The sequence below is a fragment of the Leuciscus leuciscus genome, assembly GCF_965113295.1.
Source record: "Leuciscus leuciscus genome assembly, chromosome: 6".
Classification (NCBI taxonomy): domain Eukaryota; kingdom Metazoa; phylum Chordata; class Actinopteri; order Cypriniformes; family Leuciscidae; genus Leuciscus; species Leuciscus leuciscus.
In genome coordinates this window covers 22,009,561-22,078,775 of record NC_138730.1, presented here as the reverse complement: position 1 = coordinate 22,078,775, position 69,215 = coordinate 22,009,561, and the positions used below count along the sequence as shown (strand labels likewise).

Genomic DNA, 69,215 nt, shown 5'->3' with positions numbered 1-69,215 from the left:
ATTAAAACGTTTTATTGACGTTCAGGTCTGACTGGACCAATTTTGGACCTTTTTAGAACCTTTGTCAAGATGTGTAGGCTAAACCTCAAGACTTGATTGTCTTTCACGATGTTACACAATAGGTGTGTGATTATTTTATATGCAGGCTTATATATACACTTAAATTATGCAGCAACACATTTAAACACATATGACGACGCATTTAGACGTCCAGGGACGCGCAGAAGAGACGTGGAATTCACGGCCAGAAAAGACGTGGAATTCACGGCCAGAAAAGACGTGGAATTCACGGCCAGAAAAGACGTGGAATTCACGGCCAGAAATGACGTCGGTTCAACTTCATTTTGGAACTATTTTTCAACCATGACGGGACGTCTCGGACGGACGTCTTTTCAACGGTCATTAAACGTCCAAATGTTTGCTGAGCTGGAGCTCGTCTCATAATGAAACTCAGCGTAGGCCTATAAGGTAGCCTATTGCCTCACAGACCTGAGACATATAGATAGCTTGAAATGTCTACTTTTAAGCAGAACAATTCAAAACGAAAGAAAACAGACTGCGCTGCTTATGTAATTCGTATGAAATGTGCATTTCTCTCTGGCGCTGCGAAGATCGCGAGTCGTCAACTTCATCTGTCTAGCCGACACTGACATAAAAAATAAGCAGCGCAGTCTGTTTTCTTTCGTTTTGAATTGTTCTGCTTAAAAGTAGACATTTCAAGCTATCTATATGTCTCAGGTCTGTGAGGCAATAGGCTAGCCTACCTTATAGGCCTACGCTGAGTTTCGGTTCATTATGAGACGAGCTTCAGGTTCGCCAGCGCCTCCGTGTCCTGATTATCTATTTTCTAATAGCCTTCTTATTTATTAAAACCAGACAATTTTTTGATGAAACATCGATTAAAATTAAGATACAATTAATACAAAACGAAATTAAATGTAAAGACAGGCTTTGTGCTTTCAGTTTGAGGTCTCTGTGAAAGTTTTAAAACATTCTTTTAGTACTGCTTTAGAGCGCTCACGTCCGTAGCGGAGAACTGTCTGTAACTTTTTTTTTTTTGTAAAAAAAAAAAAAAAAAAAAAAAAAGTCCAGTGCGACTTAGGCTATATATATTTTTTTCTTCCTCGTGGCGCATTTTTTTACTGATATGCGTCTCCGGAGCGACTTATAAAATAGGCTACGGTAAGTTATGTATTATTTTTGTGCAAATGTCCCATAAAGTCCCATCCTTTAAGGATTCATTTATGTCCCATTGGCCGGTCCATTGCATTACGAATAAAAGCAGAATCAATAAAGTAAAAAATGTAATGTGCAGGCAGGTGGTTGGAGTGTGTGCACGTTTTTTGACGAGTTTTATAGTCTTGATATTGTTTCTTATTCAAAAGTGGTGAGCACCCACAACCTAAAACCTCTTCCCGCGGCCCTGGTTTCTGTTGCTGTCAGTATTGTTTTTGGAAATTAGGCTACATTCAAATGCAATGGTCAATACCCCTACCTCCTGAAACATGGACCCCCCCCCCCCCCCCCCCAACCCAACCCAACCTTACCACACCAAAGAAAAAACTGTATGACACTTTACACTATCTGCACTATGGACACTTTACACACACTGCTGCGTGTACACAATCCCACAAAAGACTCTGCAATATATGTTTACATGCTCACGCACTACATATCATCCTGCACTGTTCCCCAACCAGCTCAAATGTCTCTCTTTGCACATATTACAGTATCTTCTATTTTTATTTGTATAGCGTAAATATTTTTGTGAAGTATATAGTTTGTATTTTTTATTTAATTTTTTATCCTTTATTCTTTTAGTTGTATAGGGTAAATACTTATATATAGTATACTTATAGTTAAATCTGTCAGTAGGTTAGTTGTGTATAGGTTTATAGTGTTTTTTTTACTTCATTGTTGTATGTCTGTATTTATGTAGCACTATGGTCCTGCGAGGCACGACATTTCGTTCCACTGTATGTCCCCACATGTAGCGGAATGACAATAAAGCTCAACTTGAACTTGAACTTGATATGCTTGCGTCGACTTCACTGTAGCCTATATGTGCCCTGCTTCCTTTCTGTGAGTTCTGACCGAAAAATGGAAAATATCAATTCCGTTTCAGAGTCCCTGTTTCATGTTTGTTAGCCCAGGACATTTTACAAATCCAGACCAAACGATGTTCTACTGCCATGTCCGGAATAAAGAGTAGCCTATCCATGTCACACAGTAAGATTTAGGATTCTGACCATATACCTCGCAGTCACAGACCGTATCAACGTCAGTGAGTGATACTTATTGTATTTCGCCACAGGGTGTCACTGTGGCCTCAACCCTTCGCCTTCGCTGACTCTGAGCTCGATTGCTATGTCTGAGGTAAACCACGCCCTCCTCATTACCCTATGCAGGAAGAAATGTAGGAAGAAATAAATGAATAAATAAATAAATGTATAAATACATAAATGTATAAATAAATAAATGTAAAAATAAATAAATGTATAAATAAATAAATGTATAAATGAATAAATGTATAAATAAATAAAATAATAAATAAATAAATATGGAAAAAAATAAATATATACATAAATAAGGAAATAAATGTATAAATAATTATTTATTTTCGTTTTTTTGCTTTTCTATGTATATTTATTTATATATTTATTTATTTCTTTTTTCTTTTTTACATTTCTTTGTATATTTATTTATGTATTTATTTCTTTTTAATATTGGCAGACTTGGCATTCCATACAGTGTGTGTGTGTGTGTGTGTGTGTGTGTGTGTGTGTGTGGTAAATGACACGCGCGTCTGCGCCATTCATTCACACAGAGATAAACATAACATGCAAGGTTAATATTTAAATAGTATTTCTGCAGTTTAATATACACAGACACTATATCGTGGTATATATCGGCTACAGTGCTCATAGTAATGAAAGTTAGTCTGGAGCCCGTGCTTAGATAAACATGGAAGCGACTTAACGCAGCTGCCTATTACTGGTTACCGAATATACTACAGAAATGCTGGTACCGTCACATTTTCAGTAACGAAGTACCGGTACTTTGACAACACTAGTTTCCCACCTCCTCCGTCTCCCAGTCGTTCTCTATAATAAAGCCACAAACATCCACAAACAGTAGGAGTCTAGCAGAGTATGGTTGCAACTTCCTTATATGACGTCATCACCCAGTTGCTGTAAAAACACGCTACCTTTGAAGAAACCCCAATAAATGTTATTTTAACGCATTTTAAGACAGAAATGTTTACATATATACATATTGAGCACTTTAATTTACACATTAATTGGTTGTGGTGGTTAACCTGCAAGTTACACTTTAAACATGCACCTCACTATGGCAAGCCGTTTTAACATTTAATCATTTAAACCGACTAGTCTCTATTTTCATGCTACTAGTACTTATTTTTTAGATACTAGTATCTATTCCATTAAGTACTAGTACTTATTCATTAGCTACTAGTGCTTATTCTTTAGGTACTAGTGCCTATTCTTTAGATACTAGTGCTTATTCTTTAGGTACTAGTACTTATTCAATAGATACTAGTAGCCTACTTATTCATTAGATACTAGTACTTATTCATTAGATAAGTACCTATTAAATAGATACTAGTACTTATTCATTAGATACTAGTACTTATTCATTAGATACTAGTTCTTATTTATTAGATACTAGTACTTATTCATTAGTTACTAGTACTTATTATTAGATAATAGTACTTATTCATTAGATACTAGTACCTATTAAATAGATACTAGTACTTATTCATTAGATACTAGTACTTATTCCAATAGTGACTAGTAACTATTCTTTTGTTACTAGTAACAAATATTTTTTTTTGCCATTGACTTCTATGGGGATCTGTCATTCAGATATCAACTATTCAGTTCTGACTAGTATGTATTCCAATTGTGACTAGTACATATATATTAGATACTAGTAGTTATTTATTAGGTACTAGTACTTATTTTTTAGATACTAGTACCTATTACTAGATACTAGTATGTATTCAATAAATACTAGTACTAAGTCATTAGATACTAGTACCTCTTAAATAGATACTAGTACCTATTAAATAGATACTAGTACCTATTAAATAGATACTAGTACTTATTCATTAGATACTAGTACTTATTCAATAGATACTAGAACTTATTCATTAGATACTAGTACTTATTCATTAGATACTAGTACCTATTAATTAGATACTAGTACTTATAAATTAGCTACTAGTACTTATTGAATAGATACTAGTAACTATTTATTAGATACTAGTATTTATTCCAAATGTTACTAGTAAGATTTTGGATTTTACTAGTTAGATTTTTAATTGAACTATCCAGTGGCCGTTCTGACTAGTCATAACATAAGACGAGTAAAAAAGCAGTTGTGACTAGTAAAATAAAAAATCTTACTAGTAACATTCGGAATAAATACTAGTATCTAATAAATAGGTACTAGTATCTATTGAATAAGTACTAGTAGCTAATTTATAAGTACTAGTATCTAATTAATAGGTACTAGTATCTAATGAATAAGTACTAGTATCTAGTGAATAAGTACTAGTATCTATTTAATAGGTACTAGTATCTATTTAATAGGTACTAGTATCTAATGACTTAGTACTAGTGTTTATTGAATACATACTAGTATCTAGTAATAGTTACTAGTATCTAAAAAATAAGTACTAGTACCTAATAAATAACTACTAGTATCTAATATATATGTACTAGTCACAATTGGAATACATACTAGTCAGAACTGAATAGTTGATATCTGAATGACAGATCCCCATAGAAGTCAAGGGCAAAATTTTTTATTTGTTACTAGTAACAAAAGAATAGTTACTAGTCACTATTGGAATAAGTACTAGTATCTAATGAATAAGTACTAGTATCTATTTAATAGGTACTAGTATCTAATAAATAAGAACTAGTATCTAATGAATAAGTACTAGTATCTAATGAATAAGTACTAGTATCTATTTAATAGGTACTTATCTAATGAATAAGTACTAGTATCTAATGAATAAGCACTAGTAGCTAATGAATAAGTACTAGTACTTAATGGAATAGATACTAGTATCTAAAAAATAAGTACTAGTAGCATGAAAATAGAGACTAGTCGGTTAAAATGATTAAATGTTAAAACGGCTTGCCATACCTCACTGTGCTAAGGTGGTCGCGACACCTGTAATATAGGCTATATATATATACAGACCCTTTCCAAAAAATTTGAATATCATGGAAAAGTTTATTTCTTTCCATAATTCCATTCAAAACGTTAAACTTCCATAGATTATAGATTCAGGGCCCACAACTTCAAGTATTTAGTTGTTTATTTGTACATAATTTGGGCTTCCAGCTCATAAAACCCACGAAAACAGGATTTAAAAAAATTAGAATATTACATGAAATCAAAGAGTATAGAAGCCCAAGAGGCGAAACTCTGTTGTGTTATGGGTAACAGTCTGTAGATGGCGCTGCGGAGGCGCGTCCGCCATTATGGACTGAAAGCTGCTGAAATCGTTAGCGCCAGTTTGCACCCTATGGTTTGCACAGAGTATAGAAGTATAGAAAAAACAAGTTGTTAAACGTACAGTATGGAATTTTTCGCCACTAGGGGTCGCTAACTGTAACAATATGTAATTACTATAATGCTTGTTCAGGCTATACCTGCCACTAGGGGGCGAACAAGGGCAATTCTAGAAAAAAGCCAGAGGGTAAGCGAGGGAGTAGGGCTCGTGGGGACATTGTGTTTGCAGACTGTTGAATAAAGGCAGACCCCGTTTGGGCCAGTGCAAAGAATATGGACTCCTGTTGTATATGAAAATACCACACTTTAACATGGTGGCAGCGGAAGTGGATTTTTGCCGAAGTTTTTAGTGGTTTGCTGCGGAGGCGCCGACGAAGTCCGAAGACGGTAAAGTGCTAACGTGTAGCGTGGATTAGCATCGAAGTAAACAAGCTAACGCTAACGGCATGGACGGACTTAGACCTCCACAGACGTTGTGTCTGGACTCCAGTAACCTGTCTAAAGCGTGGAAGTCTTGGAGAGACGAGTTTGAACTGTACATTGGATTAACTGTTGCCGAGGACGACGAGAAGAAAAAGGTCAGGCTTTTCAGTTATCTGGTCGGTGAGAGTGGCAGAGAGCTACTGGATACGTTAATGGGAGACACAGCGAAGTCGGACTGGAAGATTAAGGACGTCATTGAAAAGTTTGATAACTACTGCAGTCCTACAGTGAATGAGACAGTGGAGCGGTACAAATTCTTCACAAGAAATCAAGGTACCAGTGAAGCCATAGATGGCTATGTTACTGAACTCAAGTTGCTAGCAAAAACATGCAACTTTGGGACATTGAGAGACTCACTCATTCGTGACAGGATCGTATGTGGGATTAACAGCAGCAACATGCGAGAGAGACTGTTACGGGAGAAAGACATGACATTGGACACTTGCATTCAACTTTGCAGAGCTGCTGAGTGGTCGCGGGAAAACTGCAAGGCCATAGCGGGACACACAGTGGAAGAAGTTCACGCAGTGCAAGGAGCGTCGCGCCTACAGCAGAAAGAAAGCACCGTGGATTGCAAGTTTTGCGGCAAGACACATGAGAGGAGCAAACAGAAATGTCCAGCATTTGGAAAGAAATGCAAAAAGTGTGGTAAGGAAAACCACTTTGCGGTTAAGTGTAAAGCCCGCATTGAACCAAAGAAGATGAAATCTGTGCATAAGGTTACTGAATGTGAAAGTGAATATGAGGACATACTGTGTGTTAGAGATGTAGCAGAAAGTGAAAATGTGAATGCTGTTGACTCTAACAAAGGTAATACTCCCAGTTGTTTGCAGGCATGCTCCTAGGGAAAGATATTATAAAATTTCAGATCGATTGTGGAGCTACATGTAATGTTTTGCCTATTAACATGCTGAACACAGATGCTAAGCTTGAGGATACAAATTCTGTGTTAGTGATGTACAATGGAAGCAAAGTGAAGCCACTGGGTAGATGTAAAGTGAAATTAAGAAACCCTAGAAACAAAAAACTGTACCAGCTAGAGTTTCAGGTTGTGGACAAAGGTTGTACTGTACCACTGATTGGTAAGAGAGCCAGTGAGGCTATGAAACTCATAAAAGTACACTATGAAAACATCATGGCTATTGACAGTATTGTGACAACAGAGAGAGACACAAAAGGACAATGGACTATGGAACAAATAAAGACAGACTTTGCAGATGTGTTCACAGGAGACGGTTGTCTGGAAGGAGAATACAAAATGGAAGTGGATGAGAGTGTGAAACCTGTGCAACTCCCAAAGCGACGTGTTCCGGTCGCCATGATGAAACCGCTGAAAGAGGAGCTTCAGGACCTTGAGCACAGAGGTATTATCACACCAGTAGACTGTAGCACGGACTGGATCAGTAGCATGGTGGTGGTGCAAAAGCAAAACGGTAAACCTAGAGTATGCATTGATCCAAAGCCCCTCAACAAGGCACTCAAGCGCAGTCACTTCCCACTACAAACCATTGAGGACGTACTCCCAGATATGTCTAAAGCTAAAGTGTTCACAGTGTGTGACGTCAAAAGCGGGTTTTGGCATGTCAAGCTCGAAGAGAAATCCAGCTATCTCACTACGTTCTCCACCCCATTTGGCCGCTTCAGATGGCTAAGGATGCCCATGGGAATAAGTCCGGCACCGGAAGTTTTCCAGCGAAAACTGACCCAAGCACTGGACGGGTTACCGGGCCTATACATTATTGCGGATGATGTGCTCATTACAGGTCAAGGAGAGACGCAGGAAGCGGCAGAAGGAGACCATGATGTGAAGCTGAAACTGTTCCTGGAGCGGTGCAGGCAAAAGAACATTAAACTGAACCCAGACAAGTTCAAGCTGAGGAAGAGGGAGTGTACATACATTGGGCACCGCCTGACAGCAAACGGACTGAAAGTGGATCCAGACAAGGTTCGTGCTATTGAACACATGCCGAGACCTACAGATTTGAAAGCGGTACAGAGACTGTTAGGTATGATAAACTACTTGGCTAAGTTTTGCCCACACCTTTCAGACCAGTGTGAAGTGTTGCGGCAGTTGACACACAAAGACACAGACTGGGACTGGTCGGTGCAGCATGAGAATGCTTTTGTGAAACTAAAAAAGACTATTGCAGATGCTCCTGTTCTGAAGTACTACTGCCCGGAGGAGGACCTCGTAGTGCAATGTGATGCATCGGACACAGGTCTGGGAGCAGCACTAATGCAAAAGGGTAAGCCCATCGCCTATGCAAGCAGAGCACTCACACAGACTGAGCGGGGTTATGCCCAGATTGAGAAAGAGTTTCTAGCTATGGTGTTCAGTGTAGAGAAGTTTCATCAGTACACGTATGGTCGCAAAGTTACTGTCCAATCTGACCATAAGCCGTTGGAGACCATAGTTAGGAAACCTCTTTTGAGTGCGCCCAAGAGACTTCAAAGAATGATGCTACGTATTCAGAAATATGACCTGACTGTAGTGTATGTTCCTGGCAAAGACATGTTACTGGCAGACACCTTAAGCAGAGCATATCTCCCAGAATGCCCATCTCTGAGCTCTGTAGAAGCTGAAATAGAGACTGTTAATATGGTGCAACACTTACCAATTTCAGGTGACAGTCTAAGCCAGATCAGGACAGCTACAAAAGATGACAAAACGCTACAAAATGTGATCCGACTGATGAAGCAGGGTTGGCCATCGGACAAAAGGGCCGTGCCTCAGGAAATCAAACCCTACTTCTCATTCCAGGAGGAATTAAGTTATCAGGACGGCATTGTGTTTCGAGGTGAACATGCTGTTATTCCATTATCACTGCAGAAAGACATCACCCGCCGCCTGCACTCCTCGCATCTCGGGGCAGAAGGATGTCTTCGAAGGGCCAGAGAATGTGTCTACTGGATTGGCATGAACGACCACATAAAGACACACATAGCTCGCTGTGACATCTGCAGGTCAGTGGATGACAAACAGCACAGAGAAACGCTCAACCCACACAATGTGCCAAGCAGGCCATGGGCCAAAGTAGGCGTTGACCTATTTCACTTTGATAACAAAAACTACCATGTAACAGTCGACTACTATTCCAATTTTTGGGAAATAGACTTTTTGCCAGACACAAAAGCTACTACAGTGATAAAGAAGCTAAAAGCACATTTTGCTAGATACGGCATTCCCAACACAGTAGTCTCAGACAACGGACCTCAATATTCATCTCAAGAGTTCCAAAGATTCGGCCAACTGTGGGAATTTGACCACAAAACCTCATCGCCAGGTTACCCACAGAGTAACGGCAAGGCAGAGTCTGCCGTTAAAACTGCAAAGAGACTGTTACACAAAGCCAAAGCTTCTGGACAAGACCCCTATCTCGCGCTCTTGGACCATCGTAACACACCGTCACAAGGACTGGAGAGCAGCCCAGCTCAAAGACTGCTGAACCGTCGAACGAGGTCTCTGTTACCGGTGAAAAACAGCCTTCTCCAGCCTAAAGTGGTTCAAGCAAAGCAGGCACTGTTTAACAACCAACAGCGTCAATGTGCGTACTACAACCGATCAGCCAGGGATCTAGATGCCCTACGACCAGGTGACACTGTCAGAGTGCAGACATTTGAGCCTCACACCAAATGGAAGCTGGGCAAGGTGAAAAGACCAGTTGACTCTAGATCCTATGAGGTTGAAATGGATTCGGGTGCAGTTTTCAGGAGGAACCGTAGACACCTCAGACGCGCTCATGTTGTTCCTCAAACAGAGGTTGTTGATATAGAGACAGTAAACACTCCGGGAACCCATACAGACACTGTACTATCCCAGCAGAGCCCTCAAACTCAGAGCAATACCTGTGACAGTGATGTGCCGAAGACAACCAGATGTGGTAGAGTTGTTCGTCAGCCTCAACGCTACAAGGACTTTACTACTTAAACTGGTATTTAGGTAAAAAAAAAAAAAAAAAAAAAAAAGAGAAGTGTTTTGAGATGTTAAAGCTAAAGCCATTTTGTTATGTTGGGTAATGGCATTTAAGTAAAAAAAAAAAAAAAAAAAAAAAAGTTTTTTGTACATTTGAAAGTACATTCCTATTTGCATTTAATGTTTGCAAATGTGTTGCAGGGAAAAGAAAACTTTCTAAAAGAGAAAGGATGTAACAATATGTAATTACTATAATGCTTGTTCAGGCTATACCTGCCACTAGGGGGCGAACAAGGGCAATTCTAGAAAAAAGCCAGAGGGTTAGCGAGGGAGTAGGGCTCGTGGGGACAGTGTGTTTGCAGACTGTTGAATAAAGGCAGACCCCGTTTGGGCCAGTGCAAAGAATATGGACTCCTGTTGTATATGAAAATACCACACTTTAACAGCTAACCCAGAGCCATGGAGAGAGAGAGTTGCGACACTCCCATAGACCTCCGTTGTAAATAATGGCGGCGCTTTTAACCGCCTACTTCCGGGATATGAAGATCGGAATAGTTCCAAACACTGTCATGTGGGCGTTGGACACCATTCACTTACATTGCTGCGCGTCGAGTTGTTCCAGAGTTAAGTTGCCGAAATATCGACCTCTTTTGAATTGTCAACTGTCTATATTGTATCAGAGGCCCTTTGCGATGCTTATACTGGTCTTCATTTGTACATGCACAGCGTAATTATTTATATTTTATGTTGGTTGTTTCAACCAATTTTCAAGCACTGCCTGCTAGCGCGACTTCGTCAGCTAAGAGTTCGGTAATGAATCGCTACCACCTTTATATAGCAACTTTTATTTAATTTAATTTTTTGGGATATACTAACTTTTCATTATGTTATTATTGTCTTGAGTCGAAGCGGCTTGTGAGAACAATGCTGGACCTTTAGGATTGTTATGGCCATCACCAGTCCTGTCTGTTTCATGGATCACCTGCCCCTGGTTTTTGTTTTTCTTGTTCACACACACACAAGCACACATTTTTGTTGTCTGTCATTGTTTAATAAAAAATATTTTATTTGAAAACCTTCATTTGTATCAGCCATGCTTAAATTCGTTTTTAATCTGTTATAGTTTTGATAATGTGTAGCCTATGGCCTTAATCTTAAAATAATATTCTTAGTCTTAACATGATCATGTTTCACGTTGTGTTCCTGGGGGTGGCCACTTTCATCAGAAGAAGTAAGCTAGCTTCTAAGCGAATTCTGAACGGACCGCCACGGCAGACCTCTTGCGTGATCATGAAGGTAGGCTAATGGCTGAATAAAAATTTATAAGCAAAATCACGGGAATCAATAGCCTAATAAAGCAAAATCACGGGAATCAATAGCCTAATACAGCCCAGTTGTGCTAAAATAAATATCATGAGACGTCCATCATCAGATGAATGATATGGAAAAGTTAAGTTAGAGCCGCTAAAGCCAGTGCTACCCATGCGAACATGAACACTAAGCTTTTCCCTCCAAAAATATAGCCTAAAACTTATCTCCAAATGCAAAACTGACATTAACAAAATGCAATAACAGCTGAAAAAGTACTTGGGTGTGTGTTTTATTTTATATTTACCGTTCAATAATGCAATCGCTGCTGTCTGTCCCATAGAAGAACATGACAGCCAGCGTACGTTTTGGCTTACATGAACCACGTGACAGCCATAGCGGCGACATCAAAGAGTGTCGCAACTCTCTCTCTCTATGGCTCCGAGCTAACCTATTTACAATAACAAAGGCGTAGTTTGATGACGCAACATTTGCTAAGAATTATGGATCTTCGTCAACGTCAAGCCGACCGATCTAATCTATGGATCTAATAATGTTTATGGATGACTGAATACATCGATGCTTTTATCATGACTGTGATATGAAGCAGTTCGGGATTGCTAAGAGACAACTATCAGCTCCACACGCGACGCGAGTCCCGCATAAGGAATATGGACATTTCATTCTACTGAACTAACGTTACACGCGAGTGCAGAATTACTACTCACAGTCACAGGTCAGTTTATTAGACAAATTAAACTTGTGAGGTAACGCAGCGCTGTTTCACTTGGTCTAACATTACACTATCACACTAAACTGCATTTGAATGTGTTGAAATGTATGTGTTAGTTTGTCTGTATGAGACTAGCAATAAGCTAGATCAACATTAGAATAACATACAGATCATATTCTAACATTTCATCATGTTGAGCTATATAACATTGATTAGTTTTATGTAAATGTGCTCACCTGTTTAATAAAGTACATGTAGAAGCGGTCGAAGTCTTGGACGTGGAGCTCTCGTTTATATACTGTCTATGGGAGCTCTAGGCATCTCAAAAACACCGCGCTGATATTGATTCTCGTTTTAGTTCTCCTTTTGACTTAGGTAAAGTTGGTTTTATATTCGATATTCGCACATTCGCGGACTTCCGCGTTCAATAACTCGTGAACTAAACGTTGTTGCTACAGAAAACACCTATCACATATAACTACAGATAAAACACCAGAAGCTACAACATAATTTTCCTCAAAACGATCTTTCCTTCGCACTGGACAAAATACATTATCTCTATGCGCAGGCTGCTAAGAAGGGACCATCTGCAAAGTGCAAACCCGAAGGAAAGCTCGTTATGAGGAAGATTTAAATATTAAAACAATGTTAATTGTGTAGTAACAATATTCAGCTCACGAGATATTGAACGCGGAACCATGGAACCAACTTTACCCAAGTTGCAGACTTGATCATGTAGGACCTCAGTGCCACATACGTGGACAGCACCATGAACATAGTCAAGTAAAAAAAAAAAAATATTGCCAACCAGGGTAAAAATAGTTTCAGGTTTGATATTTGCTGCGTATTCACCTAGACTGCTTTAGTGTACTTTTGTGTAGGCTACTGTACATACAGTACGCAAATATGTTTTATGTAAAAGTTACAGTAATTCACCAAAGGGATTTCTTTCATGTTCCAAAGGTAGTGCTTTCCTGTTGACCAGACTGACTTACTACAGGTGAAATTTTGACAATACCTCCTTTACTGTACGTTAGAGCTTAGATCGGGCCCAACAAATCAAGCCCGACCCTACCCGAGCCCGAGCCCGTTGTGTCCGAGCCCGGCCCGGCCCGACACGTTCACTGTAATTATGAGCCCGAGCCCGATTTAAACCCGACCATTTTTAATATGTGGGCCGTTATAACCAGGGGCAGCGCCAGGATTTTTTTTAACGCAGGTGCTGCTGTGCTAGATCATTTAGGCTACAGGGGGGAGCTGCGCAGTTATATATATTATATAAATACTATTAATAAATGAGCAAAAATTGGCCACTCAATATTAAATATTCAATTATTTTAATTATCACAATTAAAGTTTTAATTTTATTAAATTGGACAAGCACAACATTCAGCATTCAATCAAATATTCTTAAAGATTAATTATTATTAATAATGTTACTTCAACATATTGTTATTTCAACATAATATGTGTGTGAGCAACAAGCAAGATGTGCATTTGTAAATTCGGTGACAGCGCGAGTTTCTAATGGTGTAAGTGACCGCGGCGCGCCCGCGACTCCATGTCATGATTATATTGTCTGGTAAATTGCTTTTTATGTATTAAATCTAGGCAATTGGTTGATGAAAAATTTATTAAAATTAAAATACAATTTATACTAAACGAAATTCACTTTAAAGAAAAGCTTTCTTCAAAACAAAACTTAACAAACTTGAAACTAAATGTGCTTATTCAATGGCTAAAACACGTACTACATACTCTCTTTTTGAACAAATTGCAGCACATTCACTTAATTCTGAATTTTGCACATGTTGAAAGGCATTTGTTTGTGCAAAAAACATATCTGTAACATTTATCACATTCATAATTGTGCGTGCATTTATTAATTATTATCTTAATGAATAATGCGACAAGGAAGAAGCATGTAAACTGCGTTGTTTGTTTATTCAGAAATAATTGAATGGATCGGAAAAGTAACAAAAGAGGACATTGAGGGCTGAGGCTGACTACTATCATAATTTCTGTCATGGCAAGACTGCTTCATGTGTTTGTTCATCGTCGAAGTCCCCGTTTTTTGGCTGTCATAGGTGAGCAGCGTGCCGCATTTAATGCACGAGACAAAGCCAACACATATGTTGTCACTCCCCACGACTAGTTTAAAATGTTTCCATACCTTCGATTTTCCTCCAAACTTGCTCAAAGTTAATTCTCCTGTTTTAATTTTTTTCTTTGCTTCTTCAAGCACTTAAGCTACAGAATACACGGGTTTCTTGTATACAAACAATACCGGATGCGCACGCATCCAGGAGGCAAAAAACCGCTATCTGTTATGCCGAGTTCTGTAATAAAAGAATAAAATAACATTGTAATTAACGTAGATTTCGCATTGTTTGTAATTTTTTATTGACTCAATAATAAACTGCAATTTCAGAGTTGGATCTGTTTGTTTGTGTTTCATATTAATATAACATTATGTAAAAAGTCCAACTGTTTACGAATCAAAATCCGGACATACTGTGATGCATGTATGAATTATCATGTTAGACTAATGCCTGGCTCACACTACAGGAGTTTTAAAATCCTAACCGATTTTGAAATCTGGTTGCAGCACACACTTAAGGAGAATCTTTGCAGATTTTCGTCCCTCAAATCTTAAACATGCTCACACTACAAGGTTTGAAAATCGCGGTGCACCACACACTACAAAATGTTATTAAGATTATCGTGCCAGAGGAAGCGCCTCACGTGATCTCACGCAGCAGATCTGAAGTGGAAAAGCATGGAAACATATGGGACATGCATTGCCATGACACACACACACACACACACACACACACACACACACACACACACACACACACACACACACACACACACACACACACACACACACACACACACACACACACACACACACACACACACACACACACACACACACAGAGACTTTGAACCTACCGGTACTTTGAGTTAAGAGCTTAGATCGGGCCCAAAAAAATCAAGCCCGACCCTACCCGAGCCCATACTATTACAAAAATTGGCCACTTAATATTTAATATTCAATTATTTTAATTGTCACAATTAAAGTATTAATTTTATTAAATTGACCAAGCACAGCATTCAGCATTCAATCAAATATTGATTAAAGATTTATTATTATTAGGCTAATAATGTTATTTCAACATAATATCTCGTTATTTCGACAACAAGCGTGCAACAAGCTAGATGTGCATTTGTAAATCCGGTGACGCGTGCATTGATTTTATTAATAAACTAGTGTTTTCTGTCGGCTGCAAAGATGAAGTTGACGATCGCCATCTCCGTAGTGAACGCGCCTATATAGAGAGAAATGCACATGGATTACATAATCAGAGAGTAGCCTATTTCTTTTCGTTTTGAATTGTTTCGTTTAAAGACATTTAAAGATTCAATGTATTTCTCATGTCTGTGAGGCATACACTGAGTTTCGGTTAATTTATGATGAGATGCGCTCTAGTTCACGAGCAATGCAAGTGACAGCGCAGGCGCCTCTATGTCATGTTGCATGATTATTGTTTGTTATATTTGCTTCCAGGCAATTGGCAATTGGTTGATAAAAAAATTATATAAATTAAGAAACAATTTATACAAAACGAAATTCACTTTAAAGAAAGGCTTTCTACAAAGCAAAACGTAATGAAGTGGTCAAAATCATGTCTGACCCACTCTATGTCTCCCGATACATTGCACATCATATCTTACTCGTGCTGTTCACTTTTCATAATCAACATAGCCTAAATGGAAAAAAATAACATTATAATATTTTAACAAATAGCACAAAAAAACACAAGCATTTTTGGGGGCGGGCACAGCCCCCTGGCCGCCCAAAACGACGGGTGTGCCTTCATATCAAGTCATATTGGTGAAAAGGTAGCCCTGACCAAGGAAAGCGAAATCTTTCAAAAATCATCCTTTTAAGGATATTTCTCATGAATGGCGTCAGCGCTGGTCAATACAATAAATCAATGCCGGCGTTGATCATGGAGTGACGCATCAGCTTTAGCGTTGTCCTGCTCAGAGTCTTGTAAAGTGGAGCTCAAAGTTTAAATTAAATATTAAAATAATTAACAGCTTGTTTCATTACATCTAACACCTATCTATGAATGCATCTGCATTTTTACATTTCCGTTGAAAGAACAGTTTAATGACTGAGTGACAGTCTCTAATGCGCAGAGACTTTCAATGTCAATACTGGTAAAAATATCAGCAGAAAGCCTCTCGTAAAGTGAGATTCAAGGAATTAACTGTTATATAACAATGGTCTAACAAGCTCATTGTCATGTTTATGTTGTGTTTATTATATTATGTGGACCCCCGACCCTTATTTTGACGTGTTGTATCTTCATTTTAATCCACTTCGTTTTAACGCGCTTTTTACTTTCGGTTTCATGAACATGTACTCGTCTTTGTGCCTGCTGACCACAGCGTTACACTCATTTATTTAGCAATAAATAAATGGAGATAAAAACGCATATCGAGTTGAGTCACTCAAAATTATCTCAAGGGAAATTCCTTCAGCACGACAGCCCTACTTGTTTCCTGGCTATTTTGACAGCACTGACGTAATCACAGACTTGCTCATCCCGATTTAAAATCTTAAATATCAAACATGTTTGATATGATCGGGGCGAGCCCGATTTGTGTGAGAGCAGATCGGGAGGTGCAAGATTCGATCTGTGAACACCTCACATTACCAGATAATCTGCGCCGAACATCGGAACCGATCAAGGTCCTCGACAAGATTTTTTCTCCGATTCTCGGGAGGGGGAAATCGGGCATAAATCGGCCTAAAACTCCTGTAGTGTGAGCCAGGCATAACGGCTGGTTCACACGGCAGGATAATTAGGCCGATTTTAGCCCCGATTCACCCCTTCCGACAATCTTAAGGATGCTCCGATTATCGTAAAATAATCTGATCAGATATTCCTGCCGTGTGTGGTGTGTTAAGGCTGCTCTCGTCTGCTCGGAAGGACGTCGGGACCGCTCCGATCTCAAATCGGGGATATCCAACATGTTGGATTTATTTGGCCCGATTTCTTCTCGTGTGTGGTGTCCCCCGAGCACGCAGCCTGTGGACTGTGGAGTGTAGCCAATCAGAAAGCGAGGTGACGAGGCGGCGAGGAAACACCGGGAAATATAATCAAAACAGCCGGCGGTATGGCGCACCAGAAAGTCCGGTGGACGTCAGAGATCATCGCCTTTTCTTTTGATAACGTTTTTTTTCGGTTAAAAACAAACTACAAACTATTGCCACTGCATCCTCTTCGTCCGCCATGATTGTTTACTCTGAAGTCACGTTTGATCTCGAGGTATTTTGCGCGATTTCCCGTCTGATCTGGGAATGCTCGGGAGTCAAATCGGTTCGTGTGTGATGTGTTGATTTTGCCGTGTGTCTGCGCACCACACACTGTATGACCAAAACTGTTAGACCCGTGATTTTTTATCCCCGTGTGTGGGGTCTCTCAGGTTTGGAAAATCGGCCGACAATTTTAAAATCGTCCCGTGTGAACCAGCCTTAAGTTAGTAATGTATTAGTCAATGTTAGCAGTGCAGCATCGCCCGAATTTGCTTTTATATAAGTTAACCTTGTTTACGTTACTTTACGACCTGCAACATTTCATGACTTCACACATAACGTTACTTAGGCCTACTGTAAATCAAAGATTTGACGATGGATTATACGTGCTGTCATGAGCACATACTAGAGTTTAACTGCTCAACCAGTTATGAACAGTGAAAAAAATACATGTTTATTTTTTCAAACAGCTATTTAGATCGCAAATTTGACATTTAGTATACCAAGTGTGTAGTATACTACAAGAGAACATTCAAATAAATGCTGTTCTTTTGAATTTTCTATTCATCAAAGAATCCTAAATAAAATATGTCACAAAAATAAGCAGCACAACTGTTTTCAACATTGATAATTATCAGAAATGTTTCTTGAGCATCAAATCATCATATTAGAATGATTTGTGAAGGATCATGTGACACTGAAGACTGGAGTAATGATGCTGAAAATTCAGCTTTAATAAATTACACGTTTTCCTTTTGAATGCATTTTAAAATGTATGTTCCAATAATATTTCATAATATTCCTGTTTTACAGATTTTTTGAGCACAAGAGACTGCTTTCAAAAACATAAAAATCTTACCAACCCCAAACTTTTGAACAGTAGTGTAGGCTATACATGGATTTCGAATAAAATAATTATATCAGGCCATACAATTGCTGGCCACTTGTCATCCACAATCCAAAGATCGTCATGTATTGCGTAGGGATCCGGCAAGATCTCACCATTGCTGAGAGTACGTTTTTTAATATTATCGCCACGTTATATGTGTGAAGTCATGAAATGTTGCAGGTCGTAAAGTAACGTAAACAAGGTTAAATGATATAAAAGCAAATTCGGGCTCTATAGATGCTGCACTGCTAACATTGGCTGTTACATTACTAACTTAGTCTAACATGATAATTAGCATTTTGACTTAGCGACAACACCACCACTATGCTACTAGCCTACCCTAAACCCTTTAACGTTACTCTGGTACGAAGGCCGCGGGTCTTTTCTGCCTCCTGGTTGCGTGCGCATGCAGTGATGACGTCGCCGAGAAATCCATGTATAGTACAGCACGCACAGCAGGTGTGATGCGTCACGCGTGCGAGACTGCGAGTGGACGAGACGCTGCGCATATGGCAAGCCGTTTTAACATTTAAAAGCTAATTTTGACTATCCGGAATTAACATTGTAGATATCAACAATGTCTTTCTGACTATGGCAAGCCGTTTTAACATTTAATCATTTAAACCGACTAGTCTCTATTTTCATGCTACTAGTACTTATTTTTTAGATACTAGTATCTATTCCATTAAGTACTAGTACTTATTCATTAGCTACTAGTGCTTATTCTTTAGGTACTGGTGCCTATTCTTTAGATACTAGTGCTTATTCTTTAGGTACTAGTACTTATTCAATAGATACTAGTACTTATTCATTAGATACTAGTACTTATTCATTAGATACTAGTACTTATTCATTAGATACTAGTACTTATTCATTAGATACTAGTTCTTATTTATTAGATACTAGTACTTATTCATTAGATACTAGTACTTATTCAATATATACTAGTACTTATTCATTAGATACTAGTACTTATTCATTAGATACTAGTACTTATTCATTAGATACTAGTACTTATTCATTAGATACTAGTACTTATTATTTAGATACTAGTACTTATTCAATAGATACTAGTACTTATTCATTAGATACTAGTTCTTATTTATTAGATACTAGTACTTATTCATTAGATACTAGTACTTATTCAATAGATACTAGTACTTATTCATTAGATACTAGTACCTATTCATTAGATACTAGTACTTATTCATTAGATACTAGTTCTTATTTATTAGATACTAGTACTTATTCATTAGTTACTAGTACTTATTATTAGATACTAGTACTTATTCATTAGATACTAGTACCTATTAAATAGATACTAGTACTTATTCATTAGATACTAGTACTTATTCCAATAGTGACTAGTAACTATTCTTTTGTTACTAGTAACAAATACATTTTTTTGCCATTGACTTCTATAGGGATCTGTCATTCAGATATCAACTATTCAGTTCTGACTAGTATGTATTCCAATTGTGACTAGTACATATATATTAGATACTAGTAGTTATTTATTAGGTACTAGTACTTATTTTTTAGATACTAGTAACTATTACTAGATACTAGTATGTATTCAATAAACACTAGTACTAAGTCATTAGATACTAGTACCTATTAAATAGATACTAGTACCGATTAAATAGATACTAGTACTTATTCATTAGATACTAGTACTTATTCAATAGATACTAGTACTTATTCATTAGATACTAGTACTTATTCATTAGATACTAGTACTTATTCATTAGATACTAGTACTTATTCAGTAGATACTAGTACTTATTCATTAGATACTAGTACTTATTCAATAGATACTAGTACTTATTCAATAGATACTAGTACTTATTCATTAGATACTAGTACTTATTTATTAGATACTAGTACTTATTCATTAGATACTAGTACTTATTCAATAGATACTAGTACTTATTCATTAGATACTACTTATTCATTAGATACTAGTACTTATTCAGTAGATACTAGTACTTATTTAATAGATACTTGTACTTATTCATTAGATACTAGTACTTATTCATTAGATACTAGTACCTATTAATTAGATACTAGTACTTATAAATTACATACTAGTACTTATTCAATAGATACTAGTACCTATTTATTAGATACTAGTATTTATTCCGAATGTTACTAGTAAGATTTTTTATTTTACTAGTCACAACTGCTGTTTTACTCGTCTTATGTTATGAATAGTCAGAAATGCCACTGGATAGTTCAATTAAAAATCTTACTAGTAAAATAAAAAATCTTACTAGTAACATTCGGAATAAATACTAGTATCTAATAAATAGTTACTAGTATCTATTGAATAAGTACTAGTAGCTAATTTATAAGTACTAGTATCTAATTAATAGGTACTAGTATCTAATGAATAAGTACTAGTATCTAATGAATAAGTACTAGTATCTATTGAATAAGTACTAGTATCTAATGAATAAGTACTAGTATCTATTTAATAGGTACTAGTATCTATTTAAGAGGTACTAGTATCTAATGACTTAGTACTAGTATTTATTGAATACATACTAGTATCTAGTAATAGGTACTAGTATCTAAAAAATAAGTACTAGTACCTAATAAATAACTACTAGTATCTAATATATATGTACTAGTCACAATTGGAATACATACTAGTCAGAACTGAATAGTTGATATCTGAATGACAGATCCCCATAGAAGTCAATGGCAAAAAAAATTATTTGTAACTAGTAACAAAAGAATAGTTACTAGTCACTATTGGAATAAGTACTAGTATCTAATGAATAAGTACTAGTATCTATTTAATAGGTACTAGTATCTAATGAATAAGTACTAGTATCTAATAATAAGTACTAGTAGCTAATTTATAAGTACTAGTATCTAATTAATAGGTACTAGTATCTAATGAATAAGTACTAGTATCTATTTAATAGGTACTAGTATCTAATGAATAAGTACTAGTATCTAATGAATAAGTACTAGTATCTAATGAATAAGTACTAGTATCTAATGAATAAGTACTAGTATATATTGAATAAGTACTAGTATCTAATGAATAAGTACTAGTATCTAATAAATAAGAACTAGTAGCTAATTAATAAGTACTAGTACTTAATGGAATAGATACTAGTATCTAAAAAATAAGTACTAGTAGCATGAAAATAGAGATTAGTCGGTTTAAATGATTAAATGTTAAAACGGCTTGCCATATTCTGACTATTCGTAATTACATTTTGGATAGTTGGAATTGTCATTCAAGATATCTGTAACGTAATTGTGACTAGTCGAAACGACAGATAGAGATATCTGTAATTCAGTTTTGACTAGGCAAAACTGAATTACAGATATCTGCAATGACCTCATTGAAAACGACATTCAACTCGTCACACATCTTAAATGACAATTGCAGATATCTGTAATTCAGTTTTGACTAGGCAGAATGAAAGTTAAAGATATCTCAAACGTCATTATGACTAGTGCAAATTATTGTGCATGACGTTGCTCTATTTTAGATATAGATTTCCCCTCCCCGCCATAATCAAAGAAAAAGTGGGTTCATTTCCTTATTTCTATGAATGGAAGAAGAAAAAAGCAGTCATGGCGTTGGCTGTAATCGAAAAATAACACCAGAAAATGTTTTTATATACAAATAAAAAAAAGATATACAATATTTTATATACAAAAAAAAAAAAAATGTTGCAATGCTATGTTTATGATCATGCTTAAAATTACGTAGGTTATTGTTGCATTAAGATTTATGCGTGAAAGAGATTCACACTAATTCACTTTAATAAAGATGCTGACATGCATGCTATTCTTGCCATGGAAGTACAATAACATTAACTTCCTTAGATGAGAAAAAAAAGTTCTTAGTTCAGATTAGTTCTTATTTTTTATTTTATTTTTTCAATTTGAAACAGTATCTAACAGCATTAAAAAGACGATTAAAAACTCTGGTTGCTCCGACATGGTGCTAATCAGTGCTAATTACAAGTTAACAGTTACAGGTGCTGTGATTTGATGATTTGAACAACACGCTCTGCTCCCGCCTAAAGTGTGATGCGGGCCTAATTTGTATACAGATATCTGCAACGTCATTTCGCCTAGTCAAAACTCTAATTCAAGATATCTGTAATTACATTTTGACTAGGCAGAATGAAAGTTACAGATATCTCAAATTTCAGATATCTCTAATCAAAATTCATTTCAAGATATCTATAACTTGATAATAGATATCTACAATTAAATTATGACTATCCCTAACTCCAGTTTGAGATATCTACAACACCATTTTGACTAGTCATAACTCCAGTTACAGATATCTACAACGTAATTTCGCCTAGTCAAAACTTAATTTAAGATATCTGAAAAGGAACATGTAGATATCTTGAATTGAGGTGAATTAAAGATATCTTTAACTGGAGTTATGACTAGTCAGAATCAAATTGAAGATATCTCAAACTAGAATAACAGATATCTACAATTCAATTGCAGATATCCGTAATTCACATAGTGGATATCTGCAACTGAATTGTAGATATCTGTAATGATAAACCCCATACAAATGAATGGCAAAAGTGACGTCATTTGTCCTAGGAAGAATGTCTTTGTGGATATCTGAAATGACAATTATGGATAGGAAGAATGTAGTTGCGGATATCTGAAATGTTCTTTTTGACTAGGCAAAACTGAATTACAGATATCTGCAACACATATCCAGTCTAGCTTTTAAATGTTAAAATGGCTTGCCATTCTGCGCATGACATGTGACGTGCTTTATCAAGGGCCCGACCCGACCCGGCCCGAGGACAGTGGCGGGAAATATCGGCCCGGCCCGGCCCGCGGGTCGGGTCGGGTCGAGTCCGGGCTCGGGCTCGTACGTATACAATAAACAAATAAGTTTAAGAAAAAATTACTGTAATTCACCTAAAGTATTTTTTCATGTTCCAAAGGGTGTAGTGCTTTCCTAGTGAGGACACTGACTTACTACAGGTGAAATTTTGACAATACCTCCCTTACTGTAAGTATAGTAAAAACATTATTATTTAAAAAAAATACTGTAATTTCTCCTTTTTTCATGTTCCAATGGTTATAGTATGTTCCTAGTGATCACTCAATTAACTTTGATAAATGTATTAGGTAAAAGTATGTATTAGAACTGCTGTTCCTTGTACAACACAATTCTTTCATTGATTAAAAAAATGCAGATATTTTAGGTTAATCATATTTTCAACGTTATAAATAAGCAATACACCCTTATTGTAATGATTCAAGTTCAGTTTTTGTTATGAAGTCCTGAAGAAGTGGATTTACATTAACAAAGCTTGGTGCACAAACTCTGCTATTGTTGGGAGACATTGTTCAGCTAACCTTGAGTTTCTCATGGTTAAATGTAGACCGTTTTATCTACCGCGGGAGTTCACTTCCACTATTATAACTGCAGCCTATATTCCCCCGGATGCTGATGCCAAGTTTGCAATGAAAGAACTTCACGCAGCCATCAGTAAACAACAGACCGTTCACCCGGAAGCTGCGTTTATTGTTGCGGGTGATTTTAATCATTCAAACTTAAAGTCAGTGCTACCGAAATTTCACCAGCATGTTTCCTGTCACACCAGAGGAAACAAAACCTTAGACCATGTTTACACAAACATGGCTGGAGCTTACGTCGCGACACCCCTCCCCCACCTGGGACAGTCAGATCACCTTTCTTTGTTCCTCACCCCCAAATATGCACCTCTCATCAATCGCGTGAAGCCATCAGTGAAGACCATCAAGGTGTGGCCTGTGGGGGCAGATTCCTCACTCCAGGAAAGGTTTCTACACACAGACTGGAGTATGTTTGCTTCTCAAGCCACCAGTGGCTCTCACACGGACATTGACTGCTACACCTCCTCTGTACTGGATTATATCAATACCACCATTGACAGTGTTACAACCCAGAAGCAGATCACCACATACCCAAATCAGAAGCCATGGATGAACAGGGAAGTGCGACTCCTATTGAAGACACGCAACACTGCCTTCAGATCAGGAGATGCACAAGCCTATAGCACATCCAGAGCAAATCTGAAAAGGGGCATCAAAGAGGCCAAGCACTGCTACAAGCTTAAGATAGAGGGACACTTTTCCAACGCTGACCCTCGGCGCATGTGGCAGGGCATTCAGGCCATCAGTGACTACAAACCCTCTCACTCCACCCCCGCAGCCACTGATGTCAACTTCCTGAACGAGCTAAATGACTTTTATGCTCGCTTTGAAAGAGACAACAGAGAAACTGCCACCAAGCTCAAATCCTCAGCTGACCACCCGCCGATCACACTCTCCTCCACAGATGTCTGCAATGCACTGAGCAGGATCAGCGCGCACAAGGCTGCTGGACCAGACAACATCCCTGGACGCGTACTCAGGGCATGTGCGGAGCAGCTCGCTGGGGTTTTTACAGACATTTTCAACCTGTCTCTTGCCCAAGCAGCTGTACCAACATGCTTTAAATGCACTTCCATTGTGCCAGTGCCAAAACACTCCAGCCCGAAGTGCCTTAACGACTACCGCCCTGTAGCACTCACACCCATCGTAATGAAGTGCTTTGAGCGGCTGGTCCTGGCACACCTAAAAGACTCTCTTCCATCCACATTGGACTCACACCAGTTTGCCTACCGTAGCAATAGGAGCACAGAGGATGCAGTTTCCATGGCACTGCACTCTGTGCTCACACATCTGGACAATAAGAACACTTATGCACGCATGCTGTTTGTTGACTTCAGCTCAGCATTCAACACTGTCATCCCAACTAAGTTAATAGCCAAACTTGGAGACCTGGGCATCAACACCTCCATGTGCAACTGGATTTTGGACTTTTTGACCAACAGACCCCAGAATGTTCGATCAGGCTCCAACTGCTCCACGTCCATCACACTCAACACTGGTGTACCACAGGGCTGTGTGCTAAGCCCGTTTCTCTACTCCCTCTTCACCTCCGACTGCAAGCCTGTGTACGGATCTAATTCCATCGTCAAGTTTGCGGACGACACTACGGTGATTGGTCTCATAAGCAACAACGATGAGACTGCCTATAGGGAGGAGATCAAGCACCTGGCCACATGGTGCACTGAAAATAACCAGCTCCTCAACACCACCAAAACGAAGGAGCTCATCGTGGACTTCAGGAAAGTGTCAAGAGGCACACACGACACCATCCACATCAATGGAATGGCTGTTGAGCGTGTCTCCAGTTTCAAGTTCCTGGGGACCCACATCTCGGCGGACATGACCTGGACAACCAACACCTCCAGCCTGGTCAAGAAGGCTCACCAGCGCCTTTTCTTCCTGAGGACACTGAGGAAGAATCAGCTTTCCTCCACTATCCTGGTGAACTTCTATCGCTGTGCAATAGAAAGCATCCTGACCAACTTTGCTACAGTGTGGTATGGGAGCTGTTCTGTTGCAGAGCGCAAGGCACTGCAGCGGGTGGTGAAAACCGCCCAGCGCATCACTGGGACTCCACTACCTGCCATCGAGCACATCCAGAGGAAACGCTGTCTGCATCGAACTCGCAGCATCCTTAAGGACTCCTCTCACCCAGCCCACAGACTGTTTTCTCTCCTGCCCTCCGGCACAGCCTTTGGAACATGACAAAATACTTAGGGTGAATTACAGTAATTTTTTTCATAAACTTATTTGATAATTGTACGTACAGTAAGGGAGTTATAGTCAATTTCACCTGTAGTAAGTCAGTCTGGTCATTAGGAAAGTACTACAACCTTTGGGATATATATAAAAAAACACTATAGGTGATTTACTGTTTATTTCATAAACATATGTAATAAACATATGTAATAATATGCTAATTACATAAACATATTTGATAATTGTACAGTAAGGGAGGTATTGTCAAAATTTCACCTGTAGTAAGTCAGTCTGGTCATTAGGAAAGTACTACAACCTTTGGGATATATAAAAAAAACACTATAGGGGATTTACAGTTTATTTCATAAACATATGTAATAAACATATGTAATAATATGCTCAGTACATAAACATGTTTGATAATTGTACAGTAAGGGAGGTATTGTCAAAATTTCACCTGTAGTAAGTCAGTCTGGTCACGAGGAAAGCACTTCACCCTTTGGAACACGAAAAAATACTTAGGGTGAATTGCAGTAATAAAAAAAAAAACATATTTGTCAACTGTACGTACAGTAAGGGACTTTTTGTCAAAATTTCACCTGTAGTAAGTCAGTCTGGTCTGTAGGAAAACACTACAGCCTTTGGAACACGAAAAAATACTTAGGGTGAATTACAGTAATTTAAAAAAAAACATATTTGTCAACTGTACGTACAGTAAAGGAGTTTTAGTCCAAATTTCACCTGTAGTAAGTCAGTGTGGTCATTAGGAACATGCTACAACCTTCGGATAATAAAAAATCCCTTTGGTGAATTAATGTAATTTTATTCTAAAAATATTTATGTACATTATGTACAGTGAGGCAGGTTTCCTAAATACAATCATTATAATGCACTTTTTATTGTTGCTATTTATTGTTGGAATTGTGAATGAAGATGCTTTTTTTTCAGTAAGCTAGGCCTATGTTCAACATAAATGTTGAGTTCTGAATGTTTATTTTCATTATTTATTTTTTGTTGGAAAAGCACTTTCTGTTTTAGCTTAAAGCCCCCAAGTTTACAATAGTTACTGTATTCTTTCAATAGCTCTAAGAAAGGGTGGCTGCCTGGGTGACCTTTTAATTTGTTTATTGAATGCTAGACATCAAGTTGTTGTTATTTTCATCTGAAAGAATTACAAGATGCACTTTTTTTTCAGTAACCTAGGCCTTTGTGTTTTTGCACTTGTATAATGTTTTATTTTGGAATTTTAAGAGCAATAAACATTGCAATGTTAAGGAATTCATGTTTTTTTCATTCAGATATGTAAATCAACATGTATAAATTGCTATTAGTCAATTAATGGGGAGATAATCGATAATCGAATCGAATCGGACTGGGAAAAATAATCGTTAGATTAATCGATGCACCGAAAAAATAATCGCTAGATTAATCGTTTAAAAAATAATCGTTTATCCCAGCCCTAGTACCTCATTATCACTGATTGCATTCACCTGTGTCCCATCCCCCTGTTAGTCTCAGTCTATTTATACCATGTTCATTCATTCACTCAACGCGAAGTCTTGTTTAAGTGTTAGGGCGTTTTTCCACTGGGTTCGTTTGCTGCGGTCCGAACCCGAGTGCGCTCGTTCCCGGCGCCCCCCGCAGCGTTGGTCTGGTTTCACACTCAATTAGTTGTATCGAACCCAGGTGCGTTTGCAGTGATCTTACGTCATCGCAAACGCACACGGAAAATGCATGGATAATACAACTCGACTGAGCATAGCTGTAATTTGTCTGTTTTTGTGGTGCTATTATGCACAACATAGTGAGAGACATCACCTCTTCAGTGTCCCACAACGTTCCCCTGCCACTCATGGTTGTCGTGTGTGAGGAAACAATGATATCGACAGTGATCCGCATGCGCGGGATACTATACTTCCTGAACAAGCGCGCACCCGAGTCCGTGTTGCTTGCACATTAACGCGAACCGCGCCACGGTTCGGGAGCAACCAAGCTCAGACCACCTCCTCCAGGTAGTCCCGGGTTCGGTACTCTAGTGCGCACCCGGGTCCGATGACAGCGTTCACATTAGCGATTTTTCATGCGAACCGTGCCCCGGTCCGCACTAAACTGCCAGTGTGAAAGCGCCCTTACACTGCAATTCCGAGCGTTTTCCCTGGTTTCTTGTCTTTTGGTTTATTTGGATTTCTTGCCCTGTTCCCTGGATTACTCTTTTGCCTCTGGTCCCTGCCTGTTTTGTTTGTTTCTTTGTTGGTTTGTTTGGACTGCCTACCTGTGTTTTGACCTTTTGCCTGTACACTGGATTACGCCTCTGGATTACCCACAATAAAGCTGTGTTTGGATCTTAACCCTCGTGTCTCGGAGCAGTTTCGTAACAGCAAGTAACTTAAGCAATTAACTAACAAAACACTTGAAGACAAATTAAGGTTTTCAAATAAAATATTTTTATTAAACAATGGCAGACAACAAAAATGTGTGCTTGTGTGAGTGTGTGTGAACAAGAAAAACAAAAACCAGGGGCAGGTGATCCACGAAACAGACAGGACTGGTGATGGCCATAACAATCCTAGAGGTCCAGCATTGTTCTCACAAGCCGCTTCACTCAAGACAACAAAACATAATGAAAAGTTAGTATATCCCAAAAAGTTGCTATAAAGGTGGTAGCGATTCATTACCGAACTCTTACTGTCACAGCTGACGAAGTCGCGCTAGCAAGCAGGCAGTGCTTGAAAATTGGTTGAAATAACCAACATAAAATATAAATAATTACGCTGTGCATGTACAAATGAAGACCAGTATAAGCATCGCAAAGGGCCTCTGATACAAAAGAGGTCGATATTTCAGCAACTTACCTCTGGAACAACTCGACGCGCAGCAATGTAAGTGAATGGTGTCCAATGCCCAAATGACAGTGTTTGGAACTAATCCGATCTTCATATCCCGGAAGTTGGCGGTAAAAGCGCCGCCATTTTTTACAACGGAGGTCTATGGGAGTGTCGCAACTCTTTCTCTCTATGGCTCTGTATCAGCCTAGAAAATCGCAACTTTACATTTTCCGTCGGTTTCCCTTTAAACTGTTGGCTTCAATGACATAGATATGTTTTAACACGTTGAAGACCTTTCTCAAACACAAAACATGTCCCTATTTCATTTCTGAAAGCCAGGCTAAATAAGCAAGCACTGTTAGCCTACTGCATTCAGATATCAAATACTGACATTAGAGAATACATGAAAAGAACATTTCAGTGATCACACTGGTAACTTCTATAACAAAGTAAAATCTCTAGAGAAGTCATTCAACTCATCTGATATTTAGAAGGAAAAATTTTGATTAATACTTTGATTATAATCACTCATTACATATACATTGAAGCAGCAGTGGATTCCAATCCACCCCCTTCATTATCAAGTGCACTCATTCAATCTAACAATGCACCGCAATAATGAGTGTACAACTGATGTACACTCAACTGCTAGAGAATACCCATAATACACTGTGAGAGTCTCACGCCGAATGAATAACCAGGTTTGGCCTGAAGATTGAGCCCTCAGGTCAATCATCTATTCATACATTTTCCAAACCGCTGGTCCAATGTGAGTACAGCATAATACCATACAGGTATACATTCTTTTAATTTTTTTTTATTTTACTACTGGAGCTACCAGTTTGCTATGTTTCAAATAATTATTTAACAGCAAGCAGAAACTATGCAAAAGCAGCTCAGTGTCCTAATTTGTTCACTCGTTTTCATTCACTCCCTCAAGTAAACTATTAGTGGAGTAATGTAGGGAATAGTGAATGAGCGATTTCGGACACAGCCCTAGTGTGCGCCTGTTAGTTACCATAGCAACCTGTTGTGTCTACATGCCCCTTGTTAATTCACTCTGATTAGGTCTGATATGTACTCCCTCCCTGTACAGTTCAGTTATTATGTCTGTACATCTTTGGTTAGTGGCTGTTTCTCTCCTGCGTTTTATATTATCTTGTTATACTGAGGGTTTTTAATTTGATGTTTGTTAGCTGGCATGTGTGTTTTAAACTAGATGTTTAATTTAATCCAGTGATTACAATGGAGTACTGGTATTGATAAGTGTTTTTCTCGCATCAGACTGGTTTTGCTACAGTTCAGGTGTAATTTGTATTTTCAAAGAATTTCTCATTTAAAATAAAAAAGTGGTAATCATAGTAATAACATTGTAATAACATGGTAACATGCAAACCTTTTAAATGTTTCATTCATTCATTAATGAAAATTGTTCATCAGATACAAAATGGCTTAAGTTGAAAAAATATTAAGGTATGACTATTTCATAAGCTTATGCATGGTCAAAACTGGGTAAAAAAAAAAGTGCTTTAAGTGCTTCTGATTACTGTCTGAAATTCCGAGTATTTCAGTGTTTTCATCTCTTACAAACACAGGACAAAAGATGGTTGAGTGGAACCAGTTAGATGTGTCTTCATTCCTGGATCAGGTCACAGGCTTCCTATCAGAGCACGGGCAGCTGGATGGGCAGTCCAGTCAACCTCCGGCCAAACGGGCTCGTTCTGTAAGTGTCCCCTTTAAGGTTCTAGAGCTTCCTGAAAAAACATATTTTCTTTACATCGCAATCCTTTATCTGTCTATACAGGAGAGTTTGATAGATGCCAGCGAGGACAGTCAGTTAGAAGCAGCTATCCGGGCCTCTCTTCAAGAAACACACTATGAGTCCGCCCAGGACAAGGCAGAGTCACGCTCGGATGATGATTCAGATGCCGAGCCTTTCTCTGACAGCGAGGGCCTGATCTCAGTTGACGGTTCGGATAATGAAATCGGTGGAGGGGAGGATTCTTTAGATGGACACATCTCTGCAGAGGTAGCTCCTCCCACCAGGCCGGACAGCCCAGCCCATCACAGGAAGTCCCCACACAAAGAGTTTTTTTTTTTTTGGCTCCTCTTTCCTGTGCCACAGGAAAGAGGAGAGCAAGAATAATCACCTAGAGCCAGTTGGGCTCAGTCACAGTCAGACAGGACAAACAGAGTCCCAACAGCGGCTGGGAGAAAACCACAGATCAACATCACACCAGCCCTCAGAACCTGCCGGCACCAGCACAGCAGATCCAGACGACAACGGTATGTGGCATCTCTGTTGTGTCAGGTGTCTGTTTTATCTTTGGGTGAATCAGCCCTTTAAGCCAAAGTAAATTAAATTCTCTCATTATTTACTCACCCTCTTGTTGCCGTTATATTTTCCACAGAACATAAAAGGATATTGTTGATCATAGTGAATGTAAAAGCAGCCTAAAAGTAGTTCATATGACTTGTGCATTATATCCCAAGTTCTCTCAAGTCAACTTTGTGTGAGAAACCCATTGAAATTGAAGTCGTTATTCTCTGATAATTTGTGAACCATTATGAACTTATTTAGACAGTGAGCTGAACGTGAGAACCGAAGCAATCCTATTTGTGAATGAATCATTCTTTTAAGCCAGATGAGAACTAGTCGATCCAAAATCCAAATTGAAAGATTCGTTTACAAACCCGTTTGCGAGTTTAACTCTTGATTCAGTAATCCAATCACATGCATATCATATCATCTGTTAATTAATGACTTAAATTTCAGTCTGATCCTCACACAAATCTATTGGATGGCTTTAGAAGATTTACATTAGAGCACACGAGTCATAAGGCTAGCTTGTGTAGGTTTTGTTCTGTCATTTATGGAAAAGAGCTGATCTTCAAACATTGTCCTTTTGTGTTCTGCAGAAAAAAATAACATACAGGTTTAGAATGACGTGGGGTAAATAATGACAGTTTTTAGGTGAACTGACACTTTTAAAGGATTTGAACTTTTATACATGGTAATAATATTCAGAGATAATGCAGAAATAACAAATGTACTAAAATGACTCTGTCCGCAGGTCCAAAGGCCCGCTTAATGCTGCGATATCCAGATGGCCAGAGGGAACAGAGAGCATTGTCTGCTAAAGCTAAACTTATGGTGGGTACAGCGTTAATTACACAAACATGTTGAAAAGATAAACAAACTTCAGTGTTGTCCTTTCAATTAAGTTTAATAACCTTTTTTCAAATAATAAAAATAATCTTTAAAGGTGTCATCAATTTAAAATGGTGTTTGCATATAAAGGTGTCTTTGCAGTGTGTGGACACAACCACCATACAATGAAAAAAATCCATTCACTCCTTCTTTTTTTTTTCTCAAAAAGCATTAAAGGGATACTCCACCGTTTTTTCATATTAAACGATGTTATTCCCTTAACTAAGACAAGTTGATACATACCTCTCTCATCTCAGTGCGTGCACTTAATCGCTCTGGTGCGCGGTGACACTTTGATAGCACTTAGCTTAGCCCAGTATATTCAATGGTATCTAACAGCAATGAATTTAGAAGTGACCAAACACATCAACGTTTTCCCTATTTAAAAACAGTTACACGAGTAGTCCTAGATCAGGATCAAGAGTAGATCCTAGGATCAGGCGTGACTTTTTACAGCGCCGAGTCGAAGTACTCCCGAAAATGCTATTCCGCCATACATTATAGTTATCCTTTTTAACCCGCTTGGAAAAGCGCCACGTTTTATTTTGTGTCACCATACTTGGTCGTATAACTACTCGTGTAACTGTTTTTAAATAGGGAAAACGTTGATGTGTTTGGTCACTTCTAAATTCATTGCTGTTAGATACCATTGAATATACTGGGCTAAGCTAAGTGCTATCAAAGTGTCACCGCGCACCAGAGCGATTAAGTGCACGCACTGAGATGAGAGAGGTATGTATCAACTCGTCTTAGTTAAGGGTATAACATAGTTTAATATGAAAAAACGGTGGAGTATCCCTTTAACACTCTCAATAATCAAGCCTTTTGGATTTTCTGAGCAATATGATGTCATATCGCTCATGCTCTGCCCACAACCGCTCATTATCATTAAAGAGACCCCTTAATACAGCCCCCCCTGTGTTTACTTTATAAAGTAAACACATGCAAAATAACGATATTTGAGTTTTGTTTTTGTACCCTTAATTTTCTTCCTTTGTTCTTTTTTTTTTAGGCACTGGTGAGACATGTTCAGTCTAAGGGATTCCCCAATGAACGCTTCGAACTTGTCACCAACTTCCCCCGCCGAAGACTCGCTCATTTGGACTATGACATCACACTGCAGGAAGCAGGACTGTGTCCGCAGGAGACTGTGTTTGTGCAGGAGAGAAATTAGCCCCTCCCCTTGTAGATAAACCACACCTCCTTCTATCCTGTCACTTGTGCCCTAGAAAGACTGAATTGACTGTGCCCTGTTACCACTTGTCTTCTTTTTTTTAATTTATTTTTTTTATAATAAGTCCAGGATACACAGAACATTTGGTAGTTCATAGGGACCGTCCCCTGAGCTGCATTTGTCAACGTATTTATTTACAAACAACTTGGCACATCCCATCCTGTCTGGGTCTATTTCTTCAAGACAGTCCATGTACACGAGTTAAGCTCATTTTGATATGGAATTTAATCCCTAAAAGCTTTTACAGATGGCCTTGATATAAGAACAACATTGTGTATCATGTGTATGCAAAATTTCTAAGGATTGAACATCAGTTCCAAAAATGTCTACCAGTTCCTGTCAAAATCATTAGAGCAGGTTGGGATCCTGTTGAACATGGGCTCAGGTGATAAATTGGGGTGGATGCTTATTATTTAGAGGTAAACCCTCACATATCTCATCTGCAGTGTGCAGGGACGAATGGAGTAGAGTGACATTTAGCTATAGTAAGTTTCTGTCTCCTTTTTTTATATACTGCATCATTTCCACAAAAACTGATTCTCAAATATAATCATTGAAACAAAAGGGACAGCTGGTCCACTTGAGTATTTCTTCAGTAACTGATCTAACAGTATCCGGTTTTGTGGCATGATTCTTGGTAGGAACATTGTGGTTTTGAACTAAATGTTCTAGAAGGTGCTTGAACATATAAGACTTGTGTGCCATAGATCTGGTTGAATTTATATGTATTTAAGGGCAAGTTTTTATTTTTGCAAACAGATCTTAAGTGATTCAAAGTGACACAGATTCTTAGTTTAGCTTAGTAGTGCTCCAACATTATGAACAGCATGAGCACAAGGATCCGGCCACTGGGGGCAGATGAATACTCAAAGTAGCTTATACTTATTTTATTTTTTCATGGATGACTATATGTTTATTTGAAGCTAATAACTTAAGACGTCCACTGTATTGGAATGATGCAACCTTGATATTCACATGACTGAATATCTAATTCTGCAATAGTCTTAAGCAGGTGATTTTTTTCAGGATTTACTTTAACGTTAATGTTAGGTAATTCTGTATAAATTAAATAAAAAAATAATATTAGATAAAGCTCTTAAAAATATTGATTATCAGAGAATCCTACCATGGGTATCTTGCAACTGTATGCTAAACTGTATGCTGTTCATCAAAGAATCCTGAAAAAAAAATCACAGTTTCCACAAAAATATTAAGCAGCACAACTTTTTACAAAATGTTTCTTAAGCATCAAATTACCATATTAGAATGATTTAACACGACACTGAAGACTGGAGTAATGATGCTGAAAATTCAGCTTTGCATCACATGAATGAATTATATTTTCAAATATATTAAAATAGAAAACAATTATTTTAAATTAATAATATTTCATAATATTACTCTTTTGCTTTTTGCCTTGGTATCCCACCCTGTGCTCTTTTATGCTCATCGTAAATATAAACACCAGGCCTGGAAAAAAGACAACGGCGCGGCGTTTAAACGTCACCTCTGACGATTGACATCACAGAATTTACCAGTACACAGCTGCAGAGTATCGGATCGGTATCGGTCGATACTCAGAGAATTTTTGGGATCGGATCGGTTCTGAAAAAATGGTATCCGTGCATCCCTATGAGGGACTAATGGAGTGACTTTGTTTCATGTGTCTATTTTAAATTTAGAGAGCGTTTTAGAAAACGTGACTTCAATAACAGAAGGAAAACAACATGAAGGTGAGTATAAAATACCAGATTTTTTTTTTTTTCTTATTTTGGGAGCTGTTCTGTCGAGAATTCTGTGACACCCTCAAAATTCATGTTACAAATTGATCACCAGAGGTCACTGTCAGTTTAGTTTTAGCTCAATGTCTTGGAGTGACAGCTTTTCTCTGGCTTTGGCTAAACTTGCAAATGGTCTGCCGTTGTAATGAATAGGAATCACAGTTTGGACTGTATATGGAGTTGGTCAAGCACAATCACTACCATTTTTGAACATGGAGGAACGTCAAAACCCTAAATATAAAACCCAGTATTATACATTTGTATTATTCTGTACATTTAATTTTGTAGAAATGTATTACATGTAAACTGGAAATTCACTGTTGCTTGTTGTGAAGGAGCAATAGGAATGTGTAAGAATAAATGGTGGTGTTAGTGTTAGGGGAAGACAAAAAGGAGTGTGTAAAAATGAACAAGCAACTGAATTTTCAGTTTACATGTGCATACATCTCTGTAAAAAATAAATAGGCTATACGGTATAAATACATTAATTTTCTTTTTATGTGCAGTATTGAATTTTCCAGGTACATTTTGTCCTACTGTTGAAATCTGTATAAAAAAAAGCTAATACACAAGAGCATAGACAAAACTGGCATTCATGTATTGTATTGAAAGCAGCGTGTCAACAAAAAAGTAGAAATACAACCATGAAATTTCTATACTATAACAAATATTTCCATGGTGAAAAAAACTCATTTTGACCAGTGTGGCTCACACAATTGGCCAATGTATTGACACAATAACTAGCTTTTGAAGAATGGATTAAATGTTTTGGGTGAGTAACTACATTTTGCAGACATGCAAGAGTTCTGATGTTCAAGCAAACAGTTGTGAGACATAAATACACTTACAGTTCAGAGAATGTTAAGACACTATTTGGAAAAATGTGCCAAAGCGATTGAGTAAAACTGTAACCAACCCCCTGTTAATAATTACGGTACTTTTTGTGTGTTCATAGTTCATATTTCTCATTGTTTATTCTGATTTTACTTTTATTCCCAATTTTAGATATTATTGATAAGTGTTGATCTGTAAAAAAGTATTTTGAATGTCACACCATGTGGCCATATGGTCATAATATAACCATACAAACCATGCCTCCATATGATCTTGTTTCTCTATCCCATGTATTGATTATTCCCGCCCTGTGCTGCCAGCTCACATATTACCCACTGTGCTCCCACTACCCACATGCTGACAGCACAGTTTTCCAGGCAAAGATCACAGAAATGTGTCTACTATGATCATTTCTACTATGTGGGTTGCAGTTCTTTATCTAGGGAACCGCAGTGAACACCATTCCGTTATAATCGATAGCCTACTTGGAAATGAACCCACAGTCTGCATTAGTGGCCAAGATGCTTCACTGTTAGATTACTATCACCAACACCATAAATAATAAAAACCTGAGGCAATATGTTCATTTTTATATTACTCTGAATTTCTATTGCACATTTTCATGTTATTCTATGACTTTATTAACATTTTGCTAATGAGCTCAAATAAAACTGCGTGGTAACAAGCGCAAGAGCATCAACTTAAAGAGAAGGAGAGAGATAAAATAGAGAGCTTAATCATACTATTGTATGGTTACAACACTTTTTGATGTTGAGGTGTGCAGGGTGAAAAGGGTGAAAAGGGACAATGTGAATGAGTCACATGAGGTTCAAAGGCTTGTAAATGAGGTTACAAAAACAGAATTTCAATGAATGTCCAGAGATATCTTTATTTACCTGTGTGGCGGGACCAGAGTTGCAAAAGCTTATATTGTAAATATTATGGAGGGAAGTACGTCTGAATCCAATGTTAGCTTCACTTCCTGTCTCATGAGAGACCTTCATCTGATCGATTTTGGAAGGCAGCATAGATGTATCCTTCGCTGCCCTATGATATCCCACAATCCTGTGCAAAATGTCCATTCTATTACCATTTGACAGTCTGAAAGTTGCGGTTGGTGGTCAGTTTGTGTGTGTGACGAAGGACGACCTTTTTCAGGCAGATAAAACTGGCTGCTTGAGAATCAGCCAATCAGGAGCGTCACTGCGCTCTGCGGCTCGCGGGAGCAGACAGTTTAAGATATACAGAGATATACAGAGCATTCACTGCTGATCAACTGGGTTTGGCTGAGCACACTTACTCAATGGAGGCACTTCAGAGGAAGCACAAACATTTAAGAGGCCTCCCTCTCCAGACGATTAACAGAGTGCAACCCCTGCTGTTAATCGGGTCAGATTATACCCACTTAATCACTCCAGTGGAGCCTGTGCGTTTGGGACCCCACGGGGGACCAGCCGCAGTGAAGACAAAGTTGGGATGGACACTTCAGGGGCCGACCAGGTACAGCAAGCAGCAGGTAACATCACAACAGTGCCTGCACGTCTCCACCCTCTCACCCACTAACGAGCTTCTACAGAGTGTAGAGAGATTGTGGCAGCTGGATGTTCTGCCCTACAGGAGTGAAAAGCTTGTCACACGCTCCAGGCAGGATCAGGAAGCAGTCCGCCTGTTGGAGGCGAAGACCACACGAGTAGAGGTTGATGGAATTCAGCGCTACGCTACCCCCCTCCTCAGGGTGAAGAACATGCCACAGCTTCAGGCACCTAAGGAGGCTGTGCTAGCTAATCTCCGCAGTACAGAGAGGCGCCTGCTGCGAGACCCTCAAAGAGCAGCCGCATACTGTGCAGAGATTGGAAAGCTGGAAAAGGCGGGCTATGCAGTTAAAGTGTCAGAAGAGGAGCTGAGCAAAGCAGCCGAGTCCTGGTTCATCCCACATCACATGGTGAGCCATAACGGAAAGAACAGGATTGAGTTCAACTGTTCCTTCATGTATAAGGGAAAAAACCTCAATGAGCTGCTGTTGCCTGGGCCCACCTTAAGTTCCAGTCTACTGGGTGTACTGCTGCGATTCAGAGAACATGCAATTGCTGTCAGCAGTGATATCAAAGGCATGTTTCATCAGGTGAGGCTGCTCCCAGAGGACAAGCCCTTGCTGCGCTTCTTGTGGCGAGACCTGAATACAGAGGAACCACCCAGCATCTACACATGGCAAGTCCTTCCATTTGGCACCACATGTAGCCCCTGCTGTGCAACTTTCGCACTGCAGAAACATGTGTTTGACCACAGTCAGCCAGGTGAAGATGTTCGAGTGTCGATAGAAAGATCCTTTTATGTGGACAACTGTCTGCAAAGCCTCCCATCTGTTGAAGAAGCCCATCACCTGGTCGACAAACTGACCTCACTGTTGGCTACAGGTGGATTTGAGTTACGCCAGTGGGCCAGTAACAACCCTGAGGTCATCAGCCACCTGCCCAAAGAAGCAAGATCTGAGAGCAGTGAGTTGTGGCTCAACGAGTCAGGCACTGACCCACAGGAGCTCGCCCTGGGACTCCGCTGGCTCTGCAATTCAGATACCTTAAGGTATATATACCGTATGCTGGACCAACCCACACCCACCATGCGAAATATATACAGAGTCCTGGCACGCCTGTTCGACCCCCTGGGATTTATAGTCCCCTTCACTACTCGGGCCAAGGTCCTGGTGCAGCACTTGTGGGACAAACAGAGAGACTGGGATGACCCATCACTGCCTGAGGATGTGCTGCAGCCATGGCTGACGTGGGAGGAAGAATTGCAGCATCTCTCCCAGATTCTACTGCCTCGATGCTACGTGAGCCCTGAGATGAACACTTCAAACCTCCAGAGAGACCTACACATCTTTGCTGATGCGTCAGAGAAGGCATATGGCTCGGTGGCCTATCTGCGGACGGAGAGCTCACACGGCCGTGTGGAAGTGTCATTCTTGGCTGCTAGATCCAGAGTGGCCCCGAAGAAGCAGCAATCAATACCAAGACTAGAACTGTGTGCTGCCCTGACAGCTGCACAGTTAGCTGCACTACTTCAAAGAGAGCTGACTGTGAATATCCGCAATGTTATATGCTGGACAGACTCCACAACAGTACTTACATGGCTTCAGTCCGACTCCTGTCGGTACAAGGTATTCATGGGAACACGGATAGCTGAAATCCAGGAGCTGACTGAGGTCCAGGCCTGGAGATATGTGGATTCTGTCAACAACCCAGCTGATGATATAACGCGGGGAAAAACACTGCTGGAACTGGCTGGTAAGAACAGATGGAGTCAGGGCCCTGCTTTCCTACAACAGTCGCCTGAAGTCTGGCCTACACAGCCAGCCACAGAGGTGACAGAGAATTCTGCTGAGCTGCGAAAACCCACTATCTGCTGTCTCACTACAAGCATACAGACTTCTCTGCTACCAAATGTTGATCAGTTTTCCTCGTTCAGAGCGCTGACAGAGGCGGTTGCACAATCCAGCCCTGTGTCATCAGGGAGCCCTGTCAGTCTTTCTGCTGATGACTATCGAGAAACAGAGAGAGAAGTATTGAGACGAGCCCAGCAGGACAGCTTTGCTGAGGAGTTTAGCCTCTTGAGTACCGGTAAACCAGTAGCTGCCACCAGTAGGCTGATCTCCCTAGCGCCAGAGTATGACAAGACTGTGAGACTCATCCGGGTTGGAGGAAGGCTCCGCCGCAGTGACCAGTTAGAGCCCGATTCTATTCACCCAGTGGTCCTGGACCATCGGCATAAAGTGACCCAGCTCATCATCCAAGACATGGACAAGAGCCTTTGCCATCCAGGATCAGAGCGCCTTTTTGCAGAGCTGCGGCGAAAATACTGGATTCTGCATGGCCGTGAAGCTGTTAAGCGCCACCAGCACTCCTGTCCGGACTGCCAGAGATGGAGAGCCTCTCCAGTAGTGCCCAAGATGGCAGACCTCCCACAGTCCAGACTACGGCTGCTGAAGCCCCCGTTCTTCTCTACGGGCATGGACTGTTTCGGGCCTTTCACAGTGAAGGTTGGCCGTCGCCATGAGAAGAGATGGGGCATACTATTTAAATGCCTGACGACGCGCGCTGTGCACGTGGATGTTCTGTCCAGTATGGACTCGGATTCCTTTCTGATGGCCCTCCGCCGCTTCATTGCATGAAGGGGTAAGCCAGCAGAGCTCCGGTCCGACCAGGGCACTAATTTTAAGGGAGGTGAAAGAGAACTCCAGGAGGCCTTCAGGTCATTACACCCCACACTCCAGGCTCATCTGGCTAAACACCAGATTAGGTTTCAGTTTAACCCTCCAAGCGCACCACACTTTGGAGGAGTCTGGGAAAGGGAAGTGAGGTCTGTTAAAGCTGCACTGTATGCCACCATCCAATCACAGACTGTCCCCGAAGAGGTCCTGCGGACAGTACTTATTGAAGTGGAGGGGATTTTAAACTCCAAACCACTGGGTTACGTGTCAACAGACGTGGCTGATGCTGACCCGGTGACCCCCAACTTGATCCTCATGGGGCGGCTCGACCCCTCTTTACCACAGGCTGTGTATGCTGAGTCTGAGCTCCTGAGTCGCCGCCGCTGGAGACATACTCAGGTGCTGGCAGACCAGTTTTGGTCCCACTTTATACGACACTACCTCCCGACTCTTCAGACTCGCTCCAAGTGGCACAAGGACCCTGCACAGCTGCAAACTGGAACCATAGTGATGGTGGTGGACCCACAGTTGCCAAGAGCGCAGTGGCCTTTAGGTCATGTCACTGAGGTTATTCCAGGAACTGATGGGAGAGTCAGGACTGCAGTAGTCAAAGTTAAGGACAAAATCTACACAAGGCCTGTCGCTCGCCTTGTAGCTCTGCCTGCCATACCAGACACTGATACGGTCAGTCCTTCTTAGAGTGGCAAATATAGTGTAACAAATTTGGGGGCGGCTGTGACGAAGGACGACCTTTTTCAGGCAGATAAAACTGGCTGCTTGAGAATCAGCCAATCAGGAGCGTCACTGCGCTCTGCGGCTCGCGGGAGCAGACAGTTTAAGTTTCAGTTTCGGAACGTTTGGAAGAGAGCGCTGGTGTTGAAAGACTGTGTAGTTTATATTTATATTTATATAGATAATATAAGCTAGTGTTGCTGTACTTATTTACTCAAGTTCCTAGTATTGTGTGCGTGCAACTACCAGTAAGTATACTGAAGTTTGTTGTTGTTTTTACCTCACAATAATGTCGTGACATGTTGCTGCTCGTTGTTGTATAATGGCGGAGCTTCGCACTGCTCGTGTGTTTAATTGAGAACGCTGTTAATTAATGGAGATGTTGCTCTGCAATCCTTATGTGTCTCAATTGAAATAATGTTTGTTGTTATTGCACAATGTGTAATGTTGTTTATTTAAGGAGTAATTCTGCAGCTCATAATTATTATATGTTCAGCTGAATTTAGTATGTTGTAGGCCTACGTATATTGTTGCAGTTAATGTGCAGCAAATTAATCTTTGAACAGAGATATAGTGTACTACTAAATTTATAAGTATGTATGTGCTTAGTAATAAGCATTTATTATAACACAGCATTTAAGTCATACATAACAAAACTATAATTTAATCTCTTAATTGTGTTTGTTTTATTATATACCTGCTAGGCCTGTAATAACTATTTGACATTTATATAGAGTGTCTACATTTACTGATTTATGCCTGTATCTCTGTTTCAGAACCACACACATTTAAACTTTTATTTCAATAAAACACCTCAACGGAACATCTTGTCTGCATTCTAATCGATGCCCCTTGGTGGTCACAACCTTTTAAAGACCAGTCAAATTATACAGTCCTTTCCCATCAACAAAACAGTGTGCAAATATAAATTTTTGAACAACATTTACCCACTTCTGATGTCATTTCTAGCGAGAAATTACTATTGTACTGATTACATATTCATTTAGTTTTCACCAAAGCTTGCTCTATTTTGCTGTAGATCATTTAACGTTACGCTGCCACAGAAGTCTGTCCGAAATCAGTTTCATGAGGAACCTTCATGTGCCAACGCTGCCTGCAGAGTCATTGCCTAATAGGGCAGCAAGTCAGCTGCCTAAGTTTTCGGACGCAGCCTTATAGATTCCTAGGCTGTGTCCGAAATCACCCCCTATCCTTAAATATCCTTAAAAAGTCACTGTTTGAGGGAACAGCCATTTGTAGTGGTGTTTGAAACCATTGTGGATGTTATCAAGTTCACTGATTCAATCCAACAATGCACCGCAATAATGAGTATACAACTGATGTACGCTCAACGGCTAGAGAATACCCATAATGCACTGTGAAAGTCGCACGCCGAATGAATAGGGGTTATGCGCAACATACTTCCGGGTTCTACAAAACAGATATAACTACTTCCGGTCGTCAGCTACTGAGGTAAACACAGCGTAGGAATGGTAACCTTTTATAGCCGGTGTTTACAGGAGCTACCCATTCTATCCATTTCAGATGTACATCGTATTGCCAAACGGACTTCCAGACCCCCGAGTACTCCGTTAGATAAAGGATTTAAGTTTTTACGCCTCCTCATTTATTCATGATTATGAAGGTATGTAAGTTAGTATGTAGCTTTTGCTAATGGCACCCGATGTAGAGTTAGCTAACTATCAGTAAGTTAGTTTAGACTTGTATGCTATCATAGTAGTTTAACCTTTTATATTTGCTTGCAGACGATTAAAACAATCATATGAAGACTGCATTTTATTTTTTTTATAAACAAATTTTTTCTGATACTTAAGCATTCGTGACATTTTAATTAAAACAGAAATAAGAATTGTTTTTCTAAAAAAGCGAAAAATAAGTTACCTCAGAGATCACCTACCACTGCAGATGCGTACGGTAGTGCAAACCGGAAATGCTTATACCTGTTTTCCGGTTCGAACGTTGGGCGTTCCGCATAACCCCTATTCCCAGGTTTGGCCAGAAGATTGCGCCCTCAGGTCAATCATTCATTCATCCTTTTTCTAAACCGCTGGTCCAATGTAAATACAGCATAATACCATACAGGTATACATTCATTTTTTATTATTTTAATTTAAATTTTACTACTGGAGCTACCAGTTTGCTAAGTTACAAATAATTATTTAACAGCAAGCACAAACTACGCAAAAGCGGCTCAGTGTCCTAATTTGTTCACTCGTTTTCATTCACTCCCTCAAGTAAACTATTAGTGGACTAATGTAGGGAATAGTGAATGAGGGTATGGGGGCGATTTCGGACACAGCCCTAGTGTGCGCCTGTTAGTTACCATAGCAACCTGTTGTGTCCACATGCCCCTTGTTAATTCACTCTGATTAGATCTGATATTATGTACTCCCTCTCTGTACAGTTCAGTTATTATGTCTGTACATCTTTGGTTAGTGGCTGTTTCTCTCCTGCGTTTTATATTATCTTGTTATACTGAGGGTTTGTTATTTTGATTATTGAATTGTTGCATTATGTTAAGTTAAGAATCAAGATTTTAAAAAGTAAAGAGAACTATAGGAAAATGCTTATGTAAAACAAAAAACAACAACAAAAAGAAAACAGTTGAGTAATGGTTATATAATTAACAGAATTTATTATAATAATGATTAATGTATGATTGTGTTTTGAACAATTTCTGCCATCTTTATACACTGATCCAGCCAACTCCATGCACTTGAATAATGTCAAGAATGCTGCATAATTTAATATCTAGATATAAATAAATATGAAATATCTTTTTATTTATTTATATTTTTAACAGAAACTGATTTTTTTCTACACAGACAAAAATTTAGAACTTTGACAAGATTTAGCCCTTTTAATTTCTCCATAACATCAATGACTGAGGATCAAGAGGGTGCCAGTTATGAAATGGACCCTGAAACAACCAAACCCTATAACCAACCAAACCAGTTCTCCTTTTCGTCTCGCATTGAATGCCCAGCGAATAAAATATGAATAAGATCCAACACAAAAACTATATTATGCAATATCTCTGACTGCTACGCAACATAATATTGTTTAATTTACAAGTGTACAAAAATCCTCATGGAGATGAAATTTCAAATAAATCAACCACCTAAGTTATTTATTTTTTAATTCATCTGCATTGGACAACTTGTAAGCTGTCTATCCCGGCAGTATTGGTACAACTTTTCATTGTTTCGTATCCTCTTTATCACAGTGTTCTTCAATGTTTGCATAGGCCTTTAAACTTTTGCAAGCAGGGCTAAGTTAAATAGCTGCAGCTGGTCAAACACTCAGGTCAGTCAACCACAGGATTTGCACATACAGGCACAGCTGTACTCATACTTGGGAATGTAATCGAAACTGAGAGATTCTCAGACTTGAACACCAGCACGGATCAGCCAGTATCTAGTATTAGTACCAGCGCAATATAACTCCATGCTCAGATCCAGGGACAAATGCACCAAACAGAACCAAGGGATGGGCCCCTCACAACACCAATATATATCAATATATCTTTGTGGGCCCCCTCTTCGCCAAGGGTCCCTGTTACTCAGTTCCACTATTACCTCCTGTCTGACGCCCCTGCTCAGATCTTATAAAGTGCTCCAGTACACTATCTAAGAGCGGTTACATAAGGGAGCTGAATCTCAGTCACCTTTGTTCATTCTCAGAAACCTGTTAATGTGCTGCTAAATGCGACAAAACGATAGCTGTTGAAGTATTAGCACAAAATCCAAGATCAATGTCGATCGAGAGACTGTATACATTTTTCTTTTGAAGTACTGCAACCTTGATTTCCTAGTCTGACATGCTTGAAGAGAAGGACATGCATATGCTTTTAGTATATTTTCTTCATAAATACACATGATCTCTTCAAACAGTGGCTCTGTACCCCTGGGAAATGTTTCATGGAGCTGAGCATCTGCTTGAAGCCTCTCTGTTATCTCCTTCAGATAGTGGAGTGTCCGAGGTTAGAGTTCATAGACAGCTGGACCTGGTAAAGTCAAAGTTTGTTGTCTCCAAAAAAAGTCTCCAAAAAGCCAATTAAAAGAATAAGATTTGTAATAATATTGTGAATAATAATATTTTAATTTAACCGCTTATCACTGCTTATTAATATTTGAAAAATGCATGTCAATCAAATCAAGGTCATGTAATGCAATTAACATGCAGGAAAAAAACTAAACAGGAAATGGTTTTCCTGTTATATTTATATATAGTTTTAATTAATTTGATTATTTTATTGATTTTGTATTAGTTATCTTAAACTAAATGACAATGTGAAATGTTGACGTGTCAAGCTGTAATATAAGTTTCATTTTTTGTAATATTTTATTTCAGTTAATGTTTACTTTATTTCAAGTAATGACATTTTTTAATGGTTTTAGTTTTAGTTAACAGTAATAACCCTGTTGTCAACGTCAATAAGTCTGTTCAAATATCATATAATTTGACCTTTTTACGACAAGAAAAAGGATAGATCAATATGTAAAATGTCACGTGATGTGATTAATGAAAAACATAATGATATTTATTAATAATTCATGATATTTGTAACAACGTTTTACCTTGAAATTATTAAGATGTGTGCACTTTTTTTTTCACATGACATTTACATTTTAATTACATTTAAACTGAAAATGGTTTAGAAGTGCATATGATACCAGCAAAGAGTACATTTCTTATAACTTGGCACATGCAGATTGTAAAAGATTTTTCCTATTCTTTATTGTGCAAAAATTCATTTGTCATTGACCCAATACAGGATTCCATTCCCAACTGACCAGGGTTCAAATGTGGGATTATATTCTATAGGCCAGTGAATCCAAGTCAATGCATTACCAAGATTGAAAACCACTGCTCTAAATTTATAATAATGCGTTTTATAAACAAACGTTTTCTTTTTCTTTGGGATAGAAGACTGAAACTAAAAAGAGTCAATGTTGATAGTGCAAATGACATGTCAGATAATGCATTTAATTGTAGTCATTGTTGTATGTCAAATTGTAGTCAAAATGCTTTTATTGTATTTCACAATAACTATAACTGGTTTCAGTCCCATTCTCTCTCTGGAAAGCCCAGAGTTGTGCAATCCCAGTGACACACTGGTGTGATTTAGTAGCAATGTTTAATCTGGAAACCATCACTCTTCTGACATACCCCAAAAAAAGGCTTTTTGGTTTATTTGCTGAACTTCTATCAGTTTGTACTTTACACTTTTGCATTGAGTAATATTTACAATGTACAAAAGTCAAATACAAACCAATCAACTGATTTCTAAGCACACACATGCAACGGTCTCTGAACAGAGACAATGTTTACTCGGGCAAATGTCTTTACAAATGATGATATCCACCATAAGATGAGTTAATCATGTCAGGGAGCATGTAAGGAATGTGAATCTAGACGGTGTTTGGATAAATCAACACACACTTTTATTCTGATGTACACAGCAGTACTGGAGACCGGGGCAAGTTGTCACACGGACTTTACCTTAACCATAAGTTTTGAGTTAAAAGTCCAGTTGCATAAATGTGGTTTTGCCCTCAAAACTACAAACTACAATTTCAATATCATATTTTTGTTGTGAATGTTAAACTCAAAACAATAAAATCACACTAACTATTGCATATATAATGAAGGTAGATTTTAATGAAAGGTAGGTTTGTCATGTTTTAATGTGATTTTCTAGGTGCATACGTACAGTATAATTGTACCGTTACTATTTATTTATATAAAAGAGAAAGCTAATGTTTATTTTTTAAATTGTTAATAAATGTTCAACATTAACATTAGCTGCACCAGGGAATTTCCACGAAAAAAGAAAAAGAAAATGGCCACTTTGCAAATGTGAATTGGCTCACTGCATGCACAAGCAGATATTGAGAAATCATGAGCAAACGATGATGATGATGATGATGATGATGATGATGACCCAACCCACTAGTGCTTCCAGACCTCCTATAAAAAGCATGTTCTCTCCTGTCTCTTCCTACCAGAAATCCCTGGTGACGGCCTAATATGAACATCCTGCTCATCTCATTGCTGGGCTGCCTTGGTAATTCTCATCTTTGATATTGTTGTTATTTTCATCTTCAGTTCTTATTTAATCATTGTGTTTATCACTGATTGTTTTCTTTGCAGTTGTGGCACTGCCCTCAGCCAGTGCTCAGAAAGTCAAATGGTGTGTGACAACACAGAAAGAGCTGGATAAATGCAAACACCTTGTAGCCAAATCAGCAGATCTTGAGTGTGTTCTCCAGCCTTCTACAACTGACTGCATAAAGAGCATCGAGGTAATAAAACGTGTATTATTTTACCTCACTCACCCTTGGGGGTTTTGTTCAGTCTAAACTATTGCATTTTCATTAAATTGAATATATAATTCACAGAAAGGTGAGGCAGATGCTGTAAGTGTTGATGGAGAACATGTTTACTTCGGTGGACTCAAACCTTATGAACTCCGTCCTATCATTGCAGAGAAATCTAAAAAAGGTAAATATTTTATTGTGGTGTTGATGAAGAGAATATATATATACACACACACACACAAATGTTTTTTTATTTTTCATGAAATAATTATTATAATTCATAATTCATTGTGTTCAATGAATTAGATTTTGAACATCTTCATTTATCATCATAACCTATAGACCAGTTGAGTATTATATTTCAATCTAAATACAAGGTTTATGACTAATTGACAATCAATTGAATTAAAAATATAAGTAAAAAGATGTAGCCTATTGTGTAATTCAGATGGATCATTAACAATGAGCAATGCATTTGTTACACTGTTTATTCAGTTTTGTTAACGTTACTTCACACTGTAAAGCCTGACATATGAAACAATTGTCAGAAAAAAAAATGTAATGCAAGAGTTTAAAGAATTATAGACAAAATATGAAAAAAATCTAAAACATCTTATGTGTTTTTTGTGGAGCATCATATTTGATACATCAGGAGAATATGGAGCTCATACTTTAGGAAAAAAGTGCAGTAGCTGATGTTAATATGCAAGAAGAAATTTCGATAGCTTTAAAAGTAAATCAGTGAGATCTTTATAACAGTATAGCTTAAAATGCACACACACACTGTCACGGAATAGTTGAACGTGAGACGAGGATTCAAATGCAGAGGAAATTTATTAGTCACTGGCAGACAAGGTACAAAACTCAAAACCTCAGATAGCAAGCGGGAAGGAAACACCAGGAACAAGTAACTTGGACAAACGAACCAGCACAGGACTACAAACACAGGAAGGCTAAATAGGGGAACAAACAAAGGAGGGTAACGAGAAGGACAGGTGGGACAAATTAACCAATAATCTGATAACAAGATGGGAGGGGCTAGACAATAGACAGGAGAGCACATGGCACAAGGAAATAACATGACAGCCATGTGCTCACAACAGACCAGACTAACACAAACACATGACAAACCGGGAGTGTCACAGCTCTGTCACTAAACCAAGAGAAAACCCAGACAAGGGTGACAGAACTGTGACACACACACACACACACACACACACACACACACACACACACACACACACACACACACACACACACACACACACACACACACACACACACACACACACACACACACACACACACACACACACACACACAACAATCAATCAGACAATAGAATGTAGTAGATTGTGTTCAAGAGGTTTTTCAGCACAGTTTTGAGCATGTTGATTATTTAAATACCTTAGAAATGTGCATATCAAATATGATTCAGTTGGCTTTATAGAGGTAATAAAATAAAATTCATTGTTAGTTCATGTTTGCTCAGGTCTGTAAAATAATATGAACAGACACAACTTTTGAATTTAATAATGCATTAGTAAATGTGGAAACAAATATTAACTGAGATTAATGAATGCTTTAGACATATTTTTAATTGTTAATTCATGTTAACTAATATAGTTAATGTTAACAAATGGAATCTTATTGTAAAGTGTTACCAATATTTGATTTAGTATTTCACATTAATGACACTTTTTCAAATAAATAATAATGACACAATGCTGTTCATGGTTTTCATTTGTGCTTTAACAACTATGTTAGCAAATGTTTCCATTTGTTTCCTTTAATAATATATTGTATAATGCGTCATCTTCCTGTACATGTTGAAATCCTTTCTAAACATGTTTCAGTTTAGCAGTGAGTGATTTCTGTCAGATGTGTTTTTGAGTCTGTTCCCCTCCTCTCTGCTTCACTTCTTCTCTAGAGCCCTGTTATGCTGTCGCTGTCGTAAAGCGTGGCACTCAATTCACCATCAAAGATCTCAAGGGAAAGACTTCCTGCCACAGTTGTTATCAACAGTCTGGAGGCTGGGATTTACCTATTGGACGACTGGTTAGAGACAGGATAATTGACTGGGATGGTCCTGATGACATGCCTATTGAGAAGGGTAAGTTTGGCTCTATTTGGAGATCATATGTGGATTATTATTATATGGCTCTCTGAAATACTGGCATTTAGTGGCCTGGTATTTCCTGATATTGACCGTTGTCCATGGCAACGCTGTATATTATCAGTCCACTCATCCATGCAACCAGCAGCACTTACTGTATGTGACTCTCGTATCACACCACAGACTCTCGTTTCACAAAACTGCCGCCATCTTGAGTCTCATGTATCTATTGTTCTAACAACAGAGGGCTTCATTATGCTGTAATATTGGTGCAGGGTTCATCTTGTTGCTAGACCAATTTTTTTTCTCAGAGACAGCTTTTAAAATAATATACTGGAAAAATTATAAAATAATTAAACTCAAATCAATATTTTATCATTTATTTAGGCGAGTAGTCAAGCTGGGATAATAACAGTAAAAAATAAAATATAAACATTAGATGAAAAACTTAAACTTTAAAAAGCTTAAACAAAAATGTGAAATGTTGCCTTGGCAACAAAAAAAAACAAAAAAAAGTTGAAGTTCTAAAATACTAACGAAAAGTGAAATAAAAATTTTATTACAGTTTTTCTGAATTGCTCAAACACATTTCTTGAAACCATCACCCACTTTCTCAAAACCTTAAACACAAAACCAAATTTTCAAACCACATTCAGAGAACATCTGACTCTTCTGGCAAAATCAAACAATGCTCTCAGATCATACACACAGCGTGTCAATATTATAAACACTACAGATGTACACACTACATCAAAAATGGAGAACACAGAATCCAAAGCATGCAGTTTACAGAAAAAATATTTTTAAAGAAAATGATTTATTATATTGTAACAAAGTAAACAAATTTTGCAATTACGTAAAAAAGTATAGTAATGACAACTTACAGTAGTAAGGTGAATAAATTGTATACTGTATGCACTACAAGTATAGTATTGTACTGAATATTGAATAGTATTGAATGTCTGTATATTCAGCACTTGCATACTGTGAAAATACAGTGTAAAAGCCAAAAAGGTTACAGTAAAAAACTCTAAATGAAAAGCATGTTACAGTACACTAAGGTCAGTGAGAGACCTTAGAGACCTTAGAGACCTTGTTCGTTCTCGAGTCGTCCTCATCCTCTTCCTCCTCTCCCTCTTATATTGTTTCCATTGTTTTGGTATCAACATTCAGAGTAAATTTTGGGACTCTGAACTGACTTGTATTATGTACAGTTTGTTTGGCCACATCATTAGAAATAAGTGTGAACAATTTTGAGTCGTTGTGTGTAAACGATGACAACTGTGTTGTAGTTGTGTTTAACTTTTGCCTGCCTGTGTTTAGCGTTTTGAAACAAAAGTGCATTACAGTGCAAAATGTGTTTTTAGTGAGTGAGAATGTATTTAGGGTTTTGGAAAAAGAGTGCATGAGACTTGCAAACAGTGTTTTAACTACCTGAACTTGTTTAATGTTTTACAGAAAGAGTGATTTATTCAACAAATTTGTTTAGGCTATTGAGAATTTGGTTCAGAGAATGGGGTTTAGTGTTTTAGCAATTCAGAAAAACTGTAAATGTGATTTTTGGTTATGTGAATTGTTTTGTAATTCATGTATAACTGAATAATGGGGCACTTTTTTTGTGTTCTCCAGCTGTGTCACAGTTCTTCTTGCGCAGTTGTATTCCTGAAATATCAAAAACCACATACCCAAACCTGTGCTCAGCTTGCCAGGGTGACTGCACCTGCTCACAGAGTGAACCTTGCCATGGAGATTCAGGAGCCTTCCAGTATGAGCCTTCCACACTAATACACTCATATTTCCATTGTCTTCTCTCTGTATAAACAACAATATAACTCATGCATTCTTTCCAGGTGCATGAAAAGGGGTGATGGGGACGTTGCCTTTATTTGCCATGGTGGAATCCCAGGTGAGTGATATCTTTTCTGCAAAATCTAAAATATTATCCAATGTCACCAAACCATTAGAGATAATCTGTCTAATCTGAATTATTCAGAAAGTGAGAGACAGGACTACCAGCTGTTGTGCATGGACGGCACTAGGAAAGAAGTTGAGCAGTACAAGGACTGTCACCTCGGCAAAGAGCCCGCCCGTGCTGTCATCGCCCACAAGGATGCTGATTCACAGTGCATTTATACAAACCTTACAAAGGTTCCGGTATGTCATTGCAATAGATGCTGCATCAGTAACTTTTAATTTCACCATACTACATTATTACTAAAGAAAGACTCTGTCATTGTTTTAAGAAAGTGAGAAATATTGATCTAAATCTTTCACCCTGTAATTCAGGAGACAATGAAAGCCTCTTGTTGTGTTCAACAGCATTCAGATCTTTTCTCTTCTGATGCTTTTGGGGGTAAAGACCTGATATTCTCAGACTCTGCAACTGGCCTGGAGGAGCTCCCAAAGAGCACAGACTCCTTCCTCTACCTGAAACAAGATTATTATGAGGCCATGCGTGCCCTTAGAGGTGACACAATTATACCAAAAATACATGTGAATGTATACAGTGTGCCTAAAAAAAAGTATTGGGACAATGAAGCCACACATAAATATGCATTAAACAACATTTATTTTAATTATTTAGCATTCATTGAAGGAAAAAAAAATTGTCATCAATTACTCACTCTCATGTCGTTTTAAACCTTTCGTTCATCTTCGGAACACAAATGATGGTGTTTTTAATGAAATCTGAGAGATTTCTGTCCGTCCATTGACACTTTGACACTTCAAAAAGTTCATAAAGAGATCGACAAATTAATCCATATGATCTTTTTCTGAAGAGACATGATCGCTTTATAAGATGAACCGATTGAATTTAGGCTTTTATTCACATATAGACATTGATCAGCGAACATAAACAAGCTCAAATGTACTTGCTTGACGTGAGAATGAACCTCATTGGTTCTTGCAGAAGCTCAAACGTGCTGCCTGCGTAACACATGAGAATGAACCTCATTGGTTCTCACACATCAAGCGAACATGCTTGAGCTTCTGTTTACCATAGATGATGTGTGAGTTAAAAGCCTAAATTAACTCTGTTCATCATCTAAAGTGATCGTGTCCCTTCAGAAAATTTGGACAAAACAGCTCGATTCATATTGATTAGTTTTACGATCTCTTTATGAACTATTTGAATCGTCAAAGTGGTAGTTGCGTAGGCTGTCAATGGAGGGACATAAATCTCTCAGATTGCATTAAAATATCTTCATTTATGTTTCAAAGATGAACTAAAGTCTTACTGATTTCGAACGACATGAGGGTGAGTAAATGATGACAACATTTTCATTTTGGGATGAACTAACCCTTTAAATGCTAAAAATAAACTTTATTTAGGATTTTTGGTTACACTTATTTTAAAGTGTCTTTGTTACACTGTAATTAAACATTTAAGTACTTATTATAGGGTTAGGATTATGGTTTGGTTTAGGGTTAGTTGCATGTAATTATGCATAATTTATAGTTATTACTAGAATAACTATATGTAATTATATAACAACGACACTGTAAAATAAAGTGTTACCACATTTTTTGTGTGAACCTTATGTGTACTATCTGCACACACACTAAAAAGTGAGTTCTGAGAAATGCTCTAGCATCATGTGTTTGCAGATGCCCCATTTTAAGGCTGACTTAGGTGTCAAGCACTTTTGGGGCCTTGAGTTTGTAGTTCTTGACATTTACTTGAAAAGCATGATTGTATATTGTATGTATAATTTCTCATCAGTTGGGAGCCCGCCACCACCAACTCCGGACCGTAAAATTCAATGGTGTACTATTAGCCATGCAGAGCAACAGAAGTGTGACAGTTTACAGATTCCTCGTTTGGAGTGCAGAAGGGCATCATCTGTGGAAGACTGCATCAAGAAAGTCATGGTATTGTTGGGTCACATGAGTGCTGAGGTTGATGTCAATCATCTTTACTTGCTGTCCACCTGTAGGTTAATATTCTGTTTTATTTTCACTAAAGCGCAGAGAAGCAGATGCCTTTGCAGTTGATGGTGGCCAGGTATATATTGCTGGAAAGTGCGGTCTAGTTCCAGTCATGGCTGAGCAGTATATTCAACGTAAGAATGAACACTACCTCATATTTCATGAATCAATTCATAAGAATACTATTAGTCAGAACTTACATGTTTGATGAAATCTAAAATGTTATTCTCTCCTTCCTTGCAGAAAGCTGTACCGATAGTGCAGGCAAGTATTACATACTTCCACTTTTGTGAAGCTCTAGTCTGCATTTTCTCATCAGTTGTCTGACAACAGTTTTCTATACTTGATCCGATAATCCTGCAATGAACATTTCTGTGATGTGCACAGAGGCCTCAAGTTACCATGTTGTGGCGGTTGTGCGTAAGGGCTCGGGTGTAACGTGGAGTAAACTAGAAGGGAAAAAGTCCTGCCACACTGGCCTGAACCGCAATGCTGGTTGGAAAGTCCCAGATTCAGTCATATGTGGCAAAAAACCGGACTGTACCCTATGTGAGTATCACTGAGTGTGTATTCTCAGCTGGTTAATTCATGTTTTCTATTGATTCTTTAAGAATTAGTTCATGTAATTGCATAAAATAACATATTTTGTCTTTATCTCTCAGACAAATTCTTCAGTGAAGGCTGCGCTCCTGGTGCTGATCCTGCATCAAACATGTGTCAACTGTGTAAAGGAAGTGGAAAGGAAGTTGGAGATAAGAGCAAGTGCAAAGCCTCTTCTGCAGAGATCTATTATGGCTATGATGGGGCTTTCAGGTATGGACCGTAGACTAGAATGGAAAGGGAAATATGTTTTTTAGATCTGTATGCTGACTCCAATCCATAATCTAAATACATCATAATCTCACTCCTCTTGTAGGTGTCTTGCAGAAAAAGCTGGTGATGTTGCTTTTATCAAGCACACTACTGTTGGGGATTACACTGATGGTTAGTGTGGTTTACGTCGATTAATAAAGCTTCACACTTTTCATAGTGTCACATTTTTAAATATGGATTTTTCTGGTCTGGTTCCTTCTCTATATCTACTTAGGTAAAGGGCCAGAATGGGCTAAGCAACTGAAGTCAGATGAATTTGAACTGATCTGCCCTGAATCACCTGAGAGAACATTCAAATACTCTGAATTTGCTGCATGTAAACTTGCCAGTGTGCCGGCTCATGCTGTGGTCACTAGGGAAGATGTTCGCGATGATGTGGTGTCCATGCTGGAGGCGGCTCAAGTGAGTTCATTGCAGTTCTGTGTAGATTTTCCTGTGGATCTAATTTTTCCTCTTTCACAGATTCTGCATTTTATCTTTTGTGATGTTGAAACTAGCACAGGTAGGAGATGTAATGTAAATCTCCGGTCCTGTTCACGTTTTATTTACTTGTATTTAAAGCAGCATCTTTTGTGTTACTAGACCTGTTTTGAAATTTTGTCTTATCGTTAAATTCTCTCCCCCATGTTTTAGACATCTTCAGACGGCCTGTTCAAGTCAGAGGGTGAAAGAAACCTCCTTTTCTCTGATTCCACTAAATGCCTTCAAAAATCTACTAAATCTCTGGAGGAATTCCTGACTAAACCGTACATGGACATGATTGAAAAGACCTTCGAGACTGGCCAGGGTGTACCAGGTATAGAATATGTCTATGATTTCCTACAATGATTTTGTTAAAAATGTTAAGATTTTATAGCTGTGTCTTGTTGCTTTTGACTTATAAAATGATGCCCACTTAGTTATTTATTCTAATGTTTTTCTTCACAGATCTGGTGAAGGCATGCACTTTGGATAGTTGAGTTCCTAAAAGAAATACACATCAACTTCAGGCCATATGAGCTTTGTCTGACATGTTTCCCCAACTAAGAATCTACATCTCTGAATCACTCTATTTCTCCTTATAAGTTACCAGTATGAGAGAAACATGATGTTCATATGTTGCAGTAGTGTCATTATAAATGATCAAACACAAGGGTAGCCTTGCTGGTAAATCTCACACTCAAGAACAGAGATTGATGTAATGGGTTTCTGTTTTATTACAACAGGGTTTGAAATAAAAAAATAAAATAAAAATTATATGAGTATGTTTCATAATTATAGTCAGGCAAAGTACTAAGAAACATCAGTATAACCAATATAGAAAAGAAAAAAAATTGAAAAAAGAAAAAAGAACCACGTATGTCTGCATCCTCTTATGGGGAGCATTGCAATTTATGTCAATTCAAGAGTTATTGTCATTTACAATATGTGGGGATGAAATCGCTTTTCTCTTGCAGGTCCTGCTGTAGTAACATAAAACTTGCATGGACTTTCTTACAATAACCACAACACACATACTACACACAGCCTTTTGCAGGACATAATACAGCACATAATATTATAACTGGCGACAGGTCACAGTATTGTGGAAAATAAAGTGTTGATATGAATTTCTGAGAGGCATGAGGACATTTCTGAGGATGGATGGATGGACTGAAAGATGTGTAGCAAATTAGCTCAAAGAGGAAATATTAATAATTAATCATAACTTGTTGTGAATAATTATTAATATTTGTATTAGTTAATCTGATTAACTTGTAGCTAAATTAATATTTCAATCAATTAATCAGTTCGTCCAGCGAACACTCTGGATTATTAATTAATTGGTAACGCTTTACAAAAACAGTACATGAATAATAATTAATAGTTACTTCAACATGAACTCATGATTAGTGAAAACATGAACTAATCATGAACCAATGAAGAGCGATCCTTTATGACAGGAGTCATAATTCATGCATGAATAACGGCAGCCTTAACTACATTTTATAACATGTTTGATAGTTACTGCATTACACATAATCTAAACAATTTATTGTCATAATTTAAACTATTGATATCTGCAGCTTTGTCATAAACATTTATGAAAGGCACTGGATTAGTTTGTCATTATTTTAACTGATCCCCATCAAACAGAAAATCATTTATCTTAAAGGGTCTTACAGTAATCTGTTTTGTGATATTATCTTTCCCATCAAACTCAACCTACTGAGATTTAAAAAGTTCCTGAGGAATCGGTTCCCCAAAAAATAGCCAAACAGGAAACATGAAGTAAGGACAGGGGAACATTTGCTGGGATCAGTAGTTTTTCCTGGCTCAAAACGAGGCAGAGGTAGTAAAAACCTGATCATGGCTGAAGAAAACACTTTTTCCAAGCACACATTTTAGGTATTTTAACAATAAGGTTAAATAATAATAATTAATTAATCATTGTTATTTTGAGGACACTATCATGTGTTTCCCACAGGATTTTGTGAAACTGTGGTGGCTGGACCTTGCTTCAATTAAACATTTATGGACTTAAAAGAAAGCCCAAACATAAGGCAAGTTTAACATACATGTAAACTAATAAGCACTTAAACAACAACAATAATACAGTTAAATACTGTACATAACCTCCTGAAAAAGCCCAATACAACGCAAACATGTCTTTAATTATTAATTCCATTTACCAAAGCAATCAGCATTAGATTAAAATGCCAGCATTAGCGTAGGAAAACAATAACGTGCCGATCGAGCTGCTCCACTAATGAGTGTCCCACCAGAAACAAACCCTACATACTGTAGTTAGGGGCCTAAATATACGGGCCACATAGCCTAAATGAACTATACAAATCAGAAAATGGTTTAGATCAAATTAAACTTTTAGTGGTAGTTATTAGCCTACTCTATTTTCCATGTTTGATTAGACGGATCTGTGTGGTTAATGGCTAAATAAGCATGTGCCATTCCAGTTATTTGTCACAAAACTGCAGATAGAAGATTATGATATTACAGTTTAAATTATGACAGTATTAAATAGGGGTGTGACGAAATCTCGTGCCATGAGAACTCGCGAGATTTCTCGTCGCGGTGAAAATTTGTCTCCTGAAATCAGCAATGATGTAGACCTGAATGTAGACTAGCTAATACCAGAATCATTCTCTCGTTACGATGGTTCCCTGGTTATTTTTAAGCTACTGTCTTGTCTGGCCGAGCATTCGGGCAAGTACATTTCTCTTTCACTTGCCCCTTAAAAAAAACTAAAAAACTTGTGCCAAGCAAACAAGCGTTATTGTCGAGCCCTTAAATGCAAAGTTGAACCAAAGTTAACCATTGTAAATGTTAAATGTTTATCAATTTAAAGACTTAAATTGATAAATTGATAAACAAATAATAGGTTAAGCTTATCAGTTTACCTTTTCCTGCGCCCCAGAACGCTTCCCATGCACATCTATCCATTTTTGGTCATGGGACAGACTTAAAGTAGTCGGAAGTTGAGAGGTGGATATTTATTGATATAAAATAATCAGTTAAAATGCTAAACAAAAGTTAAATAAAAACGTTTCCATTCACAATTTTTAACAAACAATTTTGGATTATTTATAAAGTTTTATTAAAGCACTGCATGCACTAGACGCTGCATATAAATAGTCTCTGACGCTGCTCAATCAAACTTTATAGGTCATGTTGAACATGATCAGCCAAGTTAAAGGGTTAGTTCACCCAAAAATATATGTTTTTTGTCAAGTTTTGCAGATGATGGCAGAATTTTCATTTTTAATTTCCGTCCTGTTGAATGACGATTTAAAGCTACAGAGCACTATGTTCTATACTTCCCTTTAAGAGGACGGAAGATGTATATATGGCTGAAAAGGCTTCAAAATGAGTGTGGGAAAATAAAACATTCTTTTTCTTTTAGGCTGTCATGTTACAGTCTGGAAAACCACAGGAAAAACAAGGTACACGGTACACCTATATAATATTGCACAAACATAGTTTATGAAGAAGCAGGTAAAGGACGTGATGTCATGTTGGTCAAATGGTAACTCTGCACGTATTCGCTCTTTAGATTTGACACAGCTAGGCAGTCATCTCTGTCCTTCATGACAGTAGAATCGCCTTGTCTCACCTGGAGATTCTCTTACAAGAGAGGATTACGGAGGTGGTGGAGGGAGAGATAGACTAACAATCCCCTGTACAGATATGCGACTGACACATTAGCTGGTAAGTATTCAACTGCCTTTATTAAGCATTTCGTGACGTTACAGTCCCCTGCTACGGTGGCCTCTTAGGACCCTAATAGTGTCTCACAGGATATCCTTACATCTCCCTTATTCAGTAAACAAAAACAGATTCACTGTGCATTCTTTAAGTATAAAAATAAATAAATAATTTGGTGCCAGAGGTTGCCAGTACTTAGCACACCGTAGGAGGACGGTCTTTACCACCGCCTCATTCAAGACAGACTGTGTCACGATTACTTTAGCCTAACCTGAGCATGGAACATGACTCAACCATAAGGCTGTACATTATCTGATGAACTCATAACCAGATACTAAGGCTCAACACATTACCTGATGAACTCATGACCAGATACTAAGGCTCAACACATTTAACTGTTTTTTTTTTTTTTTAAACAATAAACTTGTTATACCTCAACTGTGTAATAATGAGCTTAAAGCCGTCTGCTATAAATCAAGTCTGTCAGGGGCTTTTCTAATGCGCTCTGACCGTCTCTCTGGAGCTGCCTCTGGCTCCATCATGACAGGTGCATTCTCCTCTAAAACCCCTGGCTGATTGTCTGTTGCTGTTCCATGCTGTGCACATTTGTCCCTGTACTCCTCTACTGAAGGAACTGCATTGCTGGCCTGTGTTTTAAGTAGCTGCAACCTGTTTCGTCCGACCACAGCCCCGGTGTCCGTCTGGACCGCATAGGACCTCGGAGCCACTTCATTCAGCACTGTTCCAGCGCGCTGCCAGTCCTGTCTTTCTGTGTTGAAAACTCTGACTCTGTCACCCGCCTGCAGAGGTTGCATTGCTTTTGCTGTGCGATCAAAGTATCTCTTTTGTTTTTCCTTTAATTTTTTCATGGCCTCCAGCACAGGTGTGGGGACTTGTTTCTTCACTGTTGGGATCTGTGTCTGTAGTCGTCTGCCTATGAGCAGTTCAGCCGGAGACTTCCCACTCGCCAGAGGTGCTGCTCTATAAGCCAGCAGAGCCAAATAAGGATCCTCACCATTCTCTGTTGCCTTTGTCAGAAGACTTTTCACTATTTGAACACCCTTTTCAGCCTTGCCATTTGCCTGTGGGAAGTGTGGGCTTACTGTGATGTGTTCAAATCCATACTCTCTGGCAAACTGCTTGAACTCCTGACTGGCATACTGAGGCCCATTGTCCGAGACGACAGTTCCTGGAATGCCATGTCGTGCAAAGCTGGACTTCATATGCTTAACTATTCCTGTTGCTGTTGTGCTCGTGAGCAAAGCCATCTCAGGATAGTTGGAGTAGTAGTCGATCATCAGTAGATACTCTCTGCCTCTGAAGTGGAACAGGTCCGTCCCAATTTTTTCCCAGGGGTACTCCGCCCTCATGTCTGTGAGCAGCGGTTCTCTTTGCTGTCTGTTATGGTAAGTAAGGCAAGTGGCACAGTCATTGATCATCTCTGCTATGTCACGATTCATGCCTGGCCAGTAAACAGTCTGTCTGGCTAGTCTCCTTGTTTTCTCTATGCCCAAGTGCGCTCTATGCAGTATTCGGAGGACCTCCTTCCGCAGCTTTGTTGGGATGACTATTTGGTCACCTTTCAGCAACAGGCCATCAGCTACCGCCAACACATCCTGGAATGAGTAGTACTGCGGGCACGCTTGCTTTGGCCACTCATTTCGCATGTGCCATATCACTTTCTGGAGCTGGCGGTCCACTACCGTCTCCATTACTATTTTCTCTTTCAGGGTAGAGCTCACGGGTAGAGCCTCCACCACAGCATCCACGTGGCCTCTTATGGCTTCATATTCCTCTGTGCCGTCTGTGTTCAGTCCTTGTGCTGGTCTGGCCCTTGACAGAGCATCAGCCACTACCAGGTATTTCCCCGGCTTGTATGACAGTTCATAGGTATACTTCTGTAGACGCATCATCATACGCTGAATGCGTGGTGTCATCTCATTCAAGTGCTTTTTACTGATAGTTATGAGTGGCTGGTCAGTCTCAAGTTCAATGTGTGGCAAGTGTTGTGGTTAATTATTTCTTTTCAGGGAAATGACTTCAGAGATTTTCGATACCAGAAATATTAGACTTTATTAACAAACAAAGCCGAGAGACCCTCTGCAGAAAGAGCCCCCGCAGAAAGATTGTCCAGCAAACGTATATACCTTCTCCTTCTCCCAAATATGGTAATACATTCTATAGGTATTTTGAGAAATAGTTTGTACCATGTGACATTACTGAAATAGAATTCTCTGCTGTAACCACACAGCTCTCAGGTTCCAAAGTCACCCAAAGACATACACAGACAGAAAGGAAATAATAGTGTACAAAAAATAGTTAAATTACTTATTTTCTAAACAACAAAATCTTCAACATTCCCTCCTCTGGGGCTTATCTAAGCCCCACATTCACTATCGTTTTCCAGAGTGTAGTTTCAAAATCCAGTCCCCTCCGTTATACTACCTTAGTGACTAAATTAAATCACTCATTCTTATTTTCAATGACTGAAATTATGCCACCACACTCCTGGAGGAGCAATCGAGCCAAACATCTTTCTCCATACATTTTTCTTTCTTTCAGTTGTTTTTCTTTCTTTCAATGGAGAAAGTAAAAGACTCGAATCCTCCCTAATCAAACATCAAACATTGTTATAAGCGTGAGCGTGTATTTTGGTTCAGCATTGTCTTATTGTCACAGTTATGTATAATATGTCAAACATAAAAATCCCTTATACTATAAAGTTCTTCTTGCAATGTAGATATCCTCTTCGACACATACCATCAACGTCCAATGATTGTAAATCTCAATTTGGTTTATAAACCCAATCTTAATAATATTAGTTTATTTATCTTCTTGATATGGGAAGTACACAACAGAATAATAACCCCCTTTCAATATTGCAACTTCAAAAAAACATTCCTAATTCTTTAAATCAAGTTTTCCTTAACTTTTTGACTCAATCGTATTTACTATTTTTTCTCCAAACATAAAGTCATTCTACTTTTTTCATGTAATGTTGTCATTATAATAAAGACAAATCATTATAATAAATCTCTGCTGATTATAGTAGAATAATTGGTTTAGTTTGCTTTTTAATTTTGCATAATTCATATGAATTTTGATTTAAAATAGGGCTGGGGAAAAATTACTTCCTCTCATTTTTATTCGCTTCTTATTTTTATGAAGGAATATCAATTCTTAAATTTGAAGAATCAATCTTTTAGCCAGTCATTTTTAGTTGATTAAACAAACATAACATTGTAGTGCACCTTCTATCCATTAAATCGCAATATGCTTCGTTATAACGTTTTACATTTCAAATTCTGTCTACTTTATTACCAAATTTAAACAATAAATAAAATGTTTAATCTCACGTGTTGCAGCTTCTTCTCATTTTAACTCCTCAGTTCAAGCATACCTTTACTGAATACCTTTTCTTCCTTTCTACTAATTTCTAAATGAACTATCATGAATAAACTTAATTATGTCACATGTAATCACTCAAACTAAGAAAGCTTTAAGAGCAATGTTACATTTACTTCATAAAAGTCATTCAATAAACTCATTAGACAATTAGAAAAAATAACTCTCAAAAATAACTTTTTATACTATCTTGCATATTCATTGTACGTACATTTATTTTTCTGTATATCTAATTTTAATCTTAATCATTTCAAACATAAAGCATTATAACTTAAAACTTCCTTTCTATAATTTAAGTTTCTGCACACAAATAATTTAATCTTCAATTTCTCTGGAATGACTGCTGTCCCATTATCTAAACTTATTTCTGATAGAATTTAAAATCTAAGGAATACTTCTCTGGGAATATTCAATTACTTCTCCTGACCCTCCTCTGCTGATTTCATTGCCTTTACCTTTCTCTATCTTATTCATATAATCCATTAGGTGTTTATTAGTCCTTCTGGTACTGATATATGGCCTATTTGTGTCACTGTTCCTTTTTTTTTTTTTTTTTTTTTTTTTTAGCACAAATTTCATATGTGTACAGTCAAAAATTGCCAGAAATGCCTTTTATTTAATTTTCCTTATTCTCATTGCCAGAAATGCCTTTTATTTAATTTTCCTTATTCTCAATCCCTCCTTACTCCCTCCTTGCGCACTTGGTGAAAACCATGCGCATCTGGATTGAGAATATTCAAAAGTATGTTTTTGTGCAATAACCTGTCATTCTTACCCTCCTCTGGTACCATATAAATTGTTCATAATGCCTGTTTGTTATTGAATTCGAACAACTTACAACTGAGGTGGTCGTTCACCATTTAAAATACATTTAATTAGTCAATAGCATATTGAATCAAATCATAATGTTTGTTAATAGCCAGTGTTAATATTTTCTTTAATTTTCAACTGTAGCCTTAAATTAATCACTTATACTCCTGTATTGACAAATTACATTCGAGTAGGCCCACCATTTATGATCTTTTTTTTTTTTTTTTTTTTAAATGTCATTTAGTTCTAGTTGTATTTTCCTTCATGCCTTGTCTTAATTCTCACTATGTTATGACAATTACTTGAATTAGTCGCTTATTCATTATTTTGTTTCTTTTTAAATCATTTATAATTTCTTTTCTATGTTGTTTTTGATATATTCTTTAATTCAATATTTTTCCTTCTGGTGGGGTTATTATTAAGTTGCTACTAGTATATTCAAAGACTTTAACATTACCTTAAAATAAAGTTTGGTTGATGTTGACTTTGAACTTGTACTCATCTCTGTTGATTCTCTTTTCTTTGCACAACTTTTTGTGAGCTTTCCACATTCTGCAAATTTTCATTTTAAGTTCTTCTTGTCGTTTGTCTTCTTTTTGCATTCATGTTGATCATTCAGTTTCACCAGGGTGACTCTTTACGAGCCGTTGCAATGGGCTTTCCCTCGACGGCGAGGGAGGCTGTTACTAGCACAAGACCTTGATCCCTCACTTCCTGTTGTGCAGGGTTGAGGCTTGTTGGTGTATTTTAAGTTGAGAGGCATGGACTCAAATGTCAGTTTGCTGATCAATGCACAAGCCTTTTCTGAGATGACAAAGCAGTCACTGGTTCTTTTTGTTTGAATCGTCTTAGTAACCTTCCTGGAACTGAACTGTTCTCATCTGTGAATGAAACCTTCATTATTTCTGTTAGTTCAGTGAGTGACAACAACATATTAAATCATCTGCTCATCTGCTCCATTGTCCTTCTTGCTGTCACCTGTAAAATGATCATGTGGGCTGAATGGTGTTCTGTCCCCTTTTGGGGGTCTTAACCCCTATATTACTTTTTACAATTAGTCAATTCAGCTCAGTTATCTCATTGTTTTGAGTCCCACTGTTAGCACACTATTTATCAGGCATCTTAGACAACACTCAACCCACTTTACTAAAAGACAATATTTCATACTTTTGACAAAACGTCAGCTCCTTCATGATATGCTGAAAAGAAAATCAGATGTGTTATGCTCCTTCATATTCTGAAAGGAAAGTCAGATGTGTTAGGCGCTGCGCAATTGTGGTACTGTTTTTTCTTTTCTTTTCTATTGTCACTACAGTTTCAACCAGGAAATTAACCAAATCCATCCATGGTCATTATTGGGCAGAATATGCCCTGTAGGCCCACATATCAAATTTAGATACAGCTGTAGGCAAAATAATGGATTTGCCTTGGTGTACACCATCTCTCACTCATTCATACTCAGTCACTCATTGGCCATCACACATTCTTCTTCCGCAGGTTGTGCTCTAAATGCGGAACTTGTAAATTTAGCTGTGGAATTCCAAAGGTCTGACGGACACCGTCACACACAGCTACGCAAACACTATTCAGAAGTGTCAGTGATCTTAACGTTTAGTTTACCACCGTTGTTATAAACCCTTTTTTCTTTTTTTTTTTTCAAACTCTAATAGATTAAACATTTCAGAATAATAGGCCTTAGTATGGTGCAGTTGAGAGTAAGACCGCCAATTGTAATTTCTCAAATGCATTTTTTCTTTCATTTGTTTGGTCTACTTTTTCATATTCTTTTTGTTTTTGCTCATGAGCTGCTTTAAGAAGAAAATTGGAGATCTCTACCTAATCTTGGAAAATTGGAGATCTCTACCTAATCTTGGATCCATTGCCAATATCATTTCCATCTCATTATCCCAGTTTCGACATCATTTTTGATTTCATAATTTTTTCTTCTCCAATCTATCTTTAGAAAATTATTAAAACAAGATGGAGTGACTAGTATCATGGTTTTGCAAACAAAAATAATAATCATTCTTTGACATTTTGTGTCTATCTTTTTCTTTGTCCTATATGTCTAATATAATAGCCCTCACTATACCAAATCCAGCCTCAGTTTTAACTATTTGGTGAGTTGAGCACCCACTTCTCTGTATTTTCTTTTTCTTATAGAGCTGGACTTGTACCTACTGAAAAAGCAGAGAGGGTTAGTTTATCAGAGAATATAAAGAATTGCTATGAGACCAGTGAATAATCAGAATGAATAACGTTAATATAATAATTAACCAAATTTGAAGCAGTCTCTAGAGTGTTCATAAGTTTTGTCACACCTGTCGTGTCGTAAGGGTCTGTTCTTCTGTTTTTAGCTTGGCTGTCGCTCTGCATGTTTTGCCAGCCGTCACTCAAAGGCCATTGCAGAGTGGAGAATAGGCTCTGTTGTTTCTCTGCCTCTTCTTAGTTTGGGCTTTTTATCGATCCTGCCAGTTTTGCATCTCAGGATTTCTCTTTGTCCTCAGGAAAAGTCTCAAGTGAAAGTTTCACCTTTTCCCATATTAATTCAGTCTTTCTGAGTCTTTTTGATTGGTCAACTTCAGGAGGGGAGCCGAGAACCCCTCACCCACTCTCTGTTCTTCTCTCTGCATTTGCGTCTTTGCCCTTTGCCCTCTTGTTGCTTCCACAGGACACTGAAGCCATCTGCAATTTGAACACTCAGAGATCTGCATGAGTCAAATTGAACTTTCACATATAAGCTATTAGTTCTTTATCACATTCCACTTTTTAACCTGCATCTTTTCACTATTCCTTTTTATATAAAAAATCTCACTGGTTGACAATAGCATTTCCCCCATTCTATTAGTAAAGCAGTTCTTCATTGCAGGAAAAAGCAAGCTAGTACTGTTTTTCTATATCATCAATAACTCTGATGATCTAAGAATAATACAATTGAATAATTTCCCCTATCATAAAATTAGACTTCAATCTTTCTTCTATATTTGCATGCTGTGTTCACAATAATCTAGTATGTTTCTCAACAAACATCAAGGAATTCCTCTTATTATTTACTCTCATCAACTTCTGAAGTATTCATGACTTTTGAAACTTGGTCACTCAATCTTGTTAACCTTCAGCACTGCACAGTTATTTTTCTCTTAACACAAACTTATTAATCTGCAATGGAATACTTTTTCCACTCTGTCTTCAGGGATAATGAGATACAAATTTTAGACGTCTTCAGATATAATATATAATATATTAAGCACGTGCAATCTTATTTATATTCATCTATTAATATATCATTACATTTATTGATTAAACATAAATCTTATTATTTTAACTTATTTTATACTACAACATTCTTTATAGTTAATATCTTGGAACAATTGTTTTCCCTTACTTTTCTTTCTTAATACACACCATTTAACATCCCTTTCATTCACACATTCTCTGTCCCTTCAAGCAACCAGGGTCAGAGGTCACTTATTTTCAACCACAGGCACAGTCACAGGATCCTACAGGCACACCAACATGATCTCACACACTTTTTTTTCTCTACTCTGTCAGATCTGAACAATACATTAAAATATTACACTTTTAACTATCCTATTCCATAAACCTCTGTGATTCACTTCCTCAACACAACAGAGTCATATATGATCTTAATTCCCCTGAGCAAACTCTTATTAGAGTAATAAGGTACCCGGAAATTGACTAAATCTGCAATCATGCTCATTTGTATCCTTCAAGGCCCTCTTACAAATGTCTGCAGATCAACCATCTATTTAAGCTAAACTACACCTGTATCAATCAATGCCCACTTACAGGTATAAAACATCAATAACTGATATCCTTATATCAGTACACTTGTCATCCATCAAGGCCCACTTGACAAAGTACATATAACGTACTCGGTTACTAACGTAACCTCGGTTCTCTCTAGAAGAGGGAACGAGTACTGCGTAAGATATCTTACGCTAGGGGAAAATCCTTTTCCGCGAGATATTGAAGCCAAAAATTATCCTTAATTTTGTAATAATGCAAAACGCGTTGCAGCAGCAATGCAGACATAGGCGAGACAGCTCGCGCGCCTATTGGCTGCTCTGCGGCAACTGCAGCAGCCTATCGAGCGAGGCCTGGCGTGACGTCAGACCCAATCAGGGCACTTCGCGCCCGCTGCGTCACGTCCCGCCGAAATGGGCGTGGTCTAGGCCTATAAATATCGCTCGCAGGCAGCTATTATCTGGTTTTTCATCATCGAAGCAACCAGAGCGTGTGCATGCACGGCAAGATACGCAGTACTCGTTCCCTCTTCTAGAGAGAACCGAGGTTACGTTAGTAACCGAGTACGTTCTCTTACGAGAGGTCTCTCGTACTGCGTAAGATATCTTACGCTAGGGGACCCAGTGTAAAACGCCGTGCATGCTGAGATCTGACACCAAAGACCCAAGGGCGAAAGCCCGGGGTACATATAGTGCACAATCACTCAGTGAACTCACAGAGAGTCCGGGAAGAGGGAGGGGTGCAGCCTCACTTTTCCACATAAAGTAGCGTCGAAGGGACGCAAATTTCATCATACAGACAGGGCGGGGTACGGCCTGAACTGATGGGAAAAAATGTGGGTCTTACACAGTTTGCCCAGCTTTAAACTGTCGAAAATTGAGCTGTGCTCAGTAAACGCAGCATTCTGAGCTGAACGCATCAGGTCAGATAATACTGGTAGTTTAGACCGACAGCAGCCTGGCCTGCAGGGCGGGAACCTCTAGGTTATAAAACCTTATAAATGTAGACGGGGAGGCCCAGCCTGCCGCCATACAAATATCTTGCAAGGCAATCCCACTTGACCAGGCCCACGAAGAGGCCATGCCTCTCGTGGAATGCGCTCTGACACCCAAAGGGCACTGCATGCCCTTGGAGGCGTATGCCGGCGCTATAGCATCAACTATCCATCTGGATAGGCTCTGTTTCGACGCGGCTAGTCCCTTAGAACGTCCGCTAAACGAAACAAAGAGCTGTTCCGTCTGTCTGAAAACAGACGAGCGAGACACATAAGCTCGTAATGCCCTGACTGGGCAAAGGAGGCTCGCGTCTCTTTCCTCATCAGGGACCGGTAGGGCTGACAGAGACATAATCTGCGCCCTAAACGGTGTGTTGAGGGATTTTGGAACATAACCGTGCTTAGGTTTTGAGTATAACTTTTGAGTCATTGGGCCCAAACTCCATGCACGCCGCGCTCACAGAGAGCGCGTGCAGATCCCCTATGCGCTTCACTGAAGCGAGAGCCAGCAAAAACACCGTTTTGAAAGACAGGTGTTTCAAATCGATTGACTGTAAAGGCTCAAATGGCGCACCTTTCATGGCTTCCAGAACCGTAGAAAGGTCCCATACGGGGACTGAGGGAGGTCTGGGAGGATTCAGTCTCTTAGCTCCTCTAAGGAAGCGGATGACTAAATCGTTCCTTCCTATTGACTGACCAAGCGTTGTTTCTGAGAACGCTGCTATAGCCGCCACATAAACTTTGAGCGTGGAGGGGGCCCTGCCCCCATCCAACAGCTCTTGTAGGAAGGAAAGCACCTCCGTCACATCACAGTTTGTGGGTGACACACCACGGGCTGTGCACCAGCCCGAAAACACTGACCATTTCGAAGAATAGAGTCGTCTTGTAGACGGAGCTCTAGCCTGCGTGATCGTGTTTAATACTCCTTTAGGGAGTCCAACATGTACCCGTTGATGGCCCAGACATGAAGGGACCATAGTTCCGGGTGAGGATGCCAGATCGAGCCGCGGGCCTGTGAGAGGAGATCTCTCCTCACTGGTACTGGCCACGGGGCAGTACTTGCTAACTGCATCACGGCTGGGAACCAAGGTTGGTTTTTCCAGAACGGTGCTACCAGCAGTACTGAGCATCCTTCTTCCCTGATCCGTTCTATCACCTGAGGCAGGAGAGAGACGGGGGGAAAAGCATAGAGCGGGCGGCGGGGCCACACATGGGCCAGCGCGCTCCTGCTCTTGGAGAAAAATTCTTGACAGTGAGCGTTTTCTTGAGACGCAAACAGGTCCACTTCCGCTCTGCCGAATTTCTTCCACAGCAGTTGGACTGTCTGTGGGTGTAGAGACCATTCGCCTGCCGGAACATTGTTCCTGGACAGTCTGTCTGGTCCTATATTCATGATCCCTGGCACGTGCGCTGCTCTGAGCGAGCGCAGGTTGCACTGAGCCCATACCAGGAGGCGTTCTGCCAGCCTGTACAGTTTCTCGGATCTGATGCCGCCCTGGCGATTTATGTAGGACACCACAGACATGTTGTCCGAACGGACCAAGACGTGGTGACCTTTTATTTGGGGACAAAAACGCGTCAGTGCGTTGTCTACTGCCAGCATTTCGAGGCAGTTTATGTGCAGGAGCTTCTCCCGTTCTGACCACTGGCCGAAGAACGGTCTGCCCTCGAGCAGCGCTCCCCATCCCGAGGTGGACGCGTCCGTGGACACCACTTTCACCCTCGAGGAAGTCCCCAGGCTTACACCTGATTGGTACCAGTCGTTCGCTTTCCAGGGTTTCAGAGCTGTAACGCATTTCTGATTGACCCTGAGGCGAAGCAAACCGGGTGCCCACGCTTCGCGTGGGACTCGCGCTTTCAGCCAAAACTGCAGCGGGCGCATGCGGAGCAGACCCAGCTGGAGCACTGACGATGCTGAGGCCATGAGACCTAGCATCTTCTGAAATCTCTTGAGCGGGACAGACGCGCCGCAGCGAAAAGAGTTCGCTGTGCGTCGAATGTCTACCGCGCGCTGTTGTGATAGTCGCGCTATCATGGATAGTGAGTCCAGTTCTGTGCCCAGGAAAGATATTTTCTGACTGGGAGACAGGGAGCTCTTCGCCCAATTGACACTCAGACCCAAATCCTCG

At 38.8% G+C, this 69,215-nt stretch overlaps 1 protein-coding gene and 1 pseudogene across 2 annotated transcripts; both read left to right on the top strand.

Moving 5' to 3' along the window:
* The first annotated feature begins 30,208 nt into the window (after window positions 1-30,208).
* On the top strand, window positions 30,209-33,678 carry LOC309500571 (UBX domain-containing protein 7-like; annotated as a pseudogene). The gene is made up of 4 exons (XR_014211798.1): window positions 30,209-30,388; window positions 30,470-30,951; window positions 31,740-31,819; window positions 32,889-33,678. The product of XR_014211798.1 is annotated as a UBX domain-containing protein 7-like (transcript).
* Window positions 33,679-46,609: 12,931 nt separating this feature from the next.
* LOC309500552 (serotransferrin-1-like) lies at window positions 46,610-55,160 on the top strand. Its single transcript, XM_082172170.1, has 17 exons — window positions 46,610-46,755; window positions 46,842-46,993; window positions 47,090-47,192; window positions 48,939-49,121; window positions 50,754-50,889; window positions 50,975-51,030; window positions 51,118-51,278; window positions 51,444-51,591; window positions 52,849-52,997; window positions 53,092-53,188; window positions 53,298-53,318; window positions 53,442-53,603; window positions 53,717-53,867; window positions 53,971-54,038; window positions 54,142-54,329; window positions 54,561-54,723; window positions 54,855-55,160. Exons 1-17 carry the CDS (start codon window positions 46,719-46,721, stop codon window positions 54,884-54,886), a joined length of 2,007 nt encoding a protein of 668 aa, XP_082028296.1. The 5' UTR covers window positions 46,610-46,718; the 3' UTR covers window positions 54,887-55,160.
* Window positions 55,161-69,215: the final 14,055 nt, after the last annotated feature.

Excerpts from the sequence above, each read along its gene's own strand:
- LOC309500552 (XM_082172170.1), top strand. The coding sequence starts at position 46,719 with ATGAACATCCTGCTCATCTCATTGCTGGGCTGCCTTG. Across the intron at positions 49,122-50,753 it reads TGACATGCCTATTGAGAAGG|CTGTGTCACAGTTCTTCTTG; the intron begins GTAAGTTTGGCT and ends TGTGTTCTCCAG. Across the intron at positions 51,592-52,848 it reads GGCCATGCGTGCCCTTAGAG|TTGGGAGCCCGCCACCACCA; the intron begins GTGACACAATTA and ends ATTTCTCATCAG.